General features: G+C 36.6%; 1 protein-coding gene across 4 annotated transcripts; it reads left to right on the top strand.

The window, feature by feature from the left end:
* Positions 1-45,752: 45,752 nt before the first annotated feature.
* On the top strand, positions 45,753-63,323 carry LOC111918103 (probable E3 ubiquitin-protein ligase BAH1-like). 4 transcript variants are annotated; one of them, XR_006184407.2, is made up of 7 exons: positions 45,753-46,194; positions 46,377-46,621; positions 46,703-46,957; positions 47,121-47,258; positions 47,589-47,640; positions 47,788-47,846; positions 62,912-62,992. XR_006184407.2 is itself a non-coding variant. In XM_023913768.3 (6 exons), the coding sequence occupies exons 1-6, from the start codon at positions 46,020-46,022 to the stop codon at positions 62,938-62,940; spliced, it is 915 nt and encodes a 304-aa protein (XP_023769536.1). In that variant the 5' UTR covers positions 45,753-46,019; the 3' UTR covers positions 62,941-63,323. The 4 variants fall into 4 exon arrangements, 2 of the variants coding, with proteins under 2 accessions (XP_023769536.1, XP_023769535.1); XR_006184408.2 differs by having other exon boundaries at positions 62,898-62,948; XM_023913768.3 differs by lacking the exon at positions 47,589-47,640 and having other exon boundaries at positions 62,898-63,323.
* The last annotated feature ends 8,766 nt before the right edge of the window (positions 63,324-72,089 follow it).

Below are 72,089 nucleotides of genomic sequence, written 5' to 3'. Positions count from 1 at the left end.
ACAAGGCCTAACTAGACTACCTCGCAGGTCCTACAGCCTATCCGAACCGCTCTCCGAGCTTTCGGCCTGACAAGACCGCCTTACAGGGGCTATAGCCTATCAGGACCACTCTTCGGGCCTTTGGCCATACGGGACCACCTCGCAGGGTCTTCAGTCTATCCGGACCGCCCCGAGTATCTTGGCTGTTAGCACAAAGTTGGACCGACTCAACCCAACAAACCATAATATGTTGGCATATATAATAACAATCAAGAATAAGCAATACATGTAATCATATAGATCTACCAATCTAACGCATATCAGTAATCATACATATCTACCAATCTAACACATATCAGTAATCATCAGGTAATAAAATAGATCTACCACTTACTCAGCATAACCTCAATCAATATACCAGGATATCAAATCCATTGGGTCGGCCTTGGTGCCTTCGACCCACAAGTATAGTGATGCAAACTCAGCTCACAGTCTGATGAAATAGTTGAACAATACGTTGCTCCGAATACTAGATCTAACGGTCATCTTTACAACAAACAGTGACCAAACTCAAACTACAACTCCAAAATACCCTTATGTCAAACTTGGTCGAAGTCAACGGTCAAATCTCAAAGTCAACCTAGCTATTTTCCATGTCGTGGCCACAAACCTACAAAACAAGAGGGTCTCGACCCAGTCGCCATGCCGTGGGTGACTGGTCAGGGCAGCTTACACCATTAAGTCATTTTCCTTCAACTACAAGAGCTCCAAAGCTTAGATTTGGTCCTTCTCATGGTCTTGATGGATAAAGTTTCCAACTTTATTCCTCAAGACACCTCAATAAGTCAAAATCCCAAACCCTAACCACTAAGGATAACTTAGAGCATCAAGACTCTCATTAAGTACCTAATCCTTAAAGTTGCACCTCCAAAGTTTCCAAAGGGGCTTCATACTCCTAAGAAACCTTAAAAATCGTGGCTTTATGGACATGCATGTCCTTACCATTTTAGATCAAAAACTAGGGTTCAATAGCCAAAACCCCATGCAAGACATCATAACTCATTCCTAGTCTGGATCCAAAACACTAAATACTCCCAATGGCCTAGATATCCATAATGTTGCAAACTTTGATAAATCTAACCACCCAAATTGACAAGACATAAAAAAGTGGAAACAATCTAGAGAAGTAGAAATTAACTCGTCAAGTTCCTAAGTTACAAGTTGAATGCCATAAGTAGAAAATAATCAAAAACCAATTTCAATTGACTAGGGAACATGCAACCTAAAAGGATCTATATCTGTCACACATAGCAACATATTATGAATGGTTATCCTATAAAACTTTTCTATGAATAAACTATTCATAAGATAAGAAAACTAACCTTAATGATTGTTATAGCAAACAATATTGAATTCCTCCTTGAAAGACTCTTGGAAGCAAACGCCACAAGTGTCGCGCCTCTAATGGTTCACACCCAAACCCTAGCAACCAAGGATCTTGAAGAGAGAGAAGAAGAGAAGAAGAATGTTGGCCCTAAGCCTCTTGGAAAAGTCATGAACAAAATTCTTAACCCTTAGGGATTTATATAGGAGTCTAGGAAGGTGTTAGATAAGGAACGTATCTCCAAGATAACCATAATCCCTTAGCTTCCTCCCTGAGGCATCAAATGCACCCTTAGATCCCAAGGAAACTCTAGAAGACTTCTAGATTTCGTTACCCCCCTCTATGGGATGTTCTATAATTGCTCAATGCCCAACTATTGAACATCGTTACCTTTATTCCTCCTACTGTGCTACTATCAATTCAAGTTTATACCGATTATAGTTATGGGATTAGACACCTAATCCAACAATCTCCCACTTGGATAAGTCTAATAACTATAACTGGCAGTATAACGACCAAATTGATCAGCAAACTGTAGCTTCCAAAAGCCATTGTCGAACTCTGACCTTGTCAGTTACATGGCCTAAGATAAATGATCAAATATTCCTTCGTTCTACACGATATGATATAAACATGAGACATGGATTATAATCAATCTCATTTTTCAATATTTTGTTTCCCGATTTCTGATTTGTGACGACTGAATTTAGACAGGTAATTAAACACATCAATTTAGTCCGAGCTCGGGCAAGCACTTGTAACTTAACACCAAATCACCAAGGGGACCAAATATATCAATTTTCCCATTAGGGAAAAAGGAATGAATAAACTTTGACTTATATGCTAGCTTGTACTATTTACTCATCAAATCATGCACAGCAATATGTTTTATAACATCAAGTTATTGTTGCGTTTACGCATTATCAATGCATAAATGACTTGTAAACAACAAGTCATATATCTCCGTTTCAAGAATATAAGATATTATCATCTCAAAATTACTCGTGATAAAATCCATGAAGTAATTGTATGAGCGTGGATTTATCCAATACTCAAAATCCCCATTTTGTAAGTACTCATGAACATTGCAGAAAACAATTGCTATGTCAAATTCCCATAGACAATCTACAAATCAATTCATGACAGTCTTAATTCGCTACTTACTTCTAAAAGTATGAGCGATTGCGGAATTTTGAATAATTGAATTATTCAGGAAGTAAAACATGCAAAGTGAAACACAATAATAACCTAATTAACTATGATCTCAAAACTATTGAATATAAAAAATAAAAAATTTAAGAAAAAAACTCTTATTATTTAATCACCATATAAATTAAGACTTTATTCATTGTATAATGTTTCAAGTAATCAACAAAATACTTGAATTGAACATCATTCATGCCATGTCATAAACATGCATACTATGTCTCTCTATGGTCCTTCCTTTGTGAACAGATCGACTAGACACTATACCAGTGATGCTCCTTTCACAATTCCAAATTCTTGTCACTAATAAATGTGTTAGAATTCCAACCTTACATGCGTTGTCCTTCTATGACGTCTTAGTAGACACAATTCCATGGTAATTAAGTCTCAAGTTCAAGGTACACTCCTTGAACACCTTTCTTGCATTAAAGTTTCTAACTCACATGTAGATTTTAATAATCAACTCCCATTATGGAAACATTTCCATATTCCTATTAGGTTTTGAGCATACTAACACTCGTATGGTGTACATGCAACCCTAGAAACCTTGGATCTATGTTTTCTCTAAAATACATGCAAATTTGATTTCCAAGGTTTACAACCTAACTAGCATGTTATGGGGTACTTGTAATACAAAACTTTAAGTAGAGTAACATACCTTTCTTTTGTGGTTGATTGCTTGGAGTTTTATAGCCTAGCACCAATAGTGTGGATGCCTCAAGTGGTGTCACAAATCACCCAAAACAACTTGGAAATTCTTGAGAGAATCTATTGCTTGCTAGAATCAGCCCACCCTTGTTTCTCACACACACACACTAGTGCCAATTCTAGAACCAAGGAGCTCTTTATATACTATGGAGGATTAGTGTTACACCCTAATACCCATGACTCTTCATTTACCTAGGATCCATGGGTTAAAAGCTCCATGGACTTCCATATACTCTTAGCCCATCCTAAATAAATCTTAGCCCATTCCATATATATGTAAGAGTCCATATTTAATTAGCCTCTTTTGATCACTAAATTAATTCCAAAATTAATTCTTGATCAACACTAATTAAATAATATTAATATATTATACCTTATAATATATTAATGGATCATAAACATCTTACTCTCAAAAATATATCCATACAAATTGTTAGGTGAAGTGCAACCCAAATGGACCATGCCGGGTCGGGTCAAGTTCATACCAAATATAGTTACGGACTTAGCCACCTTATCCAACAGTCTCCCATTTGGATAAGTCTGATAACTATAATTGCAAGTATAACTTCAGGAACCAACCAGCAATCGTAGCTCTTTTAAAACTCTGTTGAACTATGAAGCGCCATTTTAGATAAGTGATCATATAATCCTCTGTTCTCAAAATATCAGTCGGACAAATACATGGAACAATGTCGTACTTATTGTCCAGCAGTTGTTTCTCGATCTCTGATTTTTTTGACATAGAACTAAATTGAACACATCAATTAGGTTCTGACCGGGCCCGGTACATAAGTCAAAACCAAATCATCGAGGGGCCCAGATATCGCTTCTATTACTAGAAGGAACATATAAACTTCGGCTCATATGCTTGTACTAACTACCAGTTGAATTATGCACAAAAGCACGTTTTATGACATCAAGTTACTAATGCGTTTTCGTACAATCAATGGATAACCAACTCATAGTCAACGACTCATATCTCTAGGTTTGAAGATATATATGATATTACCGTCTCACGATCACTCGAGATAAATTCCATGAAGTGATACAAGTGAGTGTGGGTTTAATCCAATGCTCAGAACTTATGAGCACTCATGAATGTTGCAGCAACCATTGATATGTCTAATGCACGTTAGACAAATCTTACAAGCCAGATTCATGACAGTCTTAATTCAATACCTACTTCCAACGTATGACCGACTGTGGAGAGTTTGAATAAAATAATTATTCTGGAAGTCAAAACATGCAAAATTGAAACAATAGTAAACGATCAACATAGGATAGTAACATTTTACTCATAAATAAATAACAACTTTTATTTAATCATCAAATGTTAATTACATTTTGCAAGTTTCAGAAAACTATCTAATTATTAAAACTAATATCGTCTCTCAGCCCGATGCTTCTCGCATGCTGCAAATGCCTAACCCTAGTCAGTCCTTTCGTGAGGGGATCTGCAAGATTCTCTTTAGACGATACCCTATTTGCCACGAGGAGTCCTTCTTCTATCTTGTGTCTTATGAAGTGATATTTTATGTCAATGTGTCTGGATCTACCATGATCTCTTAGTTCCTTGGCTAAGGCAACCGCACTATTGCTGTCATAGAAAATCTCCATAGGCTCCTGTATAGCTGGTACAACTCCAAGGTCTCCAATGAAGTTCTTCAGCCATATCGCCTCCTTTGCTGCTTCACTCGCTGCTATGTACTCTGATTCACAAGTAGAATCAGCTACTGTCTCCTACTTGGAACTTTTCCAAGTAATTGTTCCTCCATTTAGGGTAAAGACCCAACCTGACTGAGCGCGGAAATTATCCCTATCAGTCTGAAATCTAGCATCACTATACCCTGCTACTCTCAAGTCGTCACTCCCACCGAGGTTAAGAACCCAGTCCTTAGTCCTTCGTAGGTACTTGAGAATGTTCTTTACCGCAGTCTAGTCAGCCTTGCCAGGGTTTCCTTGATATCTGTTGACCATGCTCAAAGCAAAGGCCACATCAGGGCGAGTACAAGTCATAGCATCCATGATCGAGCCAACAGCGGAAGCATATGGTAATCGACTCATCTCTGCTATCTCAGCCTCTGTACTCGGACTCTGAGTTTTACTCAGTCTGGCATTGTGCTGGATCGGTAAGTCTCCTTTCTTGGAATTCTCCTTGTTGAAACTTTTCAACACCTTATCCAAGTAGGTACTCTGATTAAGTCCAATTAGTCTTTTACTTTTGTTTCTCAGTATCCTTATCCCTAGGATATAGGTAGCTTCTCCAAGGTCCTTCATAGCGAAACACTTCCCAAGCCAGGACTTAACCTCCTGCAAAGTTTGGATGTCATTTCCTATGAATAGTATGCCATCCACATACAATACCAAAAAACTAACTATACTCCCACTAGCCCTAACATATACACATGACTCATCCTCGCACCTCGAAAAGCCAAACTCTTTGACTTTCTTATCAAAGCAAAGATTTCATCTGCGAGATGCTTGTTTCAATCCTTAAATGGATTTATCAAGATTACACACCCTATTAGGGTACTCTGCATCGACAAAACCCTCCGGTTGAGCCATGTAAACATCCTCAGTCAACTTTCCATTGAGGAAAGCAGTTTTGACATCCATTTGACATATTTCAGAATCATGAAATGCAGCCATGGCTAGCAGAACCCTAATAGATTTAATCTTCGCTATTGGTGAGAATGTCTCATCATAGTCAACTCTTGGAGTTTGAGTGAAGCCCTTCGCCACCATTCGCGCTTTGTAAGTGTGCACCTTCCCATCCATGTCGGTCTTCTTCTTGAAGATCCATTTGCACCCAACTGTCTTACGACCTAGTACATTGTCAACCAAGTTCCAAACTTGATTGTCATACATGGACTGAATCTTGATATCTATAGCCTCTTTACATTTAGCGGACTCGGGGCCTGCCATGGCTTCCTTGTAATTATTAGGTTCATCCAAATCTATCAGTGTACTGTCACTGATAAATGTATCACATTCGGTAGTGATGTGATAACCATAATAAAAGTTAGGTGTGCTCCTAACTCTAGTGGAACGCCTCGGAAGTACGGACTCCTCTATCGGCTCAACAGGAGTTTCCTCCTCAGGTTGGTCGCTAATGTTTGAGGATCCTTCACTACTTGACTCTTGAAGCTCTTCAAGGTCAATTAGCCTCCCACTGTCTCCTTGGCTTATAAATTCTCTCTCACGAAAGACTCCCCTTCTTACCATAAAGACCACATTCTCACTGGGTTTGTAGAAGAGGTAACCAAAGGATTTATGTGGGTAGCCGATGAAAATACACCTCTCACTTCGAGGTTCGAGCTTATCATGAGACTCGCGCCTCATGAAAGCCTCGCAACCCCATATCTATATGTGGTCTAGATTTGCAACTTTCCCAGTCCACATCTCGTGAGGTGTTTTGGCAACCTTTTTTGTAGGGACTAGATTAAGGATATGGGCGGAAGTCTTTAAGGCATACCCCCAGAATGAGATTGGTAACGAAGCTTGACTCATCATCGAATGAACCATATCCAACAAGGTTCGATTGCGCCTCTCAGCCACACAATTCAGCTGTGATGTCCTAGGAGGTGTCAATTGTGAGACAATACCACATTCCTTAAGATAGTCAAGGAACTCAATACTAAGATACTCTCCTCCCCGATTGGATCGGAGCATCTTGATGTTCCTGCCCAGTTGATTCTCTACTTCCTGCTTGAACTCTTTAAAATTTTCAAAGGGTTCTGACTTATGCTTGATTAAGTAGATATATCCATATCTACTCTAATCATCAGTAAAAGTCATATAATAGCGATTAGCATCCCTTGTGGCGGTTTTGAAGGGTCCACACACATCTATATGTATGAATTCCAACAAACCTTCACCCCTCTCACAAGATCCAGTGAAGGGTGACTTTGTCATTTTTCCAAGTAAACAAGACTTGCAACTATCATCTGATTTTAGGTCAAATGATTCCAAAACTCCAGCCTTTTGGAGTTGGCTTATGTGCTTCTTGTTGACATGTCCAAGACAACAATGCCACAAGGATGCTTTATCCAAGGTAATCGAAGAATCAATATGAAATACATTATTCCCTAAGTTGTCTACAATCGACAAAGTTTCATATACACCATCACAAGGTGATGCTTTAAAATAAAAAACATCATTATAAAAAGCATCAACAACACCAATTTTATTATCAAATAAAAAGGTGAATCCTTGCTTATACAAACTATGAAAGGAAATAATATTTCTCTTTATTTCTAACGAGTAACAACAATTATTCAAATCTAAAGTTAACCCATTATTAAGCAATAAAGAATAAACTCTAATCTTGGTCACAAGGGATGCTTTCCTATTGCCCATGATTAAGTTTATCTTCCGTGCTCCACTTCTTCACTAGTTCTTAGGCCCTACAAATCAGTACAAATGTGAATACCACAACCTGTATCGAGCACCCAATAGTTAGTATGCAATGAGTTTTTAGACAATATGGTATAAATACCTACATGGGTGGCTTTAATTTTCCCATCCTTTACATCCTGCAAGTACTTAGGGCAGATTCGCTTCCAGTGCCCCTTTTCGTGGCAATAGAAGCATTGTGCTTCCTTTGGGTTTGAAGAAGGAGTAATAGAACCTTCCTTGGTCCCACTTGAAGAGGATCCATCAAGGGACATTCCCTTGGTACCCTTCGAAGGGGTCTTCCTCATCTTCCCCTTTCCCTGCCCAATTGCCAGAACAGGGTCTGTTGTAGGAGTAGGAGTAGAAGTAACAGCCGTCTTACCTTTAAGGCCACTTTCAGCGGTCCTTAAAACTCCTTGAAGCTTGCTAAGTGTAACTTCCTCCTTGTCCATATGATAAGTCATATGAAACTAATTATAACTTGGAGGTAAGGAATGGAGAATGATATCAATCTCCATGTCCTCAGGGAAGTCCACATTAATCTTCAGCAACCGGTCCATGAACCTTTGCATTTTCTGCAAGTGACCGATGATGGGTTCACCATCCTTCATCCTGGATGTTATCATGGAGGAGATGATTTCATACCTCTCTTGACGCACGCTCTGATGGTACCTTTCCATCAAATCCAGGTGCATCTCATAGGGGTAGAAATCTTCATAGGATTTCTGGAGTTCGGGAGTCATAGTAGCCAGCATGATGCAGGACACTTTGGTAGCATCCTTCTCATGTGCAACATACTCCGCAATCTCCTTAAGCGTAGCAGTGGTCTCATGGATAAGCTTAAGCTCCTTGTCAAGTCCTTGTCCTCATAGCGAGTAATCATTCTGATGTTCCTAATCCATTCATTGAAATTAGAACCATCAAAAGTGACTTTCCCACACAAGTTCATTAGGGAAAAGGAACCTGTAGGGTTTGAGCCAGTAGTAGTGTTGGAAGACATCTGAAAGAAGGAAGGACAAGTTTTGATTAGATAAGAAGTCCTTAATAAGTCACCCAAATGAAATATTAAGGCTAGGATCCTACAAACTATTTCATAACTTGGAAGAGGGATGTCGTAATCCAAGCTATAAAATATTTGAAGGTAGGTAAATGACGATTTACCAATTTCCACCATTATAAACGAAATAAAATATAAGTTTTAATTGGATTTGAAACTCCTAGATCTTTTGAGATACATTGAACTTTCAATGGCATGTTTAAATCTCGATCGTGCCCTCTCAAGTTTGTGACTGGGATGTCGAGGATCACAAACAAGGTGTGAATAACCATGCAAATTGACTTGGTACCCTTAATTTTATCACCTAATCGATGTGCTGGTTAACCACACGCGCTCCACCGATCTATGATAAAACTTAATTCACCCTTTGCCACTCTTAATAGTCCTTGTTAGTGTGTCGGTTAACCACACACGCTCCACTAACGACTTGGTAAGGTACAAAGTGTAATTTCATGGGTTAGCACCTATTTCACATTTTGATACACTAACTAAGATTGGGAATTAATAAAGGTTTAGTTACTTTATAATTTCATTATAATTTTAATGAGGATTAAGGTCCTATCCTACCCGTTCGGCTAACGACCCTCCACCAGTCAAGGAAGTGGTGGGTGAGAGTGGACACCCATTAAACCGCCATTTTATAGGCAGTAACCTTATAACCCCCCCTACAGACCGGCTTCGTGAATGAGGCCTACTAACGGTAAGACTGACTTATTCGTATACATATATATAATAATTAAACTTTTAATATTATAGAAGTATAAGGGTTGAATTTTAAACTTTTAAAATTGTAAGGTTCAATTTGGAATTAAAGTATTTCAACTCCATAACTTATGAGTTAATGCTTCATTAAAATGAGTGACCGTTCATTTTATGTAACCTATGTGTTTTAATATGGACTTTAAAAGAGTGACTTTTGGTAATCCATAACTTGAGGACAAATTATGGATTCCATTAAAACACATAATTGATAAGGAATTAATCATCAAGCAATTCGGCAAATAATTCCTATGATCTAACAATAACTCATAAGAACATGAACATCTATATCAAAATTTCAAGAATCATATTAACACATATAAAACATGGAATTTTGATATTATTCATTGTAAATGGATTAGCATCAATATTACACCATCTAAAACAAGTTTTAAAACACCAAAAAAGTTTAAGGTAATGTTTCTAGTCCATTTCCAGCAGCAAAATTCGAAAAAATGCATTCTGGGGCTCCTACTCGTCGAGTGCAAGAACCTACTCGACGAGTAGGATGAATTTACACATGGACTCGTCGAGTCCCCCCATGCACTCAGCGAGTTCATGCTGCAGAGTGCAGGTTTTTGAGCTTTTTCAACAAGTTTGCATCAAGTATCAAGAAAACAAGCCTAGTCTCTGATACCACTGTTGGATTTTGAGCATAATAACACTCCTATGGTGTACATGCAACCCTAGAAACCTTGGATCTATGTTTTCTCTAAAATACATGCAAATTTGATTTCCAAGGTTTACAACCTAACTAGCATGTTATGGGGTAATTGTAATACAAAACTTTAAGTAGTGTAACATACCTTTCTTTTGTGGTTGATTGCTTGGAGTTTTAGAGCCTAGCACCAATAGTGTGGATGCCTCAAGTGGTGTCACAAATAACCCAAAACAGCTTGGAAATACTTGAGAGAATCTATTGCTTACTAGAATCGGCCCACCCTTGTTTCTCATACACACTAGTGCCAATTCTAGAACCAATGACCTCTTTATATACTATGGAGGATTAGGGTTACACCCTAATACCCATGACTCTTCATTTACCTAGGATCCATGGGTTAAAAGCTCCATGGACTTCCATATACTCTTAGCCTATCCTAAATAAATCTTAGCCTAATCGATATATATATATATATATATATATATATATATATATATATATGTAAGAGCCCATATTTAATTAGCCTCTTTTGATCACTAAATTAATTCCAAAATAAATTCTTGATCAACACTAATTAAATAATATTACTATATTATAACTTATAATATATTAATGGATCATAAACATCTTATTCTCAAAAATATATCCATACAAATTGTTAGGTGAAGTGCAACCCAAATGGACCATGCCGGGTCGGGTCAAGTTCATACCAAATATAGTTACGAACTTAGGCACCTTATCCAACAATTCCCATATGACCATCAATTTTGATCAAGAATCAACTCAATCTAAAATATATCAATATGGTCCTTCCAACCAATACTATATTTCAAACTGTCCACAAGCAACCAATCTTTTGTTAAACCCAGAATGTTCCTGACAGTTGTTTAACAACTTTAGTTACATAAAGTTCTAGTCTTTTTCCCTTTTCAATGCCCAAGGCATTTGATAAAATCAGAACAAGAGAATATTATAGTATATTTAATCGATCCTATATTTGAAGCATATGGAACTTGATTCATTATGTCTTACATAAAGACCTGATATCTGATCAATCTTTTGCTATAATATTCTATATATCGAATTTCCTATATTAAACCATTTCAACATAATATTCGTATATATCCAAGACTATGTTCTTTTTAAACCCTTGAATCTAAAATTTTAGATTTGAAACAAAGTATGAGTGTCCTCTCCCTTAAGCCTATTGTAGCGGAAAATTTTCCAAACTTTGCATCTTGCAAGTTTGTAAACTTTGTTTCCTATAAATAATAGTGCCAACTTGAAACTTTAGCATAACAATTATGTTCCCACTAGCATAACAATTATGATCCCACTAGCTTTGACATGTATTCAGAAATCAATTGGACTTCTAAAAAACAATAGTCTTGTCTTTCTTACTAAAGTGCAGATTTCTAATATGTGATGCTTCGATAAGTCTCCAACTAGATTTCTCAAGCTTATACATCTTTCATTAGATAGCATATGCGTGTGTGTTTAAACCCTTTTAGAACGTATAGCTATATGTCTTGAAAGTTCAAACAATTCCTAGACATTTCTCACAATTCGAACTATGAAAAGGGATGTCGTAATCATATTGTGAATTTGAGAATGCATTTATCACAACTACTAACCATAAAGATATTTATCAGATCTTTAAAATCTACTAGCGAAAGTGCTTCCTCATAATTATTCTCATGAATTAGAGCGAAACCTTTTTGCCAATTAGATTTTATGGTGTATACGTTCCCATCCATGTTCCAACCTACAATCATAAGACAAGGTTAGGGATAAAAACAAATTCAAATTTAGCTTCCCTTTCATGAACTAAACTTCGATTATTCTAAACTTCTTTCCCTATGGTAGCACAAAAGCCTACAAGTTCTTCCGTGTTGTTAATCCGTTCACCCATATCGACCAATGTACTTTCACTGACCAACGTGCTTTGCCTTGGCAATCAAATGAGAACCATATAACTCATAAGCATTGCCAACTTCAACCGGGAGGTGCACAAAAACAAGAATGTGTCAAATTAACACGATAGGTTATCAACCTCATGTCATGTGTTAGTGATAACTAAAAGGTTTATTCTTGATTGACTCCTGAAACTCTTCAAGATCAATAAGACTCACACTGAATTCTTGACTATAAGTTTCTCTCTCATAGAACATTCCTTAACGAGCTAAAACAAATATCTAAAAGTTAGTGTGGATTCTCGACACTAAACACTTCATTGAATTTGTCTTAGTTTACCCTTTGTTTTAACTAAAACATCACAACTTCCATATACAAATGTGCTATAGTAAGAAAACAGTATTACTCCATATTTCATGAGATGTTATAAACCAACTTAGTATCAAATAAGTTTCAAGATACAATACGTATGACTCTAAAACTTGATTAGAAACGAAATATGACTCGTCTCTTGATTGAACAATTTCAACACAATCTGATTCCTCTTCTTATTCAAACAATTTTTCTAAGATGTTCTTCGAGGATAAATTTTGATACAGTTCCACAATTATTAAGATGATAACAAAACATGATACTAAAGTACTCTCCTTTCCTTTCAGATTGGAGAAACTTTCATCTTTCTACCTAATAGATTCTTCATATTTTTTCTGCTACTCTTTGAAATTTTTCAAAGTATGATAATTATGTTTAATCTTATAAACACAACCATATTTACTGAAACATCAGTTAATTATGACGAATAGACTTATCGTCCTTTGTGGTGGATCTGAATAGTCCATATTAACATGTACTAGATCTTTTAGTCCTTCACATTGCATAAACATGTGATCAATGAACTAGCCATAATCTTCCAATGATCAAGATTTTCATACATCACGCAATTCAAATTGTTTGACTCCAAGTTTCTATCCAATTGGAACTTGGGTGATGAGAATTCTTTATCACTTAGTCAACTATGACATTTACCACAAGTGAAATAATAAGAATCAAATTCAAAATTAATATTGCTAATAATAGAAATGTAACCAACACTTTCACAGATTTCATTGCAAGGAAATATAATGTAAACCAACTATATAAACCAAAATATCACTTATATTGATAATATAAACGAAAAATTTGGAACTTGTCCTTACAATGCATAGACAACAATGTTTCTAAACATTTCCTAAGCAATCTATTATATTATCATAAATCCTAAGTAGTAGCTTCCAAAATCTGATCATTAAACCATGTGATCGAAATCCATCTCTCACGATCAAAATTAGCGCTTTCTTCTTAAGCTTCCTTCTTTCTCTTACATCCTGCAATACCATCAAAATGTGATCATCACATCATGTATTAAGAATCTATGAATTGGAACTTGTTAAAATAATAGAGTTAGATAATGGATGTACCTGAAGTAGAGTCACATGACTTGACTTTACCAACTCTAAGATGTTTCAGATAGCCTGGGCAGCTTGGCAATCAATGTCCCTTCAATTGACAATAGAAACATATGGACCTTGTAGGATTAGCACTTGGAACTATCTCAAAACTTGCCTTTCTCTTTACCAAGCGATCAAACGGTTTGACCTTGGCCAGTCCCTTTCCATTGGGAAGAGAAATCTTTTCTGGACCACCATTGTCAATGTCCATGGAAATTTTGGAATTAGATCATTCAAACACTTTTGCTTCACTTGTGCTCTTAAGCATTTTTGCTTCAGCAACAATCAACATATGTGTCAGATGAATTAGGGCCACGTCGTGGTTTCTCATATAAAAGTTCTCAATGGACTGACTCTATGACTTAGGAAGCGAAAGGAGAACCAAATTAATGGCTTTCTCCCTTGGGAAAACGACACCCAAACTATCTAATTTGTGAATGTATGATTTCATTTCCAGAACATGTGCAAACACAGAATTTTCGACTCGATGTTTACATGCCAATAGGGCTTGAGTAATTTCGTATCTTTCGACTTGAAATAATCGTGACATGGGGAGAGACGCTAAAGGATGAGGAGGAAGAGTTGGAGAAGCATGATATCCATTTACACCATTGCTTGAAAAAGGAAACATACTTTCACCTTGATCAGAATGTGGAAGATCATCTTTAGAAGGTAGAGGAAAACCATTTCCAAAAGAACAAGGAAGACCATTGTTGTCTTGACTTGATATCTATAAGGGGAGAAAAGAGAATTCAAGTTATTTGATTTTAATCCTTAATTATTAACCTATAAATTTAAATTAAGGCTAGGATCCATATTTTCGATTCGAACTTTGAAGAGGGATGTGGTAATCAAATTCATATATATTTTAGGTCGGTAAGGCTTTTACCAATTTCAATCTTATGAAACTCCTAGATCTTTTGAGATTCATTGAATCTAATCAGTGGCATGTTTAATCTCAGATTATGCTCTTACTTTTGTGACTAGGATGCCGAGGATCACAAATGAGATGTGAATAACCATGCAAATTTGCTTGACGCTCTCGATGTCATTTATCATCTCGTATTAATGTGTCGGTTAACCACACAAGCTCCATTAATCAACAATAAATTTCAAGACACATATTACCATTCTCTATTAGTCTCCCATTAGAGCGTCGGTTAACACGCGCTCCACTAACGACTTATAAAGTGTAATGTACAATTTAATGGATTAGCGTACAAATTCACATTTTCCTAAAGTAACTAAGAGTAGAATTTTAAAAAATAGTTTAGTTACTTTATATCATTATACTTTTAATGAGGTTAATTGACCTATCAAACCCGTTCGGCTAACGACCCTCCACCATACAAGAGAGCGGCGGGTAAGAGTTTATACCCAATGGCGGTCATTTTATAGGCCGCTTCCTTAAACTCCCCTTGTAGTATGGCTTCATGAATGAGGTGTACTAGCGACTTGACTGACTATCCTTATAAATATAATATATATTAAACCTTCATATATATATATATATATATATATATATATATATATATATATATATATATATATGTATAGTATAAGGTGTATTTTAAAATAGCAAGGGTTTAATATTTTAATAAATTAAGCTTTTAATTAAATTAAATTTAAACCTTTTATGGATTGATTAATTATCTTTTAATTAATAACTTAATTAAATTAATAATAAGATCCATACGGATGTATTTTAAACTTTTCACAATACCAAATATTATTTGACATTAATTATTAAGTTCAATTAATATCTATATTTATTATTTATACACTTAAAAAATCAATCATATTAACCACAAAACAATTAATCGAGTCAAATACTAATCTCCTAACTTATAGGCTTTTATATTATCATCATAGATACACCAAAATCATATTTGGGGATAAACATAGCAAGTAGATATCACATAAAAGTTGCTAAGACATATTAGGCATAAAATCCCGTCCAGACTGAGCTCATGTCATGAGCATCAAAGGCTCACACCGTGAGTTGCGACAGATCAAAAACAGGTTTCTTTTTTGATTCAGCAATGTGTAAATACATGAAAGACAACACTTGGATCTGATACCACTGATGGGTTTTTAGGGTTACAAGTTCAATTCCATAAGCGGAAATATAATCAAAAACAATTTCAATTAATTAGCACACATGCAACCTAAAAGCATTTGTGTCTTTCACATATAGCAACATGCTATGAATGGTTATCCTACAAAACATTTCTATGAAGAAACTATTCATAAGTTAAGAAAACTAACCTTAAAGATTGTTCTAGCAAAGAATCTTGAATTCCTCCTTGAAAGACTCTTGGAAGCAAGTGCCACAAGTGTCGCGCCTCTAATGGTTCACACCCAAACCCTAGCAATCAAGCAGCTTTAAAAAAGAGAGGAGGAGAAGAAGAATTTCTGCCCTAAGCCTCTAGGAAGAGTCATAAACCAAATTCTTAACCCTTAGGGGTTTATATAGGAGTCTAGGAAGGAGTTGGATAAGGCAGGTATCTCCAAGATAACCCTAATCGCTTAGCTTCCTCCCTAAGGCATCCAATGCACCCTTAGAGCACAAGGAAACCCTAGAAGGCTTCTAGATTTGGTTACCCCCCCTCCCCCTTATGCGAGGTTCTAGAATTGCTCGATGCTCAACTATTGAACATTGTCAACTTTAGTCCTCTTACTTTTAATTAATCCAATTAATTCCAATTAATTTCTGATTAATTATAAATTAAATAATACTATTTCCAGTTAATATATTATCGTCATAATACATTAACAAATCATTTATTTTGATTTCTAATTAATTTATTAACCATATAATAAATTCATAAATCAATCTTCTCTCTCTAAAAGTCATCATATTCAATTGTTAGGTTTGAGGGCAACCCAAAAGGACTATGCTACCATCAATTCAAGTTTATACCAATCATAGTTATGGGCTTAGACACCTAATCCAATAGTTCCAAGATTTTACCCCCTGTAGATGCCTAAGGAGAACAAACTTCTAGATCTAGTTTGCCTTAAACTTCCATGATGATTTACCAATCTCCTTATTCCTTCACAAGCACCAAAACACACACTTTTAGGTTCAAATCTCACACAAATGCTATAGGGTTTGCAATGAACGTTTCTGTGGAATGGAGGCTGATGGGAGGAAGTCTACAAGGGGTTAAGGTTGTTTAAATAGGTCCCAAACCCTAAACTTTAGAGGTTACACCACAGTGGCTTCCACGTCATCGCACTTATTTCTATGTCGTGGGGGCTCATTAAAACCCGTGGCCCATAAAATATCGCCATGTTGTAGTGAGGCTCCACCAAGTTGTGGCCACCAAGAAAGACATTTGACATTGCAAAGTAAATTCATACCTGGAACAGGTGTTACAATTCTCCCCCACTTGAATCATATTTCGTCCTCGAAGTCCGCATTTACGAATAACTCAGGGTAGTGCTCTTGTATCTCCGCCTCAGGTTCCCAAGTCCATTCAGAACCATTCTAATGCTGCCACCGGACCTTGACCAATAATACCACCTAGTTGCGCATGGCCTTAATCTTCCTATCCAGAGTCGCCACTGGCCTCTCAACTGTGACATCCCCAATTTTCACGGCCAGAAAAGACCGATTTTGTTTATGCTTTATAAAAATCAGAGTACTTCATTTCATAAAGATGTTGCGGAATTTGTTCCCGGAAAAACACGATAAATACGTTATCAAAACATTTTCCAAGAAACGTATTTTATTCATTTTACAATGTTTGGGATGTCATCGTCAATACAGAAACATAAGCATAAACAGAACTTACATTTATTTACACTATTGATCTACATATCTTTAATCTCTCAGTGTAATGTGACTTCGTATCAACACCTGTGATATAAATAAATTGAGTGGGTCAGGTTGGGAAACCTGGTGAGTACATAGGGTTTTCAACCCACAATAATATAATTATTATGTTTAAACAATCAAACAATCAACCCAATTACCCATCCTCATTATCTTCTTTACTCTTAAGTATTTATCCTAAGAGTCATCTACCCTGGACTATGCCTCTAATGGGCTACATCTTACGATACTATGGCTACTGCATAACTTGATCTTCGGATATAAAGTCCTCATCCTTGATTCCTCGCATGGTTTTCTGCTTCGTCGAGGATCATGTGAAATGCCCTTGGCCTTGGTGGTGTTTCTGGTCTTCCTGCTTTATTTTTCCTTGGGCAGTCTCTGGACATGTGCCCCTTGCCTCCACATCCGTAGCATACTTTATCATTATGTGTGCAGTTCTTGGAATAGTAGCCAGTCCTCCCACACTTGTAACAAGTCACTTCTTCGTTGCACTTCCCACAATGCTTCTTCTTGCATTTATCACACCATCTCGCTTCACCTCCATCTCCTCCTCCAAGCTTTGAGAATTTGCTTTCCTTGTTGGACCTTGAAGATCCTTCAAACTTCCGCTTCTCTCATGCCTTATCTTTTTCTAGATCCTTTTCTTTTATCTGGGCCTCTACGTTCTTAGCTGCCCTAACAGATGTTTTCAAGGTAGTTGCCATTTTGACCATTGGGCCAAAGTCAGTGGGCCGTCCGTTAGCAAACCTATCAATCTTGGAGAGTTCAGTAGGCACCAAGTAGGGAAATAGCTTCATCCTCTCGGTGAATGCGGTGTCATACTCATCAACACTCATCTTCCCTTTCTTCAGGTTCTGAAACTCGTTGTTTAGGTCTATCAGATTTATCTCCAAGCAGTACTGCATTTTCAACTGTTCCAAGAACTCTTCCCATGACATCATTAAGGCTTCTCCTCGTGGCATTGTATCTGCCAATAGCTTCCACCAGCTCAAGACTCCAGTTTTCAGTTGTCTTACGGCGAAGACGGTCTTCTGTTTCTCGCAACAGTTGCAGCTCTCAAACACCATTTCCATCTCGTAGATCCAATCCATAATCTCAACAGGCTTTGGGCTTCCAAAGAGACTTGGTGGTTTCGCACCCAAGAAATTCGTGTACATTCGCCCATCCTTGTCGTTTCTCTTCTCCGGGCCATCTTGAGTCCCCACTTGACTCACTTGGCGGCTGTAGTTCCCTTCCTCCGATTGCTCGGGAATCAGCTCGGGTTGCTCAGTGGGCATAGTAGGTTCGTCCCTATTTGACATCCTCCTCATTTCTTCCCTTTGTTCAGCTAGCATAGCCCGAATCATGGATTGAACTCTAGCCATGGTGACTGGCTCAGGTGCAACTTCTTTTACAACAGGTATTTGCTGAACCACTGGGGGTTGGTTCCTATTCTCATTTGCATTCACGTTTCCGCTACGGGTCCTTGCCATCTTGATCTATACACCGAATAAGGTGAATCTAGACCTTTACTTAGGATGGACGTTTAAATCATCCTTATCACTCCGAAACGTTTACATGATAGTTCTAATATCGTATTCATACGTTTAGAATCCTAAACACATAAGGTTTCCAGATCCGGTCGGCAACAGACCATAGATCCGATCAAACTATAGCATAGCAAATCATTTAGCACATAATAGCATTTTAGGCATCATTCCTAAAATAAGCTAGTGCTCACACCTCACAATCATCGCTTAGCATTCTAAGTTTAAGTCTAGAAATAAATCCATATTCCTAGTTCGCTTAAACTAATGCTCTGATACCAACTGTGACATCCCCAATTTTCACGGCCAGAAAAGACCGATTTTATTTATGCTTTATAAAAATCAGAATACTTCATTTCATAAAGATGTTGCGGAATTTGTTCCCAGAAAAACACGATAAATACGTTATCAAAACATTTTCCAAGAAACGTATTTTATTCATTTTACAATGTTTGGGATGTCATCGTCAATACAGAAACATAAGCATAAACGGAACTTACATTTATTTACACTATTGATCTACATCTCTTTAATCTCTCAGTGTAATGTGACTTCGTATCAACACCTGTGATATAAATAAACTGAGTGGGTCAGGTTGGGAAACCTGGTGAGTACATAGGGTTTTCAACCCACAATAATATAATTATTATGTTTAAACAATCAAACAATCAACCCAATTACCCATCCCCATTATCTTCTTTACTCTTAAGTATTTATCCTAAGAGTCATCTATCCTGCATTTGTTTATTCTGAAGTCCCTTACTTCCAGGGTTATAGGACTGGCACTAAATCCATAGTTGCCAATGTTCGTTCGTAAAGCACTAATTCCATAGCTGCTATAGTCTACTCATCGGGTACTAAATCCATAGCTACCAGTGTTTATTTAATAGGTACTAAGTCCATAGCTACCAATTCCTAAAAGATACTAAATCCATAGCTACCGGTGTTTGTCCAATAGGCACTAAGTCCATAGGTGCCGATGCTTATTAGGCACTAAGTCCATAGCTGCCAATGTTTACTCACATCATCTTTTATCTCTCATCATTCATCTACCCATGTCATGCCCAACATATTTGTATATATAACATACGTATACAGTTTAAATCCTTTAAAACATGTATAAAACGTTCATCCAGCATAGACAGCAAGTATTCAGATAATATGCACACATAGCACGTAGTTTATATAAAATACTTCATATATATGTGTAAGATGAAAGGGACTATGCACTCACTTGATTAGGTGGTGATTCCGAACTCAGATAGCACTTCGTTATCTCAAAACAATTTTCCACGACAAAACCTAGTATCAATACCACTAGGGTTTATTTTTTAACGTTAACCGCGACTAATTAATAGTCTAGCTATTATTACTATTATATAAGCGTTAAATAACACTCAATATAACTCATAATAATAGCCCAAATAATTATTTTAAGGTCCTAATTATGTTACTATAATTAAATAAAATCTATATTAAATATATTATAGGCGTAGCTCACTTACAGCGGGTTTTTATTAAAAACCGGGCTTCGCTGGAGCAGCGTTTCCGAGCCGAAAGCTTTTCTTCTCGGAGCCGTCGGGCGCTCCGGGGCTTTCTTCTCGTGCTAGGGAGGTTCCCTAGACTTGGGAGGGGTTTAGGGAAGTTAGAGAGAAGTTAGAGAGAGAAAGAGAGGCTTATGGTGTGAAGAAAATATGAGGAGTTCACCCTTGTATTTATAGGAGTTTTATAGTAAAGTAGTCTCCAAGCTTCGTCCGTAACTTTTGTATACGAGCTCCGTTTTTGTCTGTCTTTTTACCATTGATTTCCTACTAATGAGATCTTCAACTCTCATTTAGACCTCGTTGGCTAATTCTCATTCTATCTCGGATTTACAAAACTGTATCGAATTCGTCGCGCTCGAAAAGTAGAGACTAAGCTTCGTCCATAACTTTCGCATACGAGCTCTATTATCGATGTTCTTTATATCCATGCGTTGGTATTTACGAGTACTACAACTTTCATTTTGATCCCGTCGGCTAATTCTCACTCTATCTCAGATTTACAAAACTGTATCGAATTCGCAACGCTCGAAGAGTAGGGACTAAGCTTCGTCCATATCTTTTGCATACGAGCTCCGTTTTCGACTGTCTTTTTATCGTTTAACTCCTATTAACGATATATTCACTTATCGTTTAAATTATTTTGGCTAAAAATCAACCGATCTAAAATTCAGATTTCGGGCTGTGCACTGCTATGCTAAATCTTAGAAAAATCATAACTCCCTCATACGAAGTCAGATTTGGATGTTCTTTTTATGAACACTATCGGTTTAACATATACTATGACTTTCATTTAGATTGCTAAGGCTAAATCTCGCTCTATCATAAATTCACTATTTACGCCTCCCGGTATCGTGTCGGTTCCGTCGCGAAACTTCGACGGGTCATAACTTCTTCGTTATAACTCGGATTTCGACGCTATTTATATGTACGGAAACCTTGTAACATATACTAAAACTTGGTTGAGATTATTTATTCTTAATAATATTTTGTCGAAAAGTCATTTTCGACCCCTATTGCCTCTAAATTGACTAGCCTGGATCTACGGGTGTTACATCAACATAGTTTAGGCGATCACCAACCTGAATATCATCTAAAGAAACAAATTGTCAGCCACACACTTCTAAAGCTAAGAAACATGGAAGGTGTTGCGAATCTAAATGACCTCCTCAGGAAAATCCAGTCAATAGGTCACCCTGTCAAGCCTTGAAATGACTCGAAACGGCTCAATATAACGAGGCACCAACTTACCCTTCTTCGTGAAGTGTATTACCCCCCCCCCTTCCAGGGAGATACCTTTAGTAATACCATATTGCCGACCTGGAACTCTAACTCGCATCAACGTTTCACTCAGCACAACTTTTCTACCGACTTTGATTTGTATGCAACCTATGCCTATCCACTGCTGATGAATCCTCCATTCGAGAAGAAGGCGACTCTGAACACGAGTCTCGGCTAAATAACCATGAAGTGGAACACAAACAATGTCAACATATTCCAGACTCCCTTCAACCACTTCGAAATCTAGGCATCTTATAAAGAAAAATCTAGAGACCATTCGCAACGACTATATTTCCCTCCCTAACTGTAAGATCCAACTTCCAATGAGAACCACACAGTCGACAACTCTCAAAACTACAACCACAAACCAACTTCGTCAATATATTTCCTGGTACCGGGAATCCATCTGCTCTAAACTTCAGAAACCATTATCTAAAACTAATGATCATCCGTTCGTCATACTTACCCCTAGTCCCAGACTAGGTACACCACCAAAACATGAAGAAAGAATACTCAAAACATACCGACTGCGAATTTTGCCAAATTCAAAATCCAAAAATTGTGCCCAGGAGTCTTAAATACACAGTTGTCTTCCTAACAAGTCATCACCATTACACTGCTCCCACAAGCACAATGAGGGTCCCTCTAGAATTTCACATTGCATCCAAATCCTTTATCAGCTCAGGTGTACCTCCACCTGAAAAATCACTCGAGACATTCATTATAAACTCCATGACTCGATATTCCATAACTTATACCCAACATTGGTAACCAAACTCCTGTTAAACTGCCCGCAAGCAAACGGGATTTGTAATGAGAATATTTTGTAAGAGACTTCTAATACACAACTATTATTGGATTAGGTGTCTAAGCCCATAACTATAATTGATATGTACATGATTTGATTGTAGCATGGTCCTCTTGGGTTGCCTTCACCATAGCAACTTAACAGGGTGACTTTTGGAGAAAGAGGTTATATAATGATTTATTAATATATTATAAGAATAATATATTAATAAGAAATCATATTATTTAATTAGTATTTAATCAGAAATTTTTTTGGTATTAATTTTGGGATTAGAGGAACTGATTAAAAGTAAGGAGACTGGTTTTGCAAATCATTGACAGTTGCACATTGGGCTGTTGGACTCCCTTGGAATGGGATGGACGAATTTCTATAGGGAGGCCCTATAGAAATCGTCCAAGGCCTTCCAGAAGGGATGTCCATGGGTTGCTTGGAGCCTAAGCTAGGAATTAGGGTTTCACCAGGAAACCCTAGCAGTCACAGCTATATAAAAGCCCCTAGACCTTCTAAAATCGGATACTACTTCCTAAGGAGACACCCTAGTTGATTTTATGCCCCTCTCTCACTCATCCTTTGCTTTTGGTGTTTGTGATTCCATTAGAGGTGTAACATGTGAGGCACTAGAGCTTTCAAGAGTCAAGATCCTCCATGGGATACTTGTTATTACGAGATAGCAAGCAAGGTAACATCTTAACCCTAGTTTTCATATTGATTTCGAAAATTGTATGCTAGTATTAGGGTTATTGCTTTGGAACTTCTATTTGCATGTATAACTAGAGAAAAACTTATATCTAAAGCAATTAGGGTTGCATATACACACAGAAATGTTGTTAAGCTCAAAACCATCAGTGATATCAGAGCCTAAGATGTTTTTATGTTATATGTGATGCAATAGTGATTTCTCCAAACCAGAAATGAAGCAGATTCACAATCTGCTTGATGAACTCGACAAGTTCGATGAGGAACTCGACTAGTCCATGCCCTGACTCGACAAGTTGACTCGTCTATTAGCATATTTTTTTGAATTTTTGATCTATTTTTTATTATGATAATTACCATAAATTATTTTTATCACCATAAATTGAATTTACTGAATGGTATTATGATTTCCTTATCAAAATACATGGATTTGGTCAAATTTTAAGATAATGAAAAATTATGTGTTATATTTAAAATTTGATCTAGTAATTTTGAAAAGTTTCAAATTACACCCTTTAAGTTTTGAAATTTAAAATTTAATTAAAAGTTTAATTTTGAAATATTAAATTCTAAAACCCTAGTGTTTTAAAAGTTTAAAATACAACCCTTATATTATTATAATATTAAAAGATTAATATTTATATATATGTATAAGATGAGTCAGTCTTACCATTAGTAGGCCTCATTCACGAAGCCGATCTATAAGGGGGTATAAGGAAACTGCCGATAAAATGGCGGTTGAATGGGTGTCAACTCTCACCCACCGATTCCTTGATTGGTTGAGAGTCGTTAGCCGAACGGGTAGGATATGAAGTTAAATCTCTCATTAATACGTATAATGATAAATATAAAGTAATTAAATGTATTTATAAATACCTAATCTTAGTTACTTTAGGAAAATGTGAATTTGATGCTAACCCATGAAATTGCACATTGTACCTTGTCAAGTCGTTAGTGGAGCGTGTGTGGTTAACCAGCACACTAACTTGGACTAACAAGGGTGGAAATGGGTAGCTCGTAAATTATCATAGATCAATTGAGTGAGTGTTGTTAACCGGCACATTGATTAGGTGGTAAATAACATCGAAAGTACCAAGATAACTTGCATGGTTATTCACACCTTGTTTGTGATCGTCGGTATCCCAGTCACAAACTTGAAGGACATAATCGAGATTAAACATGCCTTTGAATAATTCAATAAATCTCAAAGAATATAGAAATTTCATTTCATTTAAAACCTAATTCATTATTTCGGTTTTCATGGTGGAATTGGTAAATCGTCATTTACCTACCTTCAAATAATTTACAATTGGATTACGGCCTCCCTCTTCCGAATTGTGAATTTTTGTGTTGGGTCCTAGACTTAATATTTCATTTTCGGTGTTATATTAAGGGTTCCTTATCTGATCAAAATTTTGTCCTTCTTCTTTTGCAGATGTCTACCTCAAACAACGCTTCTGATCCCTCCAAAAACAACTCCAACAACTCCTTCACGCTCTTGAACATTAGTGCGAAGATCACATTTGATGGTTCCAACTTCAATGATTGGATCTAAAACATTTGTATGGCCTTGCATTACAAGGACAAAGAATATGTCCCCGAAAAACCATTGAACAAGATTTATGAGTCCAAAGCTACTCCCGGAGAAATAGATGAGTATGGGGCTTACTACCAGGATGCTACTAAGGTGTCATGTATTATGGTAGCCACCATGACTGCTGAGCTACAGCGGTTCTACAAGGACTATTGGTCTTACGAGATGTGTAAGGACTTAATGGAAAAGTACCATCAAAGAGCACGTCAAGAGAGGTATGAAATAGTCACCTCGTTCATCACCACCAAAATAAAGGATAGAGAGACCATCACGACCCACCTGCAAAAGCATGTAGAGATATGTGGATCATCTCTTGAAGTTGAATGTGAACTTTGATGAAGAGTTGGCTATTGATATAGTCCTGCTAAGAACTACTGAAAGTGGATTGAAAGGGAAAAGTGTCGACTCCACTCATACTCCTGTTGTTGCTTCTGTCCTGGCTATTGGACAAGGAAAAGGGAAAAAGAGGAAAGCTCCCTCAAATAACTAGAAGGGAAAGTCTTTTGATGGATCTTCTTCAAGTGGATCCAAAGCTAAAACTGGTTATGCCCCTCCTTCCTACGATCCTAAAGAAGCAATGTGCTTCTACTGCCATGACAAGGGGCATTGGAAGAGAAGCTGATCGAAATACTTGCAGGACATCAAGGATGGGAAGATAAATCCCACCTTCGCAGGTATTTATACTATTCTTTCTAATAACTCATCACATGCTAGTTATTGGGTCCTTGATACAGGATGTGGTTTCACATTTCTTCTGATTTGCAGGGACTACAAAGAAGTAAGGTTGTGGAGCATGGGATGATGGACCTGGTAATGGGAAATAGGAAATCATCGCCTGCTACCAAGATCGAAGTTTACTCTTTAGTGCTTAGTAGTTGGTTAGGATTAGATTTGAATGATTGTTGTTACTCGTCAGAGATGACGAGGAATATTATTTCTTTTCATGGTTTGTACAGACAAGGATTTAGATATTCATTTAATAATGAAAGTGGTTCTATAAATGCTTATTATAATGGTACTTTTTATTTTTGAAGCATTTCTTTGTAAAGTTATATATGAAACTGTGATGGTTGTAGATAACTTAGGAAATAATGTTTTGCATATTGATTTGTCTAATGGTTTACACAAGGCACGTTTGTGGCATTGTCCTCTTGGACATGCCAACAAGAAGTGAATAGCCCAACTCCAAAAGGATGGAGTGTTAGAGGCATTTAACCTAAAGTCAGATGACACGTGCAAGTCTTGTTTGCTTGGAAATATGACTAAATCACCTTTCACTGGTTCTTGTGAAAGAGGTGAGGGATTGTTGGATCTCATACACACAGATGTGTGCGGGCCTTTCAGATCCTCCACAAGGGATGCAAACCCCTTCTATGTGACTTTTACATATGATTATAGCAGATATGGATATATCTACTTAATCAAACACAAGTCAGAAATTTTTGTAAAGTTCAAATAGTTTAAGCAAGAAGTGGAGAATCAATTAGGCAGGAAGATAAAGATTCTCAGATCTGATAGAGGTAGTGAGTATCTTAGTATCGATTTCCCTGACTATCTTAAGGAATGTGGAATTGTTTCACATATGAAACCTCCTAGGACACCACAACTTAATGGTGTGGCCGAGAGGCGCAATTGAACCTTCTTGGACATGGCTTGTTCCATGATGAGTCTAGCTTCGTTACCAATTTCATTTTGAGGGTATGCCTTAGAGACTACCGCCCATATCCTTAATCTAGTCCCAACTAAGAAGGTTGCCAAAACACCTCACAATATGTGGAAAGGGAAAGGTTCCCTCGTTGGCACATATCAAGGTTTGGGGTTTCATAGGACGAGAGGCTCACGACAACTTTAACCTCGAAGTGAGCGGTGTATTTTCATTGGCTGCCCATAGAAATCCTTTGGATATCGTTTCTAAAGACCTAGTGATAACGTGGTCTTCATAGCAAGAAGAGGAGTTTTCCGCGAGAGGGAACTCATATCCCAAGAGGACAGTGGGAGGACAATTGATCTTGAAGAGATTCAAGAATCAAGCGGTAAAGGAACCTCTAACACTAGCGCTCAACCTGATGAAGAGATTCCTGTTGAACCCATTGATGAGTCATTACCTCTTAAATGTTCCACTTGAGTTAGAATGGCACCGAAGTTTTATGGTTTTCATATTATTACGGACGGTGATACGTTTATCAGTGACAGTACACTGGTAAATTTAGATGAGCCTTCTAGCTACAAGGAAGCCATGGCGGACCCTGAGTCTGACAAATGGAAAGAGGCAATGGTCAGCGAGATCCAGTACATGTATGACAATCAAGTTTGGAACTTGGTTAACAATGTACCAGGTCAAAAGGTAGTTGGGTGCAAATGAATCTTCAAGAAGAATACCGAAATGGATGGAAAGGTGCACACATTCAAGGCACGGCTAGTTGCGAAGGGCTTTACTTAAACCCCAGGGGTTGACTATGATGAGACCTTCTCACTAGAGGCCAAGATCAAGTCTATTAGGGTTATGTTAGCCATCACTGCGTTTCATGATTATGAAATATGGCAGATGGATGTAAAACCGCTTTCCTTAATGGGAAGATGGCTGAAGATGTTTACATATGTCAGCCAGAGGGTTTTGTGGATGCTAAATACCCCAATGGTGTGTGCTAGCTTGAGAAATCCATTTATGGATTAAAGCAAGCGTCTCGCAGATGGAATCTTTGCCTCAATGATAAATTCAAAGAGTTTGGTTTCTTTAGAAGTAAGGATAAGTCATGTGTGTATGTCAAAGCTAGTGGGAGTATACTCAGTTTTCTAGTATTGTATGTTGATGACATACTACTCATAGGAAACAGCGTTATAACCTTGCAGGAGGTTAAGTCCTGGTGTGGGAAGTGTTTTTCTATGAAGGATCTAGGAGACGCTGCTTATATTTTGGGGATAAGGATCTTGACAAATATGAGTAAAGGGCTAACTGGACTTAGTCAGAGTACTTACTTGGACAAGGTGCTAAAGCGTTTGAGAATGGAGAATTCCAAGAAAGGGAAGTTACCTATCTAGAGCAATACCAAACTGAGTAAGAATCAGAGTCTAAGTACCGATGCAGAGATAGCAGAAATGAGTCGAGTGCCATATGCTTCCGATGTTGGCTCGATCATATACGCTATGACATGTACTTGCCCAGATGTGGCTTTTGCATTGAGCATGGTAAGTAGATATCAAGGGAACCTGGTGAGAGCTCACTGGACAGCAGTTAAGAACATTCTTAAGTATCTGTGAAGGATTAAGGACTGGGTCCTTATACTTGGTGGAAGTGATGACTTAAGAGTGACAGGGTATAGTCACGCCAGCTTTCAGACCGACAGAGATAACTTCCACTCTCAGACGGGTTGGGTGTTTACCCTAAATGGAGGAGCAGTGACTTGGAAGAGTTCCAAGCAGGAGACCGTAGCTGATTCAACGTGAGAATCAAAGTACATAGCTGTGAGTGAAGCGTTAAAGGAGGCTATATGGTTGATAAACTTCATTGGAGACCTTGGAGTTTTGCCAGCCATAAAGGAGTCCATGGAGATTTTTTGCGATAATGAAGGAGCAGTACATTGCCTTAACAAAGGAACCAATGGATCATGGCAGATCCAGACATATCGACAAAAAATATCACTTCATCATACATCGTGTAGAAGAAGGACTCCTCATGGTCAAGAGGGTATCGTCAGAAGAGAATCCTGTGAATCCCCTCACAATAGGTCTAAGTAGGATCAAGCACGTTCAGCATGCGAGGAACATTGGTCTGAAGGACGATATTAGTTTTAGTGATTAGATAGATGTTTAGAAACTTGTAATAGATAAATGTAATTGACATTTAATGATTAAGTAATGGAGATTTATTTATGAGTAATGTTTACTATCTTGTGTTAATTGTTTACTATTGTTTCACTTTTTCATGTTTTACTTCTAGAATAATTGGATTTTTCAAATTATCCACAGTCGATCATACTTTGGAAGTAAGTAATGAGGCAAGATTGTCATGAATTTGCTTGTAGATTGTCTAAGTGCTTAGACATAGAAAAGGTTTGTTGCAACGTTCATGAGTACTCCTAAAATAGGATTTGAGTATTTGATTAAACTCACGCTCATTTGAATTACTTCATGGAATTTATCACGAGTAACTGTGAGACGATAATATCGTATAATCTTTAAACAGAGATATATGAGTTGTTGTTTATGAGTTGGTTGTCCATTGATAATTCTTAAACACATTAGTAACTTGATGTTATAAAACGTGTTGTTGTGTACGATTTGATGAGTAAATAGTACAATCATATAACTCAAAGTTTATCTGTTCCTTTTGCCCTAACGGGAAAAGTGATATCTTGGGCCCCTCGATGATTTTGTGTTGACTTATGCGGCGGGCCCGATCAGGACTGAGTGGATGTGTTCAATTAAGTTCCTCATCAAACAAATCAGAAATCAGGAAACAAACTGTTGGACATTGAGAATGATTATGTTCCATGTCTTTGTCCACATGATATCTTGTATAACGGAGGTTATATGATCCCTTATCTAAAGGACGCGTCATTGACTAGGTCAAAGTTCGACAACGGCTTTTGAGAACTATAATTGCTAATCAGATTTTAAAGTCGTACTTGCGATTTTAGTTATTAGACTTATCCAAGTGGGAGACTGTTGGACTAGGTGTCTAAGTCCATAACTATAATTGGTATGTAGTTGATTTGATTGTAGCATGGTCCTTTTCGGTTGCCTTCGTCATACCAACTTGAGAGAACGATTTTTGGAGACAGAGAGAGAGAGAGAGAGAGGTTATTTAATGATTTATTAATATATTATAAGAATAATATATTAATTAGAAATCATATTATTTAATTAGTATTTAATCATAAATTAATTTGGTATTAATTTTGAGTTTAAAGGAACTGATTAAAAGTAAGGGGACTGGCTTTGCAAATCATTGATAGTTGCAAACTGGGCTGCTGGACTCCCTTGGAATGGGATGGACGAATTTCTATAGGGAGGCCCTATAGAAATCGGCCAAGGCCTTCCATTAGGGATGTCCATGGGCTGCTTGAAGCCTAAGAAAGGAATTAGGGTTTCACCTGGAAACCCTAGCAGCCACAACTATATAAAAGCCCCTAGACCTCCTAAAATCGGCCACTGCTTCCCAAGGAGAAAACCTAGCCGATTTTCATCCCCTCTCTCACTTATCCTTTGCTTTTGGTGTTTGTGATTCCATTAGAGGTGCAACACGTGAGGCACTAAAGCTTTCAAGAGCCAAGATCATCTATGGAATACTTGTTATGACGAGAGAGCAAGCAAGGTAACATCTTAACCCTAGTTTTCTAATTGATTTCGAAAAAGGATGCTAGTACTAGGGTTATTGCTTTGGAACTTCTATTTGCATGTATAACTAGAGAAAAACTTAGATCCAAAGAAATTAGGGTTGCATGAACACATAGGAATGTTGTTATGCTCAAAATCTATCAACTATTTCTCCAAACAACCTTTAACTGCCCACATGATACAACCCAGCTAGTCACTGACGATGAACTAAAGACCTCTAGTATTGACGATGAACAGGTTGACACGTCCATTGAACTTCAACTAATACAGTTTCTAATTTCTGAAGAACCTCTATTATTGACGATGAACGAAAAGACCAACCATCAAGAGTGCATTGACAACTAATCCGTTGCTACAATACACTACTAGACATAGTCCATGAAGGACTATACATACCAAAATCTAAAACTTATTGACCGATCAGCAACTACTCTTCCTAGACTATAGATATCAATTTATACAACAACATGACAAACCTATCAACAATCGATACTCTAAGCAACCAAAAGACCTCTTGAATTGTTCTTCTACATTCCCGAAGAGAATCATTGACTACAACAAGCTACTTGTCCAATAGCTTCTTGCCGCAAAGACGATTCTTGCATTCCAAAACACATGCATCTGATAGCAATTTGCTCTACACCCCCGATCTGACCAAATCTTGAACTAAAGTCTCGCATGCCCACACCGTAGATCCCTATGAACCATTCTTCCGACACCATAAACTCGAATAGATCGATGATCCTCCAAGAAGAATACCTAGTTCTCCCCCACTTAGGGTTCGAACTACCACCAACTGAAATTGAAACAATCAATACTCAAACTGGCTCAACCAGATGCATAACATTCCTAAATCTTGGAATGTATAATACAATGTAAGATGATCTTTCAGATAAAGACCAAGCACACTCGAAGAGATTCTGATTCTTAGATGGAGATCTCGGAAACTCCCAATCGTAACCACCTCTAATATTGAGGATCCCATGCAGATGCACAAGCAATAATTTTGACAGCCCATTCATAGTGTCAATTCTCTATCTAAAACCAAATGGATTTCCCACTTAACTCTTTCACTAATTCCAAACCTTCAATTAGCATTTGACGTACCCATATCTAAAGAAAGCAGACCCCTTATCTCATCTCAAGGCAACCATACCACAAGAATCATCTTGTGCATTCCCATACCCATACTACTGCCAAAAAAAACACCCCATCCATCTAGCCTCATGTTGGGTCTACATACCAACCCTGAAAGTCACATATCTGCTATCTCTTTCCTCCGAACACAGAAAGCTGAAATAAAATAACCCCACCATAGAGAGTGACATCCCAATCCATCTGCCAATCACTCGGCCTCTGGCTGCACTCCTCGAGCTGATCATAACAATCATTTCTTTCTTAAGTCTTGCGACTTAATTGGCACTACCTCAAGCAAGGCCCTTGAGACCTCAAAATCCACTAACTCACTGTAACGCCTGTGTTTCCGGGCTTGCCATTTTTAGCAATGTAATAGTCTAGGTTAACTTTTGTAACCCGTTTTGAAATAATAGAAGTATATTATTTGAGTATTATGTGTTTTGTGCCTAATTGCTTAATTATGTGGTTTGATTAAGTAAGAATAAAAGCAAGCATCAAAATTTAAGTGTAAAATAAACTCGTTGTCTTTGGGTAATGTTGTAGTAGTTGAAACGAGGTTTCTGAATATATATATGAAGCCCAAATTTGACTTCGTATGAGGAAATTATGATTTTCTGAAGTTTCGACTTAGCGGTATGCAGCCTGAAATACTCGATTTGAGATCGAGCGGTTTTTAGCCGAAACAATCTAAACGAGGATCGAAGGTCTCGTTGTTGGTATCGAAGCGATAAAAAGTTAGGCGAGAACAGACGTCAAACGAAGAAGTTATGAATTTATAACGAAGTTTTTCTGTCCCGGCCTATTAAAAATAAATAATAAAAATAAAGTCAAAATTAGCCGATGGAGTCTAAACGAAAGTTGTAGAGCGTAGTCTCACCTTCGCGTGGATATAAAGAACGTCGAAAACGGAGTTCGTATAAAGAAGATATGAATTTCCGAAGTTTATTAAATAATTTGTATTTAAATTTAATTGGAAAATCCGGCATTATCCGAAGAGGAGTCATCGGACTCATCCGAAGTACGCCCCGCGTACACCGAGGAATGTCGACACTCGCACTCGAGCACTTCGGATACATAAGCAATGACGATTCTGAGGCAGTACACCCCGCGTACTCCGAGGCTCCAGCCTCCTATAAATAGGATGCGAGGGCAGCCGAGTTCTTTTGCTCTTTTCTCTCTTCTCTCTCCCGTTTTACCTCGATTTGCGTGCCAGAAGTACCCCGAAGCCCCGGTAATATTCTCGAGCCCCGAAGCAATTCCCGAGATCCCGAAGATCCCGAGAGGTGCGATTTCCGAGCCAAAGCTCTGCCCGCGAGAAGTTCGATTTTTGTAGAGATCTTCCAGATCTGCTGAGGATTACTACTTCTGCAAGTCGTAGTGTTGTCCGATCATCTTCTGATAAAGTGAGTGTATACTACCTTTCATAAACACGATAATAATACAAGTATGGTTTGAGTGTATTAAGTATATTGTTGTTGATGTGTAAATTTTTGTTGTTATATGTGTGAATGTATATTCATTCTCTTCTATCTCATGGATCTGATTTACTTTCTATGAAATACGTGTTATGTGGGTGTGCCTCATCTGTTATGTGGAATATGTATTGAATGAAAATGATATACAGGTTTTAAACTATGTATGAAAATATATTTTTTTATCTACTAATATGTTGGGTAGAACATGGGTAGATAGTTGGTGTGTAATAAACAGATGAGAGGCCTCGATGTTGTTGTTGTTGTTGATCTAGTTATTCAGCGGAGTATGGATAACGACCACGGACTCTTTCTAGACAGTCCAGTGGAATGCTAGCAGGTTCATAACCTGTAGGTGTTGTGAACGATGTGTTCACCGGTGTACTCTATCCCCCTCATGGTTGCCTTTAGGATATCTATTGTTGAGGAAACCCCTTAGCAATAATGTCCGTCCCGATGAAAATCCTAGATTAGGTCCCTTGAGATAGATGTTGTTTTTAGGGACGTAAAGTGAGGATAACGGGAATGGGTAATCGGGATAGTGATTGGTTGGTGAAATTAAATATAATTTATTTATTGTGGGTTGAAAACCCTATATGCTCACCAGGCTCCCAAGCCTGAACCACTCAGTTTTATTTGTATTACAGGAAGTGGCGCAAGGGCGTAAGATGGATGAATCATCGAGTTGTTTTGTTTACAAGTCTGTATATGTATATATTTGTTGAATGACTTGTAATGTTATCGTTTATGCTTTATGGTCTGTATCGGAACATGACATCCCGAGTTTTGATTATATAATGAAAATGCATCTCTTGATGAAATGTTTTGATAAATATTATTTTATCATGTTTTGTTTTGGGAACAAATTCCGCAACTCTTTCAAATCAAAAGGATTTACTCTGAAATTATTTTAAAATCATAAATGAAAATCGGTCTTTTATGGCCGTGATTTTGGGGATGTCACACTCACCCAGGTCTGCACCAATCAAATATAAATTAGCATGGCCAATAAAGCCCAGAAAATCACCAGACTCATCCTCAGCCTGAACAACCAAAACCAAAAGATCGACAGATACCAAAATACTGCCACGAACTACGGTTTTCAAACCATGAAATCTACTCCCAACGAACTCCTTAGAATCATCGTGACTTCCATCGATTCGAGTATGGATCCTGTGCTTCCGGTAGTACATGCTCAATACTACCTTCCACACCTATCCATACTTTCCTCAAGAATCATCTTGAGTCCTCTAAGTTACCTACTCATAATAATACTTCCAATACCCGCTAAACAGCATAGCACCTGCACTAAAGCACTTCATAGGTTCTCCTACGATCCCCACCTCACCCTGCCATCACCTACTGAAAAAAACCCTATTAATGTCAGCTAGACACCTCATGAATACAATTACATGCAACAAAACTTAAATAATCTTTCGACTAAAAGACTCAACCCTACAACCTTTAGACTCAGACGAGAGTTACACAATAGGACCAAATCCTTCACTCTAAGATTATCTAACCTTTGTAACATATAATCTAACATGTTAATTTAATAATTAAGTTACATCAATAAGAGTTCTACAAAGCACAAAGCAAGCAACATTCGAGCAGTGAAACCGACTGGCTATAAGACATAATAAAATCCAGCAGATCCTTGCACATAATTCCTGACCACTAGGCCCAAGCATCTAGGATACACATTAATCATGTATCTACTCTATTAAGAGTGTCTAATCATTCCTCATGTTTACCTGCTACACCCACATACTCACTCATGAAACTTCCACTAACTCTGTAGCCGCTTGTACATGCTAATCATATCTAGCGTGGGATTCCACAGACAGTCGAATACTTAATTCTACCCTAATCCCTTTATCAGACAAGAATAGGAAATAAGACTAAACCAAACATTCTTAAGCTATAGAATCGTAGTTATGTACAACTATGATGCACACACTAATCAACTACAGTAATGGTGCCAATTTCATCGAACATATAAGAAGTCCTTCTAGGCTACAAGGCATCATACATCATAGAATTCTATCATGTAATTCATGAAGATCCCTAGCCTACCATGAGCATGCAGCTGTATCATAATCATCAATAACAAATAACAGTGTGGGTAACTTGGGGTATACTTTTTTTCTCTGACTGATCATACACATCTCGTCCTTGGTCACTTTTGTAAACAATTTTGAAAATCATTTTGAAAGCTTTTACAGATCCTTAGTTCGAGTATGGATTCACACGAATGTTCATCCAGTTCTCTCAAATCAGGGCTTTGATACCAAATTCTGACATTCCAAAAATAAAGGTCAAATTAATCATTTTAAAATCCAACCAAAAGCCATGGTCGTTTACAAACGTTGTTCCCAAAACTAATAATCACATATCAGAGTATCCCGAGATCAAACATCATAAAAATTAGAAGGATGTGCACGATCAGGCCTTTGCTTTCCCCAATCATCTAAAGTACTTAAAATATAAAAATTGAAACATAAAACTTAAACCGTAAGACAAAGCTTATTGAGTTCCCCCAAAGTACCACACACAACCAATACAAACAACATCATGTGTAGCAAATGGTTCCTGGTATGTAAAATTTATCTAAGTGTTTTTCATTTCTAGCCTTGGACTCGGCGAGTTGTAGGCCCGACTCGCCGAGTAGAGATAGGATAAGGAGCACGTTTAAGTTAGCGACTCGGCGAGTCCATATTCTGGACTCGGCGAGTCCCTGCTGTCTGATGAAACAAGATAGGACACATTGCTCGTTTCTGTAGAACTACCTCCACCACTGGGGCAAGCCTAGTTTGCTTTAATTGTGGTGAGTTTGGGCATTATAAGAGGGATTGCCCGAAGAAGGAAATCAAGGAAAGAACCCGTGTCCCCATAACTCCTACTCAACACTTCACTTCCACCACCAATATTGGTGTTGTCCAGATATGTCACCAATGCGGTGAAATTGGGCACTTCAAGAAAGATTGCCCGATAACAAATAACTTGGGTGCTGATGGGAAGATTCTCAGGATCACAGCTGCAGGAGAGCCTACTCTGGAAACCACGTTAATGTAATTAAGGCGTTTCGTTGTAACAGACTTATAAACTATCTAGAACTAGTGCAACTAGAGTCTTACCTTTTGTGAGATCTTGTCTGTATAGGAATTCTCGTGCTGCGTATACTTGTCTTTTGTAGTATATCTTATTTGCAGCAATAGTCTTGTGGTAAATCTAAAGTACTGTAACTCTGTTCATGGTTGCACGGTTGTGTTTTGTCTGTAATCGTCTTATGTTCGAATCTAATGTCTTTAAGTTTCAGTATGATTCCGACATTATCATACGACTCAATTAAATTTGATCCTCACGAAAAACAGCTTTTTACGTACATCTCTTCCTTCTAGATCACTTTTCCAGCGAAGCCGTCATATCAGAACACCGAAGTACTCATGCCAGGAGTACCACTTAGTTATTTTCTTTCCGAAGAAATCCCCGAAGTACCACTCGTGCAATACGTCAAGTTTAATCCAAGGATTCATGCGATTGATCTATCACTGAGGAATGGTATACATAAGAGTGATATATAATCAAGCTTCTACATGTTTAGAATTGATGATTCCACTTTAACTTCTTTTTCCCCGATGGGATGTGAGCTTAAAGAAGAATCAGTTATTCGACTACCTGTTCAACCTTAATTATATGCGACTCGTATACCCGAAATTGTGATTGTGAAACCATGTATGAATTCTAATATGAACTTCAGGACGGAGAACTGCTTAAGCCTACGAGTAATCACATCGTCATGTGAACAAACTTAGAACCCAGTACGACTCCCGTAAACAGATCGACCTATAGTTTAAACACCTACGAAGATACAAGAACAGTCCGGACAACTTAACGAACTACACAGAAATAGAATTAGAGGACTAGGTTTCTCACCCTAGAGAACCCCGGTCATATTCTCCCAGAGATCGACGGATTGCAACGTATGTGCCTCGGATATCGAGGACTCCGTCAAGATTTTCATAGAAATCGTTATCTCTGCCTCGCATAGATGAAATGGTTGAGCAAACGCAAGGAAAGAATTACTTTCAGGAATGGACCTGAGATCCGAATATCACCAGTCCGAGTGTTAGGGAAAGATGTCTGGAAGACTATCTCCTGAACTCGATGCGGACACTTCGAGTCTGTAGTGATACCCTTCGGATAGGACCAATACGCCCATAGTTTTCATGAGCTAAATGAATAGGGTGCGTTTTTCTTACTTGGATCAATTCGTCATTTCTCCATGTAATGACTTACTTATCTACCCTCATAGTAAGAAGAAAACCCAGGGAAACATTTCCTACAGAGGAACTTTAGCGAAGTTCTCTAGACACGAGTTTTGAAATTGAAGAGTCAAATTTCTATGACACCCTGTTAGTAATGTGAGAAATTATGAGCACTCTTTCAATTTGTCAAAACCGCTGAGCATTTATCGACACCAGAGACGCCGACAGTCTTTCGCCAAGTTCTAGGTCTTACCGACCTACCGTCTTAGTTCATTTAGAACTCCTCGCAAGCTACAGAAACCCGTACGACTTTGACCCAGCAAGGGGTGGCCTTTGACTGGGAAGTTAAGCAAGAAGAGGAACCTTTGAAATTCCAAGTGAGCGACCAAACTCCTTAGGTTAACTCACTCTGAGAATGGCTTAATACGCTTCGTATCGCGTGGAAAGCTAAATCCAATATAGTTAAGACCTCCGAGATTCTCATCAGAATCGGTCCTGTGTCTCGCACAAACTAGACCTACTCTGCGAACTTAGTAACATACATTCTACTCCTCGTGTCTCGATCGTGAAACCATACCTTTCCGTTAGGAATCTTGTAAGTCCACTCGTCGAGATCCTCGCCTTCATATTAGAACCGTAGCGACCCTCGACCGAGAGGTCAAGCGGACGAAGAAACGCCGTCGCCCGATAGTGAAGGTTCGTTGGGATTCCAACCAAGAACCCGATTTCACTTAAGTACGCTAGAACCAATCGATTAGGAAGTTTCCTCCTCACGACTCGATCATTCGTGCGTACTTCCTTGACTAAATTCTAATTTCGGGACGAAATTCCCTTCAACAGGGGGATGATGTGACAACCTGAAATTTCCATTCTGAACAAACCATTTGAAGCCAATAGAAGTAGAACAGTTACAGTGAAAACTCAGATTTCGAGTATAAGTTTGGCAGTTTTCAGGATTTTACACCTAAGGAGTTATTAGGAGAGTGGATGCACTAGGGTTTTGTGCAACACTGTAATTCCAATACTCTAGGACATTAGAGTTCATTCCAAGAATAGAAATATTTTCTGCCAAAAATCTCAGGACTATAAATAGAATTCTGAACCAAATTGGTTCATTAGTTGAATTCCAATTAGAGAAAAGTCAAATTCTCTCTCACGGATCTTCGGGTTTTTATCCCAAATCGTGAGTATACTTCTCTAGTTGTTTTATAATACTTGTTATAAGCTTAATAACATAGATTACATGCCAAATATGTGAGATCCGGGAGTTTACCGCCCAAGAACGTTCTTGGGGAGTAAACTCCATTTTAAGGTCCTAAAGGGTTCCAATGACCCTCAAAGCTTTAGAACTCGAACTAGGGGCCTCCAATTCATTCCTTATACCACAAAACAATTAGGAATCATGGCTAGAAGGGAGTTTACGGCCAAGGAGCTTCTTAGGCCGTAAACTCCAAGTTTTAAGTGCCAAAATGCTTTGAAACACTTCCTAAGTATTAGATTAAATTAGGACAAGTACCCTAAAGTGTTTATAGCCTAGAAAACATAAGAAATCACAAGGAAAAAGGAGTTTACGGCCAAGACAAACTCTTGGGCCGTAAACACCTAAAAAGGGGTCAAATGACACCCTAAATCCTTCCTTAAGACAAGAGACAAACTTGGGCATGTACCTAAATGATTTATGGACTAGTTAAAACACTTAGAACTCCATGAGTGAGGGAGTTTACGGCCCAAAAGGTTCCAGGGCCGTAAACTCCATAAAATGGTGCCAAATGGTGCCATAAACTCTTCTCAAGCCAAGTACAAAAGCCTAGTTTAGTTCCTAGAAATGTTTGAGACTTGAAAACACCATAAAACCCTCCCAAGGGAGTTTACGGCCGTAAACTCCAAGGGAATATGGTCTTTGGGCCGTAAACTCCCCAAAGGAGTCAATATGGTACCCAAACACTTGTATAGCCTTGAAACAATTCCCCTCTAGAGTTGTAATAATTCTAAGCACCATTTCAAGCCTTGGTTGAGAGTTTACGGCCAAGAGTTTACTCCCCTGGGCCGTAAACTCCAATGAATATGGTCATTAGACCTTAAACTCCCATTAGGGGCATTGCACTCCTTTGTTGCAACCCATTAGCCTCCTAGCACTTGACCAAAAGTGTTTTCCTCGCGTTTAAATGTTTATACTTGAATAATTAGTGTTTTAATCACTAATTATCTATATACATATGTTTCATATGTAATTAGGATCATTGTGTGTGTCTAAGTCTTCGCTTGACACCAAGCACTTGCCCGATCCTTCCTTACGATAACAGTCCGTTCAATTCCAGTCACTTACTGCAGGTGAGTTCATACCCCTTAACTAATGTTTTAAACTACTTTTAAATGTTTTATGGGGGGATACAAGTAGAATTATGCTAGTTATTATATCAATCACATGCGATTAATAAGTAGAATTACGCTAGTTATTATACCAATCACATGTGATTAATATACAGCATTCAAAAGATTTGGCTACTCATTAGCCGTTTTACCAAACGGTTTCCTTCAAATGATTTTTATAAACATTTTATATGTTTTAAACTACTTATTACACTGTACATCTTACTCTGTACATTACCTTTCAAACTTATTTACAACTGTGTTTCAAACAAATGTTTCCTTATACTAAAACTGTTTTATCAAACTTATGCCTTCAAATTGTTTTATAGATTGACATCAAGTCGATCTTTTCTTAAACTAATATTTATGCTTCAAATGTCTTACAAAACTTAGTTATGCTTTTATATTATAAATTGCATGCCTCTATATGTATAGTTATATAAGAAATGTTTAAAAGACTTAGGAAGGCTATCCACCCTATTTCCTTTTCGCGCTTGAGATGTGGTCTGGTGGGATATCGAGTACTCGTCCGAAGGTTGTTTAAATATTAGTTATATATCATGTGTACATATATAGTCATAAAAGGTCCTTCCAGTTCATCCCATGCCCTTGGGTAGCAAGGGTATACATCCATGACCATACGTACCAGTTAGATTACTAGTAAACTACCATATGGGTAGTTTAGGAAGATACTAGAACAATTACTAGAACATGATATCATACAATGAGTCAGTTCATTCATGAGTCAATACTTTCTAGAACATTACAGTACATTACATATACAACTATACTAGGAAGAGAACATATACAACTATACTAGAATGATTACATTACTATACTTGCTAGGTAGAGAGCACATACATTACAGCTAGAACAGTTCATTACATTACATATACTAGAATACGTTAATTACTGTGATTTAAATCGGAGCATGACTTAAATGACATGGCCCGAGTTGTAGCCAGAGTCTCTTGAAGGGAGAGCGTGAGTTTGCGTATAGATCTATAATGGATTGACTATCCTACACCTTGTTGCTAGCTACAGCGGGACCTGTAGGTCTGCGGGTGCCAAACATCATACATTATTTTCGACCATTCTTATGTCGTTGTAACCAGTCTATAGTATGAGTTTGTGTATGGATCTATACTGGATTGACTATCCTACACCTTGCTGCTAGCTACAGCGGGACCTGCAGGTCTGCGGGTGCCAAACGTCATTCCTTATTACGACCATTATTATGTCGTTGTTACCAGTCGATAGTATGGTACAATTTATCACATAATGCCTTAATATAAAATCCGGTTTAAGGTAATTAGTACAGCAGTAGTTCTTATAGCGCTACGTTTTAGTACTACATTAATTTTCCCCGTACATATATTTAGTGATCCTTTCACTTAAACTATAGTTGTAAAAACTATATTTTGTTAATAATAGTTACACTTGGGAAATTACACACTCTTACAAGAAACGAACATATAGAACAGTTAAGTCTTGGTAGAAGACTCCTTTTGTTACTAATAGGAATCATAGGGATTTCTAGGGTTTTTCAAAACGTTTACAGTTGTTTTACTAACATTTTCAATACTTACAATTCATATACTTACAAATTCTTACATACAAATACTTACATACAAATTAAGACACTAAATACTTATGATCTCACCAGCTTCAAAGCTGATACTCGCTTTCAAAATTACTTGTATCCTCAGGTCATCATAGACAGGTACCGATGCAAGGAGAAAGGAAGATGGAGCTTGTTCAAGACTTATCTTTCATTTTGATTTATGCTTTAGTGTTTATCAAAATTTGACAGAACACATTTGTATAATAATTATATTATTAATGCAATGGATGATGTTGTTGCTTGTTTACTACTTTACATTGTTGTTCATATTATACATGACGTCCTCCGCCCCAGAACGTTTCCGCCGTTCTTGGTTTTGGGTTGTGACAGATAGTCCCCCAGATTACCGGTCGATAGGGCCGAAGGGGCGGTCATGCCCAGCCATGCTAGATAGATTATGTGATATATGTGTTATGTGGTAGTAGTAGGGGTGAAATAGTCCCCAGTACCCGGTCGAGAGGACCGAAGGGGAGACCAGCACCCAGATATGCTAGTCAGTATCCGATCGAGAGGACCGAAGGGGAGACCAGCACCTAGATATGCTAGTCAGTATCCGGTCGAGAGGACCGAAGGGGAGGCCAGCTCCCAGATATACCAGTCAGTATCCAGTCGAGAGGACCGAAGTGGTAGGTCGGGCACCCAGATATGCCTGACAATATATGTATGTTATGTGATTGTATGGTATGTGGTATGTTGGGGGAACTCACTAAGCTTCGTGCTTACAGTTTTCAGTTTTGGTTTCAGGTACCTCTTCTTCGAAGGGGAAGGAGCTGGCGCGGTAGCGGCACATCACACACATGCCTCGTATTCCGCACTATGAGATCTTCCTGGGGATTTGTACTCCGACATTATTATGTTTTATAAAATGTTTTTCCAGACATGCAATATCTTTTATCAAATGATATGATCGGTGAACGTTTTATTTCTAATGTTTTGCTAAGTATACGTTTTAAAAATGAAATTTTTTTGGCTCGTATTTTTGGGACGTTACAGCATGCATACATGAGCCTTCAGCATGATTGGACAGCCTCGTCGGGCCTACAACATATATGGACCGCTCTCCAAGCCTTCGGCCTGACTGGACCGCATCGCAGGGCCTACAACCTGTTGTGATATGTCTCTAGCTTAACTCCATCTCTTCGAAGGATGGAATGAAGGGCCTGAGAATCACAACAAAGGAAACAAGATCGTCAGTCTTCGTCTAGGAGGCAGTCCCAGAATGAAGCTCCGATGACCAAATCAGTTCGTCTCTTAGAGAAGAGGTGAAAATGTGTTAGGCATGTGTTTAAGGGTTTCTTTTTCGATCCCTTCTCTTGGAGGAGAAGGAACCTTTTCATACCTATGGTCGGGGGGCAGATCCCCAACAGTATCTTTTATATTTTCAAGTTTGGCAGGGATAGACGACCTTTGATTAGTAAATCGTGCTCCACGAGTAGTCGTTTGCCATTGGTGCAGGGTTTCCAGGAGCAACGTTCTGAGCGCTACACATGTCGCTCTAAGAGGAGATTGGTACTATTTTGTCTTGAAACTGGCTTTGGCACTTGGACGCCAAGGAATGAATATGGGATCACAAGAGCGAGGGCGAGAGCGAGGACCCGGCGTTAGGCATACGTTGCTCTTTGCCCAAACCGTCTATCAGGCTGATGGTTCCTCTATTTTTGACGTATTCCTAGTGGGATACATTAACACAACGTATACGGACCACTCTCCAATCCTTTGGCATGACTGGACCGCCTCGCATGGCCTACAGCATATCCAGACTGATCTTCGGGCCTTCGGCCTGACTCGACTGCCTAGCAGGGCCTTCAGTCTATCCGGACCGCCCCGGGTATCTTGGCCTTCAGCACAAAGTTGGATCGCATCAACCCAACAAACCATAACATGTCGACATATACAATAACAATCAAGAATCAGCAATACATGTAATCATAAAGATCTACCAATCTAACGCATATCAGTAATCATCAGGTAATCATACAAATATACCAATCTAACGCATATCAGTAATCATTAGGTAATCATACAAATCTACCAATCTAATGTATATCAGTAATATCAGGTAATCGTACAGATCTACCACATACTTAGCATAACCTCAATCAATATACCATGACATCAAATCTAATGGGTCGGCCTTGGTGCCTTCGACCCACAAGTATAGTGAGGAAAAATCACCTCATAGTTTAATGAAATAGTTGAACAATATGCTACTCTGAATACAAGCTCTACCAGTCACCTTTACAACAAACAGTGACCAAACTCAGACTATAGCTCCAAAATACCCTTAGGTCAAACTTGGTCAAAGTTAATGGTCAAAAGTCAAATTCAACCTAGCTAGTCACCATGTCATGGCTAACCTAGCCCATGTCGTGGCCACAAATCGACAAAACAGACGGGTCTTGAACCAGTCGCCACACCGTGGCAGCCTGAGCCACACTGTGGTGACCAGTCAGGGTAGCTTAAACCATTAAGTCATTTTCTTTCAACTCAAGATCTCCAAACCTCAGATCTGGTCCTTCCCGTCGTCTTGATGGATAAAGTTTCCAACTTTATTCCTCAAGACCCTCAATAAGTCAAAATCCCAAACCCTAACCACTAGGGATAACGTAGTGCATCAAGGCTCTCATTAAGTACCCAATCCTTAGATTTACACCTTCAAAGTTTCTAGAGGGGCTTCATACTCCTAAGAAACCTTAAAAATCATGGCTTTATGGATATGCATGTCCAATGCATGTCATTTCCATTTTAGGTCAAAAAATAGGGTTCGATGGCAAAAACTCCATGAAAGACATCAAAACTCCTTCCTAGCTTATATCCAAAACACTAAATACTCCCAATGGCATGGAGATCCATAAAGTTGCAAACTTTGATAGATCTAACCACCAAAATTGACAAGACATAAAGAAAAAGGGTAAAAAGATCTAGAGATCTAGCAATTAACTCGTGAAGTTCCAAGCTTTTACCTCCTGGAGATGCTTGACGAGAACAAACTTCTGGATCTAGGCTGCCTTGAACTTCCAAGATGATCTACCAATCTCCTTCTTCCTTTACAACCACCAAAAACACACACTTTTAGGTTCAAAACTCACAAAAATGCTCTAGAGTTTGTAATGAACGTTTCTGAGGAATGGAGGCTGATGGGAGGAAGGCTACAAGGGGTTAAGATTGTTTAAATGGTTCCCAAATCCTAAACTTTAAGGTTTACAACAATAGCGGCTGCCACGCCGTGGTGACTCATTAAAACCTGTGGCCCATAAAATATTTTCACGCCGAAGTGAGGCTCCACCACGTCGTGGCAACCCAGAAAGACATTTGACATTGCGAAGTAAATCCGTACCTAGAATGGGTGTTACAACCTTAATGGATTAAGCCACTGATATGTTAAGTCCTTCCCTCATACTTTCCAAAAAGCTTCTAGGCACCCAGATGATCCATAAAAATCTTTGCTTTATCGTCATGCATGTCCAATGCATGTCACACCCCAAGTTAGGTCAAAAGGGAAGGGAATGGGGTCAAATCATGCATGGCTTCAAGACAACCTTAAAGTCCAGAGTTATAACATATGTTGCTCAAGGGAGCTCAATGATCAATAAAGTTGTCAACTTTATTGGATCGATCCAACCATTCAAACCAACCCAACGTAAAGAAATAAGATTTATAACCTAGATCTAAAGAGATGGAATCATAAAGGTAGGAGCTTGAGGACTTAAAAAAAGTCTGGAAAGTGCACAATGAGGTGGAGATGAGTTGCTTGTTGGATCTTTGCACTAAAAGTTTCTTCTTCTTCCTTCAAAGATCACCAAAAACCACTCAAATGAGTTCAAAAGCTTTAACAGGGGCTAGGGTTCATGAGGGAGTATTCTGGAGGTGATGGAGGTTGACGGTGGTCAAATCCTAGCCCCCATATCCCTTAAATTGGGCCGAAAGCCCGAAACTTAGAGTTTTGTGCAACATGAGGCGCCACGCCGTGACATTTAAAAGGTATCGTGTCGTGGTGACTTGGCATCACCACGCTATGGCAACATATAAACCACGATGTGGACGGAATAATTTCCAAAAATTCAAGTCTTCAAAAGTAAAAGAATAATACATGATAATACACGTGTTACAAAAGATGAACCACTCTCAACAACTTTAAACAGTTTAGTGATCACTTGCATTTTCTAAAAGAAAACGGTAGTTAAAAAGGAAAACTTGATCTAATTATGTTTCATAATCTGTTTGAAGGACGTTTAATACAGAGTATAAACAATGTTAGTTGAAAGATTCACGGTTGACACTAGATTCATTTTTTTATATATATATATTCTTATCGACAAAAGTGATTAAAGCACCATTATGACAACATCCTAAGTTAATTTTTTTATTATCTTTTTTTTAGATTGAAAGGTAAGATTGGTTTGTATGTTTTTATATATGGGTTTATGTTGACTTTTCTTGTAGTCGATATCTTAATGTATCCCGTACGATGTACAAGTCTGGCTTCCTATTTTGTAAGGGACTAGAGCATTATCATATTTGGATAAGACCCTTTAATAATTTATATGTGGAGAAAAGGATCTACCAGTACCAACTTCGATTGATTAAAGCACTATTATGACAACATCCTATGTCCACTTTTTAATTTTTTATTTAATTTTTTTGCTTTTCTTTAAGATTGGTTTATATGTTTTATACTTTTATATATAGGTTTATGTCGACTTTCCTTGTAGTCGAAGTCATAATGTATCCCGTACGATATGATGTACAAGTCTTGCTTCATATGTTGCAAGTCACTAGCTTCAGTTATATATCATCACTTTATATTCTCTTAGCATAAAAGTTCCCATCAACCGTGAACATTTTTAGAAGATGGTTTGATGGAAATAACACCCGGCAATATTAGATTCAAATACTGGGTTCCGCATTGTGTCGATTTCAATTCTTCATATTGTTGTTGGTGTTTACAAGTGCTAACTGAATCGAATTGAAGTTATGGGGTTCGAAGAGACGTTTACGGCTTATTTGGTGGGGAAGGATCTGATCAACAAGAGCTTTCATTTTGAGTACAATAGGCTCAAAAATGATTTGAACTTTTGCAGGCATCATAGACATAATGAAGCTTCCGTTGATTCTCATGGTGATGATTTCAATCAGACACAATGCCACAGTAAGCTTCTTGTTTCGTTTCTTCTTTTTGGTTTAACTGTATTTCATTATCATGAACTCTTAAATGACTGCTCCCATGCATAAGAGAAGTGAAAACAAAGATTACGTGTTATTTGATGAGCGTGGATAATATAAACAGTTCCTCATGGTTCTTGTGTTACCTTTACCTTACGCGTGTTTTAGGGTGTGAATGGATGTTCACTGAATTAACAACAAAAGCTACGAAGATGACTGATTATTTTGGTTTGAGAGTCGGGCAGCTTGTTCATCTTCATTTCTCTCCTGGTATGCGAAGATTCTTAGCAGGCCCGTTTCAATATTTCAAAGATGATCATGAAGCAGCACTCCTACACAAAGGATGGATGCTAATCCAGTTTGCTGTTATGAATGCTATCGCACTGAGGAAGATTCTTAAGAAATATGATAAAGTAAGCTCCATGGTCATTGAATTACATCGCCACGTGGTGTTTCTTGTTCTTGAATCTTGATTATATATGTACCATGCACAGGTTCACGAATCTGAAAGCGTTATCAACTTTAAATCCAAACTACAAGCCAAACACTTGGATATTATGCAATCACCATGGTTGATTGAATTAGTAGCTATGTATATGAATCTTAAAGGTTCGGACAGTTTGATCTCAGATGAGCTTTTTGGTCCACTCTCTTGTGATCTCAACGTCTCAAATCAAGGGTCTGCACTGACTTTAACCCTTCTAGGGTCCGAGAAATTGGAATGCAATCTCACGTGTCCTATTTGCTTGGTATGGCCTTAATTAAATGAACTTTAACGCAATTTAATGTTAGATAAAGAGGATCATTTAAATCTTTCTAAAAAAAGTTGTTTAAAAGTTCTTCTTGGTGAGCATATATGATGTCACAGGGTTCACTGACATAATGGTCAGTATTATACTTGTATTGGTTCAGGACATTGTTTTCCAACCATATGCTTTGAGCTGCGGACACATTTTTTGCAAGTCTTGTGCTTGTTTAGCTGGGCATGCATTGATCATTGAAGGCTTCAAATCCGCAAGCCCTGAGTCCAAATGTCCAGTTTGCCGAGAGGTCAGTGCAGTTTCTAACTACATATATAAAGTTGTAAAGTAATATATCTCATTTTTACTTAATTTTAAAACTAAGTTGATTAGCAAATAGGTTCGATACTTACATATATATATATATATATATATATATATATATATATATATATATATATATATATATATATATATATATATATATATATATATATATATATATATATATATATATATATATATATATATATATATATATATATATATATATATATATATTGATCAGCATATCGTTCAAGTGCAATAACATCTATAAATGCTGCGACTGAAATTTTAGCATGTTAAAAACATGTTGCAGTTTCGATCATCCGAAATTCCCAAATAGAAATTCGTTTTGCTCATCAATCAGTGTACGTGGTTGGAGTAACATTGAATTTTAAATGTCGAATTACTAGTAGTTACTACTCCTTCTATCTTGATACCACTCGGGATATATAATTTGTAAAACACAAGTCACGGCTAATGTTTTCCTTTTGTTACTTTAATTGTTTTTGCAGAGTGGTGTGTATGGCAAACCAGTTTGCATGTCTGAACTAGGTTGGCTCTTAAAACGAAGGTAATCTCTTTTATTTTGATATTAATTTACAATAGAGCTCGGAAGTATTTTTAGCTTGGGTTTAACCATCAAGGCCAAGTTGGTTGTGAAGGACGACAACGTAGGCACCCCGAGGACTAGTGACCCAAGTTTAAATCTCACCTAAGGCACAAAAATAAGGGTTTGTGACGTGTTATGGTGTCTTACCATATTGAAGTTGGATGTTAAACAAAACAAATTAAGCACTTTAGATATAATGGTAAATGATTTCGGTAATATACGTGAAGTAGAATTACTAAAAACCTGCAAACGAAAAAAACTATAAATAACACATATCTAGAATGGTACGGGGTCTAATCCGACCTACATCTATTGCCGAACGAGAGAGAGAATATTTTATTATCACCTAGAAAATTCAATCATATAAAGCTAAACCACATCTGTAATCGGATCATTCACTGTCACTCATATTTTTGGCTGCTAAAAATAAGGCTCTGCCCAAATGAAACTATCGCACCCAGTGTTTTCTATATGGTGTATCTATGTTGTGTTATGATTGGTGTATTTCTCTCTCTGCTTCCTTCTTCTATATACACTAAAATATGTATGTATGTATGGACACCAATTATCGTATGGTGGGAGAAAGCACATTTCAATGTCGTCAATTTAGGAGTAAATTGAGAATTGGGGTTGCATTCAAGATGTCTCCAGCTTTATAATGTTTTTTTTTACCTCCAAACCTAACAATCTCTCACTTGGGGGCTTTAACAACTTAGTCGTTCTCTGTCATCCAAAACCTTACGACGTCTCTCTCTCTCTCTCTCTCTCTCTCTCTCTCTCTCTCTCTCTCTCTCTCTCTCTCTCTCTCTCTCTCTCTCTCTCTCTCTCTCTCTCTCTCTCTCTCTCTCTCTCTCTCTCTCTCTCTCAAACTTATAAAAGGCCAATTAAAGTCATACAAAACTTCAACTTCTGGATGGTAACCACCTTGGTGAACATATCTATTAGGTTCTTCGTTCTATGGATTTTCTCTATATTTAGAGTTCCGTCATTAATTAACTCTCAAAACATTATAATGTGTTTCATTATATTGTGAAACACCATATTCTTTTCCAGGTAAACTACATTTTGGTTGTCACAATGCAATACATAATCCTCCTATTGCATTCCAAGTTCCTATAGGAAGCTCTCTCACCGTATAAGTTATTTGGTTGCTTCTACAATAGCCATATACTTTGCTTTTATGATTGAGAGTGTAACACTATTCTTTAACCCAGACATCTAATTGGTTGATCTACATCCGACTGTGAACATGTAACCTATTATGCTATTTCCTGAATCCATACATCCACCCAAATATACATCAGTGAACCCTTCTAAGACAAACCCATTTCTTCTGAAAAATAAGGCATCCATTGATGTTCCTTTCAGGTAGCATAACAACCACTTTACTCCCTCTCAATGATCTTTTCCTGAATTTGATAAGAACCTAGTCACAACTCCTACTACATGAGTAATGTGTGGTCTAGTTCATACCATAACATACATCAAACTACCAACCACAAATAAGTATGGAATTTTAGCCATTTGTTCCTTTTCTTCTTCCGTTTTTTGGGGATTGCTCCTTTGAGAGTCTCAACTAACTACCCAAAGGTGCACCTCTGGCCTTAGTATCTCTCATATCGAACTTTTCTAAAACTTTCTTAATGTACTTGGCTTGTGAAAGTTGAACCAGTTATAAAAAATTGGTTCGGTTTATTGGGCCAGTTAAAAAAAACACTATTAGCTTTCAAAATTGTTCAAAAAATATCATTCAAGTTTAGTCAGCAACAAAACAGCAGTGACCTAAGGTCTTTGTACATAAAATACCGTCTAAGTACACGTTTCTTTCAGATTACACATGATGATAATCGACCGGATGTTAATAGTAAAAATAATTAAATGGAAAATAATGAACTATGTGGCTTGGACTGAACAGGGAAATGAATTAGGAAAGTAAATAAGTTTCAAATTTGTTCAAAAACATCTTTTAAGTTTATCCAATGCAAAAAAATACCAGTAAAATAAGGTCTTTGTACACATAATATCATCCAAGTACACGTTTTGTTCAAATCACACTATATACTAGTTGGTTCAGGCAAGTGCCTAACTTGGCATATATATATATATATATATATATATATATATATATATATATATATATATATATATATATATATATATAATAAATGAAGGTTTTTTTGTCACATGTCACACTCTCATTCAATTTATCAAATGTCAATTTATGGTTATTTTGAATTAATTTTTTTTCATATGTCATTTTATGAATTTTTCTATTTTATTAAATCCAACATAATATTTTAATGTAATAATTGCAATAAAAGTAGTAATAAATAGATATTAATTTCATTGATGAATTTACCTTTTAGTTTCAAAATTTCCAAATTAAAACCCATTAGTTTCTTTTGTTTATTTATTTAAATTATTTGTTTAAATTTGAAAGATGAAAAACATTTTAATTATTTATTTTTCTTATTTTCTTATAAATTTAAATTTCTCAAATATTTTGACTTTTATATTTAATTTTTTTAAATTAACTCATGTAATACATGGGTCTCACAACTAGTGTATATATATATATATATATATATATATATATATGTGTGTGTGTGTGTATGTGTGTGTGTATGTGTGTGACATCCCCCATTTCTCAGAACCAGTTAAAACATTTTCTTTACGCTTTATAAAATGAGATGCGAAAATTCCCTGTTAAACAAACATTTATGAGATAACAAAAGTTATTTCATTTATTTTAAAACTTTGAGGATGTCGTCGCTCATATCCAAACATACATTACAATGTAAATATTAAAAGGACCTGAAACTACATACTACAGGTCACATCTCTTTATTCCACTCAGCATTCTAACTAGGCTTCGACAGCCTTACATTCGCTACCCATGATGCATAAAATGAGTGGGTCGGGTTTGGGAAAAACCTAGTGAGATGCATAGAGTTTTCAAGCCCATAATAATTTAATGACAATAAATAATATCATTCATGTAAACAATGATGTCAAATTACGCATATAAAATTGGACATAACACCAACTACCCAACCCAACTGATCCTCACAGATCCTAATGCACAATTATATGGAGGAATCACCCAACTTGATAAATTGTTAGAGCAATTGTTTGACTACACCGCTAGGGGAGTCCTTGGAAAATGTAAGTCATAAAAAGGCAACCAATGTTTAGAGATTTGATAAATATGGTATCCTATTTTATCTACGTCCATAGGTTATAATTCCATGCTAGCAACGTAATTCACTAGACCGCCTAGAATAGTTAAGTGTTGCCATCTACTATGTTCGATGACCCATACATACTTGGTAGTTGTCTGACCTGGACCCACCATTTCTAGTCATCAAAGAAAAAGGAGGAATATGACACTCTGCTATCTAAACTCACACGTTACCCCATAGTGAGACCTATCTAATGCCCAGCTTATTGGGAAGTAAACACCTTTTACAAATCCTATTATAACTAATTTAGACTTATGCTAAAGGCAATCTGTGTCCAATACAGTTCCTATTCCAATAGTACTATCATATTTATACGAGACATAACATAGATAATACATGTAAACACTTAATGTCGCTTATAAATAATACTTTTAATTTAATATTATGTTCATAATAGTAACTCTACACTCACCTGACAAAGTGTCTGATGATTGGTGAATCGGGAAGAGTTTCGCCTTACACCTTTTCCAAAAGACCTAGATATATATAACACTAAGTATTATTCTATTCCAACCAATATGATGGTGTACAACACTTCCTTCCGTACAGTGCTTCATGGGGAGGCATCTTGATGCTGGAGTGATAACTATTGTTGTAGGCAAATTCGGCCAGTGATAGGTGGTCATCCTAGCTACCAGGAAACTCTAAGGCACACGCCCGCAACATATCTTCCAAGTTTTGGATAGTTCTACCACTCTGTCCATGCGTTTATGGACGATAGGTAGTACTCAAACACAACTTCATGCCCATTGCTTCCTGCAAATTCTTCTAGAATCTAGAAGTGAATCGAATGTCCCTATCTGACACGATAGATAAGGCTACTCCATGTATCCTAATGATTTCCTCTACATATGTCTTAACCAACTTTTCCATAGACCAATTCTCTCATGCGGATATGAAATATGCACTCTTCGTAAGTCGGTCTACTACAACCCAGATCATATTGTGACCTCCCTTTGTCATTGGAAACTTTGTTATAAAATCCATGGTAACATCATCCCACTTCCATATCGGTGACGATCCAAATCCCCATATGGATTTCAATGGTGTGCCTTTACTCTTACACAAGTTACGTCATTACGCTATGTCAGTTGCCACATCGACCTTCATTGTCCGCCGCCAATAATAGGATTTTAAGTCTAAATACATTTTGGTGCTACCTGGGTGTATATAATACATGGTCTTATGAGATTCCTCCATAAGAAGATCTCGTATACCACACAACTTTGGTATCCAAATGTGATTCTTAAACTTCTTTAACCCTTGCTTGTCTTCTTCGAATACAAATGTCATACCTAGACGTTCTTCCTTCTTATCACCGTCTACCAAAGCCCTAGTCTGAGCTTCCTTAATCTTTTCCACAATCATTGAGATCGCTTCGATCTTCAAAGATCTATCTATTTTCCCTTCTGGAATCACCTTTCTACTTAAGGCATCGGCTACGATGTTCGCTTTACCTAGTTGGTGAAGTATATTGCAATCTTAGTCCTTGGGTAGCTCCATTCATCGCCTTTGTCTCATGTTTAATTCCTTTTGAGAAAAGAGATATTAAATGCTTTTATGATCTATATAGAGTTTGCATTTGGTTCTATAAATATAGTGTCTCCAAATCTTTAGAGCAAAAACCATTGTTGCAAGCTCTAAATCATGAGTCGGATAATTCTGCTCGTGGGGCTTCAATTATCTCAAGGCGTAAGCTACTACTTTATCCCTTTAGGTAAGGACACATCCCAATCCAATCTTAGAATCTTTATTAAAAATAGTAAAGTCATCAGTTCCTTCTGGTAGGATGAGGATTGGTGCTTGACACAACCTCTTCTTCAATTCACCAAAAGCTTTTTCTTGCTTCTCGCTCCAAGTATAGGCACCTCCCTTTTTGGTTAGGGTTGTCAATGAAGCTATAATAGAAGAGAAAATTTTGATGAATCTTTGATAGCAACCCGCCAATCCCATTAAAATACAAATTTTCAGTAGGAGTCTTTGGCGTCTCCCATTTCATCACAACTTCTATCTTTGTTGGGTCAACCATAATCTCTTCCGGGTTAACTATATGACCCAAAAGTTGTATCTCCCATATCCAAAAGTCACACTTGGAGAACTTTGCATAAAGCGTCTCCCTCTTAGGACTTCTAGTACTTCTCGGAGATGTTTACCATGATCTTTCTTGTTTTTGGAGTAAATCAATATATCATCAATGAAAACTATTACTAATTTATCGAGAAAAGGTTTAGAAACTCGATGCATCAAATCCATGAATGATGCTGGAGCATTTATTAGTTCAAAGGACATAACAAGGAATTCATAGTGTCCATACCTTCTTTTAAAGGTTGTCTTTTTGATGTCTTACTCTCTTATCTTTAACGAGTGATAGCTTGACATGAGATCAATCTTGGAGAAGATAGTTTCTCCATACAATTGATTGAAAAAGTCATCTATCACATTCTCATTATACCGTCCTTCTTCTTTATGAACAGTACTAGAGCTCCTTAAGGTGATGAACTATTTCTTATAAAGCCTTTGTCCAACAATTCCTAGAGTTGTGTCATTAACTATTTCATCTCTGTAGGTGCTAAATGATACGATGCTTTCGTAATCGGCGTCGTGTCTGGCAATAAGTCAATTCTGAATTCTACCTATCTCTCTGTTGGTAATCATGGTAATTCATCTGGAAATACCTCAGGAAAATATCACACTGCTGGAATATAAGTTATTTCCTTCTTCTCCTTCTCCGCGTCTATCACATATGCTAAGAATGTTATACATCCCTTGAATAGGCATTTTTGGATTTGATTCCAGACTTCACTCTACTCTTGTCCTCGTACACCACGACTTGCTCTCTCCCAGGGGGGTTAATACGCACCATATTTCTTCCATATAGGATGTCTGTAAGGTTTTATCCCAACTATTCCATGCTGATAATTACGTCGAGCTCACTTAACTCGAAAGGTAAAAGCTCATGATGAAATTCATTTCCGTCAAGGTTAATGGTCACGGCCTCTAACCTATTGCTAACAGATACATTCCTACCAAATTTATGCGATATAAATGAATGATATGCTCCAAAATCAATTATTATTATTGCAGGGATTTGGTTAACTAAGAATGTACCTGAAGCAACATCAGCCTTTTCCTTTACTTCGTTAAGGCTCGTCTGATAGCTTCGACCCTTGGGCTTTGGTGGCATGATCCTTGGGATTGGTTTCTCAACTTTTGGACAATTTGCCTTCATGTGTCCCTCCTCTCCACAATTAAAACAAACGTTTCCATTCACTAGGCAATTTGTAGAGATATGCCCTGGCTTCTTGCACTTGAAGCATATAACACAGTTGCCAAAATGCTTCTTCCTGTACTGGTCGCAACACTTCCCTTCAATGTTGCTTCCAGTCTTTTTGTTTGACTTTGAGAACTTCTTCGTCTTACTATTTTTGTTGTTGATTCCCTTAGCCTTCCTCTTTTCACCAACTTCCACTCTAGTGGTAGTCCTTTTCTTAAGCATGCCTTCCACAAATTTTGCAGCCCAAATGGTCGCTTCGAAAGTAGGTGCCTGCTTAACTGGAATCGTATACTCCCATGGAAATCCTTTTGAATACCTATCAACCTTGGTCAACTTGTCAGGGATGACTCGTAGGGAAAATTCCATCTTATCAGTGAAAGTGTTGGTGTACTCATCAATTGACATGCTACTTTTCATTAAAGTCAAGAACTGATTCTCCAATTCCATTAGGTTCTCATCCGAACTAATCTTCCTCTTGAAATGGGTCACGAATTTGTCCCATGTTAGTTGCAGTGGCTTTTTGGGGCTCAACATATTTCCTAACGTGTTCCACCAACAAAGTGATGTGCCCTTGAACTATCTTACAATATAGGTGGTTTGTAGTTTTCTCGTGCAGCCACATGTGATGAAAGCTAACTCCATTTCCGAGATCCAACCAATTACTCCCACTGGATCCTCCTTCTTGTTAAATGTTGACGGCTTGCAAGTCTTGAAATCCTTATACTTGAAATAGCCTCTGGGTTCACCATTTCTTCGAATCTCCAAGTCTTCCAGAGGAGGGAGTGGTTATTGATGACTTTCTGAGTCATCATTTCCTTCCTGGACCGTCATGAGAGGGAATCGGTCCGTTGTTGACTTCTTCAACAACTATCAACTTGTTGATAGCAGGCGCTCGTCCTCTATCATTAGCTAGATCTTGAGCCAAGAGTTCCCTAAACTCATGTCATTGTTGTTCGAGCATTTCTTGTATCATTGCTCAAGCTTCATTCATCGAGATTTGAGCAGTAGCTGCTCCGACTTTCTGAGGTACTGGACCTCCTTCGTTATTGACGACTCTTCCCCTCCTAGTGATCGTCATGACGTTCTATAGTCATAGAAACGAGTATTTTTATAAGGTGATGTATTACTTATTACACATACATATATAAACATTTAGTAGATAATGAGCAGTTAAGGCATCTTCCTATAATATGTTGGTGCTAGAGACTAAAGCAAAAAAGGTATATATCGTAAAGTAATCTATCACACACCTCTCCGATCATACTTAGCTTCTAAGTTTAATTCTATAAGTACCTAAATCCATAGTTCGCTTTAACTAATGCTCTGATACCAACTGTGACATCCCCCATTTTTCAGAACCAATTAAAACATTTTCAATACAATTAATAAAATAAGATGCACAAACTTCCAGTTAAACAAAATATTTATGAGATAACAAAAGTTATTTCATTTATTTAAAACTTTGAGGATGTTGTCGTTCATATCCAAACATATATTACAACACAAATATCAAAAGGTCCTGAAACTACTTATTATAGCCACATCTCTTTATTCGACTCAGCATCCTAACTAGACTTCGACAGCCTTACATCCGCTACCTGTGATGCATAAAATGAGTGGGTCAGGTTTGGGAAAACATGGTGATATGCATAGGGTTTTCAAGCCCATAATAACTTAATGATAATATATAATATATTTCATGTAAACAATGATGTCATATGATGTATATAAAATATGACCTAAGACCAACTACCCAACCCAACTGATCCTCACAGATCCTAAAGCACGATTATCTGGAAGAATCGATCAACCTGATAAATCGTGAGCAACTGTTTAACTACACCGCTAAGGAGTCCTTGGCCAGTGTAAGTCATATAAAGGCAACCAATGTTCAGAGATTTGATCAATATAGTATCCTATTTTATCTACCACAAGTTATAATTCCATGCTAGCAACGTAATTCACTAGGCTGTCTAGAATGGTCAAGTGTTGCATCTACTCTGGTCGATGACCCATACATACTTGCCAGTTGTCTGACTTGGACCCACCATTTATGGTCATCCAAGAAAAAGAAGGAATAATACACTTTGCTATCTAAGCTCACACGCTACCCTATAATGAGACATATCTAATGTCTAGCTTATTAGGAACTAAACACCTTTTACAAGTCCGATTGTAACTAATTCATACTTATGCAAAAGGAAATTTTCAGTGCAATACAGTTCCTAATCCAATAGTACTATCATATTTATACAAGTATCACATAACATAGATAATACATGCAAACACTTAATGTCGCTTATAAATAATACTTTTAATTTATATTGTGTACATAATAGTAACGATGCACTCACCTGACAAAGTGTCTGGTGATTGGTGAATCGGGCAAAGCTTCGCCTTACACCTTTTCCAAAAGACCTGGATGTATATAACACTAAGTCTTAGTCTAGTATCATGATTATTATCCTATGGGTTTAGATTCTTAAATAATCCTAATGAATATTGAGAGTTCTATCAAATAAGGATCAGCCATGCAAGAAAGCTGGAAAGCAAGACCATTTTGGCGTATAGCCTTTCGAAAATCCAACAACCAAGCCAACATGACCATTCTGGACACTTTTCTCGTAAGTAGATCAATCAATATAACTACTTGGAATCATTGATAAATCTTAATTTTATGTTCCTAGTGACGACTTATAACTATAATCGTAAATTATACGGAAGCAGAGTAAGTGTAGCTCACTTATAGAGTGCTCTTGATGAAAATCGAGAACTAAGCAGGGAGAATACTGACTCGGGACTTCTAATCGAAGGTTACAATTAGCTGAGCACTTAGGGGTGTCGTAGGGCTCCGCCACAGACTAAAACTAAGGGAAACTGAGCTAAAAGTCAAATAATATCGAGAGAGGAAGTTTATAGGGGTGAGGGATTTGGACAGGAGACTGAATGTTATTTATAGGAGGGAGATTTGGCTTGTGCGTCACGCACATACCAGGTGCACGCCGCTTACTGGTCTGGTCGGCCCTCTCAGAAGCTGACACGTGTTCGAATATGGGTGGGACTGCACGGCGGCTTCTAGAACACTCTGCTCGCCGCGCATGTCGTTTTTTAGATTTTCAAAATTGTGTATCGTCTTCATACGAGCTCCGTTTTTGACTTTCTTTATAATACCAGAAAGCCCTCGATGAGATCTACAACTTTATTTGTAGACTCTGTCGGCTAATTTTGACTTTATTTTTTTAACACATGTATAACTTTCTCATCCGGGGTCCATTTTCGACTGTTGTTATATCGTTGGGCTCCTGTTAACGAGATCTTCAACTCTCATTTATATTGTTTCGGCTAACAATCAAGCGATCTAAAATTCATTTTTTGTGTCCGCACTAATTCACTAAAACTTCAAAAAATCATAACTTCCTCTAATGAACTCAGATTTAGATGTTCTTTATATGCAGGCTCTCAGTTTAATGACTACAATGAATTTCATTTAGATCACTTGGGCTAGAAAGTAGTTTATCAAAAATTGACATTTTACAATACGCAAAGTCGTGCCGTTTAATTGCAAAACTTCGAAGAAACATAATTTCTTCATACAAAGTCATTTTCAAACGTTCCTTTCTCCGGAATCTTTGTCGCATATACTACAACTTGGTTAAGACTATTTATCTTAGAATAATATCATATTTTTTACCCATATTTTAATCTTGCTTATTTTATTCTTAAATACCTAGCATAAAATAACATATAAAACACATAAATATATGAATAATCCTTTCTTATTCATTCATATAAATATTACAATAGTTGACCAAAGTGATTACAGATTATGACTAAACTTGAATGATATTTTTTGAACAAATTTAAAACTTAGTTACCCTTCTAAGTCATTTTCATTATAAGTCCAAACCATGTAATTTATAATTTTCCATTTAACTAATTTACCAATAATATTAACCTAATTAGTCAGTTACCATAATTTGTAATTTGAACAAAATGTGTACTTTTATGGTATTTTGTGAACAACATCATTAGTTCATTGGTATTTTTTGTACCAACTAAAATAGAATAATATTTTTTGAACAAATTTAACACTTAATCTAAGACATGCAATGTACGTTTAGGATTAATATCAAAAGGTAACGTTTGATTTTAGAAAGTTGACAAGAAGAACATAAAGTCGGTGTTGATAGCAATGAAGTAAGCAACAAATGATATGTTTTAGCTAAAAATAACATCAAAAGTTGCATGTCCTAAATGATTGTGCCAAAGCTCAAAGGAAGCAAGAAGTGGATTGGAGGAGAGCTTAGCCAAAAACGACTTGTGACCTTGCTCCGGAATGTAAAGACCATTTTTAACCCGACCCTGAGCTAGGATGTCCTGGGTGAGACAATTTTGAAGAGCAAAGAAATAATAATATAACAAAATGTCAATAGGTTGATCATTTGTGAGTTTGGTAATAGAAAAAAGGTTTTTAGGGAGATGAGGAACAACAAGGATATCTAACAGTTTGATATTATTTTGAAGAGAATAGTAGCATATATGAGACACATGTAGAGATGTACCATTACCATAAGTGACATAATCCTAGCCTTTGTATGATTTGACATTTTCAAGGTTGAAAGAGGAAGGTGTCATCTGAGCAATTGCTCTAAAATCGACATACCAATCTGGAGAGCTATCATGAACATGGCACTGAGAGTGTAAATTAGTGGCAAGGTTTGCATATGATTGGGGTAATCGAGTTACAAAAGAGTTAAGATCGAGACACTGAGTTTCATAGTGACCATCCTTACGACATAGCTAACAATGAGGGTGACGACGACCGCAACCTCGTCCTCTGGAAAAATTATCATCATTATTAGAGCTTCGACCACAACCAAGGTTTGAGGGTTGAGAGCGAGTTTGAGTTGCATTAAAAGCAACATGTGGTGGAGTGGAGCCATGAATAGATTGTAAGAAATAACTCATGACCTTCAGCTTGAGAGAGAAGATCGTGAAAGGTAGGACAAGGTTTGACAGCACTATGGGTAGTGGAAAATGTCTCAAAAGACAACCCAAGACCACATAAGAACCAATGGGATTTATTCACATCATCAACAGAGTGACCAATCACATATAGTTGATCGCAAATATTCTTAAATTTATGATTGTGTTCAGTGACAGAGGAGTTACCTTTTTGCAAACTATAGAGAGAATCATGTAGGGTTTGCGTGCGTTCCACAGAGTCATGGATGTAGGATGCTTCAAGGGAACGCCAAACGGAATGAGCATCATCAAGACCTAAGACTTGAGACAAAGCTTCTTCAAAAATTGAAGAGTAGATAATAATGAGAGCACGTTGATCCAAATGAGGCCAAGTAGCACAATCTGGATTGGGAGCAGTGGCGATGTTGGTGGTGATTGTGAGAGAAGGATTGACGGTGGAGCCGTCAATGTGACCAGAAAGCTTCAGATATGAGAGAATGGCCAAAAAAAATTTACAAAGAAGATAATTAATGAAAAAGATATTGATGGTAAGCATGTGAAGAAGGATGGAAAGGGAGAGGGAAGAATCGTCGCCAACTGCCATGAGGAAAAAAAGAAGAGGTGCGATGATTAGGGTTTTAGGAGGATCAAAGTTAGCAATTAGGGTTTTAGGAGGATCAAAGTTAGATTGATACCATGTAAGGTAGGATAAATTCACCACACATTGTGGAGGATATTTCATTAACAATATATAATACAAGGAACAGAGAAATTACAGGAAACAATAAATACAACATAATACATTACTAGTTTGAAAGATTCTATGAGATATCCTTAATAACATGTCTGTATTTTTTTCTTGTTTTGGGAACTTACTTTCAATTATGCCGATCAGGTACCAATACGCTAATGCATATATGTTTTAGGGGTTCTTAGATTACCATAAACATATTTCAAGTCACAAAATCATCAACTTTTGGTAAATTTATCAACATATTTACCAATAGTAGCAATCTAGTTTCAGAATTGGTATATTATTCAAATTATGGTGTTTACAATAATCACAGAAGTACCGCTTTCGTGAGAAAATTATACATCTGCATAGTTATTGAGTCGACCGCCATCACCAATATTTTCATATTATAGTTAATATATTTCAGTACCAGAAACTTTAACAATTTATAAGATGTATTTGTTATTTATTACCATACTAGGTTATAGCTCGTAGGAATCACGGTTATAAAAATAATTAAAATTTTATAGTAAAACTCATGTTGGCTGGTTGACCGGTTCCGATTCGAACGGTTTAATAGGTTTGTTTGCTGGATCAACCTCGTTTCTACACATACACCAAAAAGAAAATAACATTTTGCTAGTGAGACGTTAATCGTGGTCACTGCGTACTAATCCTCGCTGAAAATTTGATACACTTTTATATCTTATATATGCGTTATAACTTTTTACATGATAAAGAAATATTGTTACATTCCCAAAATTACCATATATACTTTAGTATTTCAGGACATCCTTAATTACTTCATAAATCATAACGACATTGTACAAGTCCCGTAGGCACTAACATTAAATCATGATTAATATTGCATTAAAGGATGTTGCAGTTTATAAAGTAACTCTAGCGATTGCGCTTATAATGTTAGCCAAGATATAAATAGCTAGAAGCATGGGAAACGCTACTTGCGATGAACATGGGAATTAAGCTCGTAAATGAGGCTAAAGTACAAAACTTGAGAAACTACTTCCATTGACCTAGATGAAGGACGATGAGTCAGGTGGATTCTTTTTTCATGAGATGGAATATATTTAACTAATATTCAATCTCCAAGAGAAGATATCGAGGAGATTACGTTGGTGAAAAAGTTTCTTCATGCCATCTTGAAACTATGTGTTATGACAGAAGTATACAATCAACAAGATTAATTGAAATAAAACAAACGAAATTGAGATATATACATGAAATATACAAGAATCGGTTTACAGAAAACATACTTGATGGTTTATGTTTACAACAGAAACACAAAAAAAACGAAATTATATAGATTGAGGCCTGCAAATTGCAGTGTCCTAAGACAGAAATTTCCCTGGTAGGGATCTGTCTAGAGGATACAACAATCAACCAAGAACTTCTCTTCATTCTAACGAAATTCTCTATGTTCCCTTCATTGTATTTGGAGTACAAATCTGTATGTATTTTTTCTGAACCCGAAATCTGGTCTTTGGTGATCTATTTATACATATAGATTGACTGGTTTTTCCCTCCAAAACTGCTAACCGAAAATAACTGTCAAAACAGTTAAAACGAATTTAACAGATTTTTAATATATAATAAAAGTCAAAATCGGAATTAATATATATATATATATATATATATATATATATATATATATATATATATATATATATATATATATATATATATATATATATAATATTGTAACTAGTCAATGAGACACCAAGGCCCAAGGCCAATCTTTGACCATTAAATAAATATATATATATATATTAATATAAGCTTTCAAGACCAATTTGACTAGCCCAATCACCAAATCCAACCCGGTCCCTCTAGTCCAAGCCTTTGATCTAATTAGTAAACAACTAGTAGGAGGCTTTTTAAGAGAGTATAAGTTTCCTCTTTCTTCCATTGTGGGACAAGTCCTAAAGAGAGTGTTTTCCATTTAACAAAGTTCCAACACTATGTATGCAATTAATCGTGACATCAATGGAATAATTTTAGAATTGAAGAATATAATAGTAGAAGAAGTTATGACAATACCTATGAAGAGAAGCTATACTGTGAAGAACAACCGAAAGAACCTGTTAGGAATAGTAGGATTCTTATGATATAGGACTATACGAGATTGTGATCAATTTAAACCAGTCTTATTGGTATCCACACAAACAGATAATTAACAAGAACAACTTCTAGACACGATCTTCAAAGTAAATTACCACCTTCTTTTGCCCTTTCTATGGTCGAACAAACACACAAAGGAAACAGGAGAGGGGCTACACATGTAATAGGGGAGATGGAGGAGGCAATTTAATTAAATAATTGGTTCAATAATAAGCTAATAGCTGCCTTCTTTATAAACGTGTTGGTTTGGATGGCTTTTAGAAAATCATTTTCATTTCAATAAACAAAAAGCAAATATCCATATAATCAATTACTTTAATCATTTATTTCTAAATACATAAACTATTTTTTTTATTTAATAATTTTTTTTATTTTGCTTTTGTACAAATTAAATAGTTATTTATTTTATCATTTATTTATTTTGATTTGTAAATAATAACTATACTTATACATAAAAAAAATTAAAAATAAATAAAATTAACCAACAACAACAACTAATGTAATGTAAATGTTGAACACGGTTAGAAAGGCTCTCCATGGCATTTTTGTTTTTATATCGGTTCGTTGGAAATGCACTTATAATATAATTAATAATGTTTGTGGTTATAAGATTACATGAATTTTGTTGTGAACATGTTTTAAATGCATTTTTTGCTTAGTATATCTCTTATAGGTACAAAGATGGATATAAGGAGAGATTAATTGAAGAAAGAAAAAAGATATTGAAGCAAACTAAAGAATATTGGGAGTTGCAAACAACTTATATGATTGGGATGTGACATTGGACCGTCGGCACGTCACAAACAAGTTATATGATCGGGTTATCACAAACATCTCCAATCCAACATCACATTCTATTTCTATGTCATTTGTTTTAAATCCAATGTCGTTTATTGCTCCAAATGAATGTAATTGAATAATGTAACACATAAATTTGTGTTATATACTATTCATTTATATAACATTTGTTAAACCTTCATGTGTATCCTTCAAGTATATGTTTGGTCATTTCCAATTAATGCAGTTATATAAATGTAATATTCGTTTATTTGTAATAATACTATGTATATATTTAAATTTATATTAGTTAATCATGTATATTTTATTTAATATTTATGTTTCTAATTCATATAAACATTTGTATACTCATAATAATAGAAAAAAAATGTAAGCTTAACTTCTAAAAACTAATAAATATAAAGGAACTTTAAAAAATCTATAAAAGTTGAGAAAAATAATGCACATGCTTTTGAAGAAAAAATTCGGATAATTGGCTAGATATGAACTATTGTACCAAATATTACACCATTTTTAAAAAGGTTTTGTAGGGTTTTGATAAAATCATGTTTGTGGAGGATATTTCGTTACCAATATATAATAGACAAAATTGCAAGAATGGCATTTGTGTTAGGTCAAATTATCATTTTTGGCAAAAACAGGTTTGGACAAGTACTCATGGTCCAAAGGTTTTTATTTTATTGCCACTTTGTTCCAATTTACTTTAAACTTTTTTGTAATGACAATTTTTATTAGGGAAATTCGAATTAGGTATAGAAAAATCTGGATAACAAACAGGAATCGTGTAAACACTTTCCTTGTTTGATATTTCGACCCTATATGCCTTGGGTATTACAAAATCCAAACTGGGATAATTCCTGATGTAGAAATTCAGATTTTAGGCATGAAATCTGAATCAATTTTGAGAAGATGAAGAGAGAGCGTTTTCCATTTTTCTGTGTTTCAAACAATAGTCGTTTTCCCTGATTTATCCAACAAAAGATAAATCAAAACAGTTTTCATTTTTCAATTTTGGGACCCCCGACTTGACACAGTAGATTAAGGTTCAGTACTAACAATGTTTAGTAAATACAAGTGTGCACTCTTGCACCTCCTAACTTGTATTATAACTAAAACATTATTCTTGAAACACTTGTTAAGTCCATTACACTAAAATATATTTGGTGATAAAATCATTAACAATCCTCCCCTATTTTAGTGTAACCTTGAATTAACAAACTTAAAACAAAAGAAACGAAACTAATGCATAAATGAAAATATCGATACGATTGAATTTTCATATTAGTATATTACACATTTCAAACATTCGAGAAATCAAGGTATCTTAAAGATTGAACTCATCAACTCTTTTGAATATCTGAAGATAATATACACATTAATTTAACAATCATCTAAAACAAAATAACTTGACACTAATTATAAAGTCGTGTGTCCCAATCCATTCTTGATCGTATAAAAGCCAAGTCCCGAGCTCTTTGAAGTACGGCTATACTTCACGATCATATAGGTGATTCTTTTATTCATGTACCTATATACATTTTATCAAAAGAATCATTAAGAAATCAAATTCGTCCTGGTCTCTACAGGTTCAAACACACGTACCTTGGGATGGTTATAATGTGCGTTCCAATTCATATAAATAAGCTTTCCACATTGAATTCAACCTCTAACATTGTATTAGAGGGGAATTGGGTGTCTCATTCATAAGAATTTACAAGGACTTTAAACCCATCCCTATAGTATATTTGTGCACTAGGTCTCGCGCCAAACTCTTAGTGAGATGGTCCGCCAAATTTTGTTGTGATTTTACAAACTCAATCGAAATCACACCATCCATTATTTGATTTCTAATAATCTCATGTCTAACATCAATATGTCTCGATTTTCCATTATAAATTTGACTATAAGCTTTACTCAAAGTAGCAACACTATCACAACGGATAGATAATGGCGCAATCGGTTTCCTCCACAATGGAATCTCATAAATCAAATTCTTTAACCATTCTGCTTCCTTACTTGTAGCAGCCAATGCAATAAATTCAGATTCCATTGTTGAACTTGTTATACAAGATTGCTTCTTAGATGCCCATGAGATAGCACCTCCACCAAGTAAGAATACCCAACCAGTTGTAGAAGAATGATCTTCTCTATTAGATATCCAACTCACATCAGAATATCCTTCCAAGACCAAAGGAAATCCTAAATAACACAAACAATAATCCTTGGTTCCTTTCAAATACTTGAAAACACGATGAACCGCTTGCCAATGTTGAGTACTAGGATTATAAGTAAATCTACTCAATCTTCCTACTGCGAAAGATATATCAAGACAACTGCTAGTCATAGCATACATCAAAGAGCCAATAGCTTACGAGTACTCCAGTTGACAAACTGATATGCCTCTATTAGGCATCAACTTCATGCTTGAATCCATAGGGGTGTTAACAGGTGTACAATCACTGTAATTGAACCGTTTGAGAATTTTCTCAATGTAATGTGATTGTGTAATAGCAAGTCCCTTGTTTACCCGTTTAATCCTTATTCCAAGGATTACATCCGCCTCCCCCATATCCTTCATGGAAAACTTTGAAGACAATAAATTCTTAGTTGCATTAATTTGATTTTGATCAATGCCAAAAACATGTTGGGTTTTGAGCATTCTAACACTCCTAAGTGTACATGCAACCCTAATAAACCTTGGATCTATGTTTTCTCTAAAATACATGCAAATAATAATTTTCAAGGTTTACATCCTAACTAGCATGGCATGAAGAACTAGAATCATAAAACACTAGAAGAATGACATACCTTTTGATAGTGATTGATTGCTTGGAGTTTGAGAGCCTAGCACCAATAATGTGAATGCCTCAAGTGGAATCACAAATCACCACAAACTTGGAAAACTTATGAAAGTGTATACTTTGCTTCAAGAAATCGGCCACACCTTTTTTCACACACTAGGGTCAATTTCATGCAACATAAGCTTGTTTATATAGTGTGCATGATTAGGGTAAAACCCTAATAACCCATGTCATTTCCTTTCCAAGGATCCATGGGTTAAAAGCTCCATGGATCATCCATGGAGTTCCATATAAGCTTAGCCCATTTCCAAATGAGTGTTAGCCCACACTATATAAATATAATAGCCCATGATTTAATTAGTCTTCCTTTTAATCACTAAATTAATTCATAATTAATTTAAGACTAAAAACCAATTAAATAACATGACTTCATATTAATATATTATAACTTATAATATATTAATAAACCATAAGTATACAATTCTCATAATATTATCCATAAATCGTTTGGGTGAAGTGCAACCCAAATGGACCATGTCGGGCCGGGTCAAGTATATACCAAATAAGTTATGGACTTAGACACCTTATCCAACAGTCTCCCACTTGGATAAGTCTAATAATTGTATTTGCCTATATTACTTCAGGAACCAACCAGCAATCATAGCTCTCGAAAACTCTGTTGAACTATGAAGCGCCATTTTAGATAAGTGATCATATAATCCTCTGCTCTCATAATATCAGTCGGACAAATACATGGAACAACGTCGTACTTATTGTCCAGCAGTTTGTTTCCCGATTTCCGATTTGTTTGACAAAGAACTTAATCGAACACATCAATTTAGTTCTGACCGGGCCCGGTACATAGGTCAAAACAAAATCATCGAGGGGCCCAGATATCGCTTCTATTTCTAGAATGAACATATAAACTTTGACTCATATGCTTGTTCTACTACTTGTTGAATTGTACACAAAGGCACGTTTTATAACATCAAGTTACTGATGCGTTTTCGTGCAATCAATACACAACCAACTCATAGGCAACAACTCATATCTCTAGGTTTGAAGACTTATATGATATTACCGTCTTACGATCACTCGAGATAAATTCCATGAAGTGATACAAGTGAGTGTGGGTTAATTCCAATACTCATAACTTATGAGCACTCATGAATGTTGTAGCAACCATTGCTATGTCTAAACACATTTAGCCATCTACAACCTTGATTCATGACAATCTTAATTCATACCTACTTCCAACATATGAACGACTGTGGAGTGTTTAAATAACTTAGTCATTCGGAAAGAATAACTTAGCTATTCTGGAAGTCAAAACATGCAAAGTGAAACACAATAATAATCGAATCCAATATGGTCTCATAACCCTTTTGAATATAAATAAAACCACCTTTTATTTATCACCATATTGATTACACATTATTCATTGTATAATGTTTCAAATAATCAACTTAATACTTGAATAAAAACAACAGTTGTCCCATGCTCCTAGCATGTACACTTTGTTTTTCTAAACAATAGTTATGCCGTACTCCAAGTATGCACACTATGTTTGTCTATGATCTTTACTTTTGTGAAATAGATCAATTGAACATGATTCCAATGATGCTCATTTCACAATCCCAAATCCTTATTGTAAATGTAAGAATTACCAATTCCTACCATTTACCAAAAAACTGTTAGATTTTAAACTTTTATGCAGTGTTCCTCTTGTAATGATTATGCACAAAGTCACAAAACTTGTCAACAGTCATTACAGAGTATTCCAAAGGATATCAACTCAATGGAAATGAAGTCTCATATTCAAAGTACATTGCTTTGAACATCCTTCTTGCATTAAGCTTTTCCTAATCTTATACATATTGAATAACTTCCACCTATGGAGACATTTCCATAGTCCCATTTTGACTATCATTTCCGAACAAGAGTTACCTCCTTTCAGAATATGTCAATATGGTCCTTTCCAACAGTTTATATCCTACTTCCAACTGTCCCCGAGCAACCAATCTTTGGAGAACCTCAAATTGTCCTCGACAATTGCTTAATCACTTTAGTCATATCCAATTCTAGAATTTTCCCTTCTCAATGCCCTGAGCATTTGGAAAATTTAGAAAGGATGAATATTATAGCACATGCAATCGATCCTATATCCGAAGCATATGGGACACGATTCATGATGTCTCACATAAAGACATGATACTAGACCAGTCTATTGCTACAAAAAAATTTATTGGCCATGTTTTCAAAATTTAACTATGAAGAGGGATGTCGTAGTCATAATCAAATTTTGATAACGCAATATATATAAAATTTCTTTAAGTTGAACCATCCCAACATCAAATACATACATATATATATATATATATATATATATATATATATATCCTTGACTAAAGATGATTAAAATCTCAATCTAAGCTTTTACAATTGAATTGAAGTATAATTTCCTCTCCCTTAATTATAGCAAAACAATTTTTCAACCCCTGCAACTTCACGAATTGAAACTTTTGTTTTTCTATAATTAACATTGCTAGCTTGAAATAATAATAATCATAATTATCATGCTCCCACTAACATGATGATTATTAGCATAACACTTATGCTCCCACTGGCTTTGACATGGATTCAAAAATCGGTTGGACTTCTAAAATTTAGATTCATACACCCTTTCGTTGATAGCTCACATGTGTATCTAAGCAATTTCAAGAACTATGAAAAGGGATGTCGTAATCATAGTCTCAATTGTTTAGACTTTTGCTATTTCTCACAAGTCCATGGTAGTGTGCCGGTTAACCACACACGCTCCACTAACGACTTTTGAAAATGCAAATAACACAATTGCTATCTACTTAAAATCTACTTAGTGAAAGCGTTTCCTCACCATCATTCTCATGAATCGGAGAGAAACCTTATGACACTTAGATTTTATGGTGTATGAGTTCCTATCCATGTGAATTTGTCAAAACCATAATCACAAGACAAGGTTAGTGACAAATTCAGCCTTACATGGACTGAACTTGTTAAATCTTAATTTCTTGTCACCTGGTATCACAAGGCCCACCAAAGCTTCCAAGCTGTTATGCTCACAATTTAGAACTAACATAACTCATATGCACAGTCAACTTAATTGGCACAAGAATTATGTCAACATGATAGGTTTCAAACCTGAAGTCATGTGCTAGTGATAGAACACAAGTTTTACTCTTGATTAAATCTTGAAACTCTTTCAGGATCATTAAGGCTTCCACTGTCCTCTTGACATATAAGTTTCCCTAGTCAAGCACCATTCCTTGACAAAACAAATATTCGAGAGTTGGTGCGGATTCTTATCAAGATAAACACTTCACACAATTGGTCTTAGTTAGCTTTTGTCTTATCCAAGACATCACAACTTACCAATTTCAAATGTACAGGAGTAGAAAACATTTTACACTACATTTGATAAGAGTTTTAAACCTTACTTTATGTCACTCAATGTTACAATCTTGAAGTATGACTCTAAGAGTTGTTTTGGAACGAAGTATGACTCATTCTCTTGATTTTAACCATTCCAACAATTCATGACCCCTCTTCTTAGTCATAACAATGCACTAAGATGTCCTTAGAGTATGAATTTGTGATATGGTTTCATAATCATTAAGATGATCATAAAACATGATACTAAAGTACTCTCGCATCTTTTCAGATTTGAGAAACTTTTATCTCTCTGCCAAATTTGATTCTTCTCATCCGTTCTGCCATACATTGAAACTTTTCCAATGTTACAGAATTATACTTAACCTTATAAGTATAACCATATTTACTGATCTTTAGTAAATCATGACGAATCGATCTTTGTGTGGACCTTGACCAGCACACACCCAGTGTACCTAATTCCTTAGTCCTTCAATTGACTCACATATGCATGTGATCAATGAATTAGTCTCAATTTTACAAAGATGAAAATTCTCATTCATCATACAATACATCTTGTATGATTCCAAGTTTCGGTCCAATTGAAACTTGGGTGATGAGAACCTTTCCTCATTTGTTAAATTCTGACACTACCACAAACGAAAGAATCAAATCCAATTTCCAATAATGCTATTACTGGAAACATATAAGCAACAATTTTTCACAAATGCCATTGTAAGGATATTTTTAAAATAAATAAAATTAAAACCTTTTTTTATTTTAAAAACTTTGCGGAAAAACTTATCCTTATAATCCATATGAAAACCTTGTTGTTATCTATTCCTAAGTAATATATCATAACTCTTAAGCAACAACTCAAAATTCTGATCACCGAATCATGCGATCGAAACCCATCTTCGCAATCAGAATCAGCATATACTTCCTTTAAGCTTCCTATCTTTTCTTTGATTCTTAAAAACATCAACATGTGACCCACTCACATTATGTAATAAGAATCTCCAAATAGGAACTTAATAGAGTTAGACAGTGGACTTTAACTGAAGTAGAGTCAAACTTCTTGACTTGATCAATCTTATGATCTTTCAGGTAAATATGGCAGCTTCGCAATCAGTGTCCCTCCCTTTGGAAATAAAACATATGGACCCTTTGGTAATGGCACATGAGACTATCTCAGACTTAGTCTTTCTCTTTACCATTTGGTCAACCGAGTTGACTATGGCCGATCCCTTTCCATTGGGAAGAGAAATCCTTTTCCCATATATCCAATGCTACCATTGTCAATTTCCATTTAAGGTTTGGGAAGTTGATCTTCTAACAAAATTTGCTTTACTAGTGTTCCAAATCATTGCTGATTCCGCAGCACCAAGCAAATAGATAAGATCACTAAGGGTCATGTCATAGTCTGTCTCATAGTAGTCCCAAAGGGACTCACTATGTTACCAAGAAAGTGATTGAACATCCAACTTTCACAAGACTTTGACACCCAACTCTCCTGGCTTGTCAATATGTGAATTTATCTCCAAGATGTGAGCACACATAGACTATGCTTTCCAATAGGGCTTGAGTGACCTTAAACTTGTGGGTTAGGGAGAATAAATAGAGGAGGTGGAGGAAGAGAAGCATGATGTTGAGGGACATCATCTTTAAGAGGAAAGCTTGTCCCAAGAGATTTGGGAAGATCATAGTTGTCTAAACCAGACATCTATAATGGGAGATAATCAAGTTAGTTGATTCAAAAATCCTTAATATAACATCCAATATGAAATATTAAGGCTAGAACCCAACACAATATTTTATAACTTGGAAGAGGGATGCCGTAATCCAAGCTATAAAATATTTGAAGGTAGGAGAATAACGATTCACCAATTTCCACCATGAAAAACGAAATAATTCATTAGGTTTTTATTGGATTTGAAACTCCTAGATCTTTTGAGATTCATTGAACTTTTCAATGGCATGTTTTAATCTCGATTGTGCCCTCTCAAGTTTTGTGACTGGGATGTTGAGGATCACAAAACAAGGTGTGAATAACCATGCAAATTCACTTGGTACCCTTAATATTATCACCTAATCAATGTGTCGGTTAACCACACGCGCTCCACCGATCTATGATAAACATTAAGTCACCCTTTGTGATCCTTACTAGTACAAGTTAGTGTGTCGGTTAACCACACACGCTCCACCAACGACTTGGTAAGGTACAAAGTGTGAATTTCATGGGTTAGCACCATGTTCACATTTTTCCTAAAGTAACTAAGTTTGGGAATTAAAAAAATATTTAGTTACTTTATAATAATCATTACACTTTTAATGAGAATTTAAAGTCATTGTCCTACCCGTTCGGCTAACGAACCTCCACCAATCAAGGAAGTGGTGGGTGAGAGTGGACTCCCATTAAGCTGCCATTTTACAGGCAGCAACCTTATACCCCCCTTATAGACCAGCTTCGTGAATGATGCCTACTAACGGTAAAACGACTTAATCTTATACATATATATATATATATATATATATATATATATATATATATATATATATTAACCATTAATCTTATAATAGTATAAGGGTTGAATTTTAACTTTTAAAACTCTAAGGGTTTGGAATTAAAGTTTGTGTGAGACTTTACAAATTCCAAAACTTGAGGGCAAGTTTTGAACAATTCATAAACTTTTGGATATTCATAACTTATGAGTTTTAATTAAGTGTTTAACACTTTTAATGAAGAGACTGTTGGACATCCATAACTTGAGGACAAGTTATGGAGTCCATAAAACCATTTATTATGAAAAAGACTCTTCAACTTATGTAACCTATGTTTTAATG

Source organism: Lactuca sativa, chromosome 6 (genome assembly GCF_002870075.4).
Source record: "Lactuca sativa cultivar Salinas chromosome 6, Lsat_Salinas_v11, whole genome shotgun sequence".
NCBI classification, from domain to species: domain Eukaryota; kingdom Viridiplantae; phylum Streptophyta; class Magnoliopsida; order Asterales; family Asteraceae; genus Lactuca; species Lactuca sativa.
Note: the sequence above shows the minus strand (reverse complement) of the source record. Positions and strands in the feature narration are given on the sequence as shown.

Coding starts and splice junctions, on each gene's coding strand:
- LOC111918103 (XM_023913767.3), top strand. CDS start 46,020: ATGGGGTTCGAAGAGACGTTTACGGCTTATTTGGTGGGGAAGGATCTG. Junction 46,195..46,376: donor CAATCAGACACAATGCCACA/GTAAGCTTCTTG, acceptor CGCGTGTTTTAG/GGTGTGAATGGATGTTCACT. Junction 47,259..47,787: donor AATGTCCAGTTTGCCGAGAG/GTCAGTGCAGTT, acceptor TTGTTTTTGCAG/AGTGGTGTGTATGGCAAACC.